The sequence below is a fragment of the Trachypithecus francoisi genome, unplaced genomic scaffold (genome assembly GCF_009764315.1).
Source record: "Trachypithecus francoisi isolate TF-2019V2 unplaced genomic scaffold, Tfra_2.0 Lachesis_group6, whole genome shotgun sequence".
Classification (NCBI taxonomy): domain Eukaryota; kingdom Metazoa; phylum Chordata; class Mammalia; order Primates; family Cercopithecidae; genus Trachypithecus; species Trachypithecus francoisi.
Window position 1 is genome coordinate 44,823,858 of NW_022681471.1, and position 72,089 is coordinate 44,895,946.

A 72,089-nucleotide genomic window follows, 5' to 3' on the forward strand; every position below is an offset into this window, starting at 1 on the left:
TGGAAGTTCATTCCTGATTTGGCTCTCTGCTTGTCTGTTACTGGTGTATAAGAATGCTTGTGATTTTTGCACATTAATTTGTATCCTGAGACTTTGCTGAAGTTGCTTATCAGCTTAAGGAGATTTTGGGCTGAGACGATGGGGTTTTCTAAATATACAATCATGTCATCTGCAAACAGGGACAATTTGACTTCTTCTTTTCCTAACTGGATACCCTTGATTTCTTTCTCTTGCCTGATTGCCCTAGCCAGAACTTCCAACACTATGTTGAATAGGAGTGGTGAGAGAGGGCATCCCGTCTTGTGCCAGTTTTCAAAGGGAATTTGTCCAGTTTTTGCCCATTCAGTATGATATTAGCTGTGGGTTTGTCATAAATAGCTCTTTTATTTTGAGGTACGTTCCATCAATACCGAATTTATTGAGCGTTTTTAGCATAAAGGGCTGTTGAATTTTGTCAAAAGCCTTTCTGCATCTATTGAGATAATCATGTGGTTCTTGTCTTTGGTTCTGTTTATATGCTGGATTACGTTTATTGATTTGCGAATGTTGAACCAGCCTTGCATCCCAGGGATGAAGCCCACTTGATCATGGTGGATAAGCTTTTTGATGTGCTGCTGAATCCGGTTTGCCAGTATTTTATTGAGAATTTTTGCATCGATGTTCATCAGGGATATTGGTCTAAAATTCTCTTTTTTTGTTGTGTCTCTGCCAGGCTTTGGTATCAGGATGATGTTGGCCTCATAAAATGAGTTAGGGAGGATTCCTCTTTTTCATTGATTGGAATAGTTTCAGAAGGAATGGTACCAGCTCCTCCTTGTACCTCTGGTAGAATTCAGCTGTGAATCCATCTGGTCCTGGACTTTTTTGGTGGGTAGGCTATTAATTGTTGCCTCAATTTCAGAGCCTGCTATTGGTCTATTCAGGGATTCAACTTCTTCCTGGTTTAGTCTTGGAGAGTGTAAGTGTCCAGGAAATTATCCATTTCTTCTAGATTTTCTAGTTGATTTGCGTAGAGGTTTATAGTATTCTCTGATGGTTGTTTGTATTTCTGTGGGGTCAGTGGTGATATCCCCTTTATCATTTTATTGCGTCTATTTGATTCCTCTCTCTTTTCTTCTTTATTAGTCTTGCTAGCGGTCTGTCAATTTTGTTGATCTTTTCAAAAAACAACTCCTGGATTCATTGATTTTTTGGAGGGTTTTTTGTGTCTCTATCTCCTTCAGTTCTGCTCTGATCTTAGTTATTTCTTGCCTTCTGCTAGCTTTTGAATGTGTTTGCTCTTGCCTCTCTAGTTCTTTTAATTGTGATGTTAGAGTGTCAATTTTAGATCTCTCCTGCTTTCTCTTGTGGGCATTTAGTGCTATAATTTCCCTCTACACACTGCTTTAAATGTGTCCCAGAGATTCTGGTATGTTGTATCTTTGTTCTCATTGGTTTCAAAGAACATCTTTATTTCTGCTTTCATTTCGTTATGTACCCAGTAGTCATTCAGGAGCAGGTTGTTCAGTTTCCATGTAGTTGAGCGGTTTTGATTGAGTTTCTTAGTCCTGAGTTCTAGTTTGATTGCACTGTGGTCTGAGAGACAGTTTGTTATAATTTCTGTTCTTGTACATTTGCTGAGGAGTGCTTTACTTCCAATTATGTGGTCAATTTTGGAATAAGTGCGATGTGGTGCTGAGAAGAATGTATATTCTGTTGATTTGGGGTGGAGAGTTCTATAGATGTCTATTAGGTCCACTTGGTGCAGAGATGATGAGTCAATTCCTGGATATCCTTGTTAACTTTCTGTCTCGTTGATCTGTCTAATGTTGACAGTGGAGTGTTGAAGTCTCCATTATTATTGTATGGGAGTCTAAGTCTCTTTGTAGGTCTCTAAGGACTTGCTTTATGAATCTGGGTGCTCCTGTATTGGTGCATATATTTAGGAGAGTTAGCTCTTCCTGTTGAATTGATCCCTTTACCATTATGTAATGGCCTTCTTTGTCTCTTTTGATCTTTGATGGTTTAAAGTCTGTTTTATCAGAGACTAGGATTGCAACCCCTGCTTTTTTTTGTTCTCCATTTGCTTGGTAGATCTTCCTCCATCCCTTTATTTTGAGCCTATGTATGTCTCTGCATGTGAGATGGGTCTCCTGAATACAGCAGACTGATGGGTCTTGACTCTTTATCCAGTTTGCCAGTCTGTGTCTTTTAATTGGAGCATTTAGTCCATTGACATTTAAGGTTAATATTGTTATGTGTGAACTTGATCCTGTCATTATGATATTAACTGGTTATTTTGCTCGTTAGTTGATGCAGTTTCTTCCTAGCCTGATGGATGGTCTTTACATTTTGGCATGTTTTTGCAATGGCTGGTACGGTTGTTCCTTTCCATGTTTAGGGCTTCCTTCAGGGTCTCTTGTAAGGCAGGCCTGGTGGTGACAAAATCTCTAAGCATTTGCTTATCTGTAAAGGATTTTATTTCTCCTTCACTGATGAAGCTTAGTTTGGCTGGATATGAAATTCTGGGTTGAAAATTCTTTTCTTTAAGAACGTTGAATATTGGCCCCACTCTCTTCTGGCTTGTAGAGTTTCTGCCGAGAGGTCTGCTGTTATTCTGATGGGCTTCCCTTTGTGGGTAACCCGACCTTTCTCTCTGGCTGCCCTTAAGATTTTTTCCTTCATTTCAACTTTGGTGAATCTGGCAATTATGTGTCTTGGAGTTGCTCTTCTGGAGGAGTATCTTTGTGGCGTTCTCTGTATTTCCTGAATTTGAATGTTGGCCTGCCCTACTAGGTTGGGGAAGTTCTCCTGGATGATATCCTGAAGAGTGTTTTCCAACTTGGTTCCATTTTCCCCCTCACTTTCAGGCACCCCAATCAGACGTAGATTTGGTCTTTTTACATAATCCCATACTTCTTGCAGGCTTTGTTCATTTCTTTTCTTCTTTTTTCTTTTGGTTTTCTCTTCTCGCTTCATTTCATTCATTTGATCCTCAATCGCTGATACTCTTTCTTCCAGTTGATCGAGTCGGTTACTGAAGCTTGTGCATTTGTCACGTATTCTCGTGTCATGGTTTTCATCTCTGTCATTTCGTTTATGATCTTCTCTGCATTAATTAGTCTAGCTGTCAATTCTTCCACTTTTTTTTCAAGATTTTTAGTTTCTTTGCGCTGGGTACATAATTCCTCCTTTAGCTCTGAGAGGTTTGATGGACTGAAGCCTTCTTCTCTCATCTCGTCAAAGTCATTCTCTGACCAGCTTTGATCCGTTGCTGGCGATGGGCTGCGCTCCTTTGCAGGGGGAGATGCGTTCTATATTTTTGAATTTCCAGCTTTTCTGCCCTGCTTCTTCCCCATCTTTGTGGTTTTATCTGTCTCTGGACTTTGATGATGGTGACGTACTGATGGGGTTTTGGTATATGGGTGTCCTTCCTGTTTGATAGTTTTCCGTCTGACAGTCAGAAGGACTGTCTGTTGGTCTGTTGGAGATTGCTTGAGGTCCACTCCAGACCTGTTTGCCTGGGTATCAGCAGCAGAGGTTGCCGAAGATAGAATATTGCTGAACAGTGAGTGTACCTGTCTGATTCTTTCTTTGGAAGTTCCTCTCAGGGGTGACGCCACCTGTGAGGTGTGGGGTGTCAGACTGCCCCTAGTGGGGGATGTCTCCCAGCTAGGCTACTCAGGGGTCAGGGACCCACCTGAGCAGGCAGTCTGTCCGTTCTCAGATCTCAACCTCCGCGTTAGGAGATCCACGGCTTCCCCAAAGCTGTCAGACAGAGTCGTTCGCATCTGCACCGGCCCCCGCTCTTTCCTAAGGGACTGCAGCTGTGCGCTGTCCGCAGAGGTAGAGTCTACAGAGACAGGCAGGCTTCTTGAGCTGCTGTGAGCTCCACCCAGTTCGAGCTTCCCAGCGGCTTTGTTTACCTACTTAAGCCTCAGCAATGGCGGGCGCCCCTCCCCCAGCCTCGCTGCTGCCTTGCGGATAGATGCCGCAGGATGCTGTGTTAGCAGTGAGGGAGGCTCCGTGGGGTGGGACCCTCCGGCCAGGTGTGGATATATTCTCCTGGGTGCCTGTTTTTCTTAAAGCGCAGTATTGGGGTGGGAGTTACCCGATTTTCCAGGTGTTATGTGTCTCAGTTCCCTGGCTAGGAAAAGGGATTCCCTCCCTCCCCCTTGCGCTCCAGGTGAGGCGATGCCTCGCCCTGCTTCAGCTCACGCTGGTCAGGCTGCAGCAGCTGACCAGCACGATTGTCCGGCCTCCTAGAGAGATGACCCCAGTACCTCAGTTGAAAACGCAGAAATCACCGGTCTTCTGTGTCGCTCGCGCTGGGAGTTGGAGACTGGAGCTGTTCCTATTCGGCCATCTTGCTCCGCCCTCCATAAAGTGTATTTTTAAAAAATAGAGGCCAGGCGCAGTGGCTCATGCCTGTAATCCCAGCACTTTGGGAGGCCGAGGCTGGTGGATCACGAGGTCAGGAGATCGAGACCATCCTGGCTGACACGGTGAAACCCCATCTCTACTAAAAATACAAAAAAACAATTAGGCGGGCATGGTGGTGGGGTGCCTGTAGTCCCAGATACTTGGGAGGCTGAGGCAGGAGAATGGCATGAACCTGGGAGGCGGAGCTTGCAGTGAGCAGAGATCCCGCCACTGCACTCCAGCCTGGGTGACAGAGAGAGATTCTGTCTCAAAAAAAAAAAAAAGAAAGAAAGAAAAAGAAGAGAAAAAAGAAAGTTGGGGTCTCAGGTCCCAAGGGATCAATCTGTCCACTCCATTTACTTGGTTGATGGAGCAGCTAAGGCCCAGCAAGTGGAAGGTACCTACGCAAAGTCACACAGCAGGCTTGTAGCACAGCCTGGGTCAAAACCAGATGTCTTGCTTCTCTGTCCAATATATGTCACCCTGCCGTGTAGCAAGAGTCAGACCATTGTTTTTCAGTTAGACAATGACTAGCGTGAGCTCTTCTGAAGTAGCTTATAGGTTCTATTGTCTGCAAAGGGACAGAACATCTTAGCCCTAAGCCGTTCTCCCTAGAAGGCAACACTATGATTGGTGGGCTTTGCTTCATAAGAGATCAATGCTGTTGCCAAGCCTAGGCCTCACTTCTGCCATGAGTTCTGCTGAATCTTCAGGGCTGGGGGAGGCCTCAGAGGGGAGAAACTTGAAAGGATCCCAAGGCCTTTCTCCCTGTTCTGTTTTTAGTGCTCCTGCTCCTGGCCCAAGTCCAGAGCAGGATAGAACCATTAGCACACCTATTCATTAGGTCCTATTTATTCACTCTAAAGGCTCATAATTTGTTTTAAGGGAGACTTTTAAACCTTGATTAGTACCGTAGGCTCCCATGCATACATTAAAATGTGTTTGAATCTGTATAAGCACATTTGAAGCAGCATTGTTTGCACGTTCCAGCAGGGAACCAGTGTCTCTGTCAGCAGTGTCCTCTCCAGATGCCTATGACCAAGGCTCAGGGTTCTATCTGAATCCACACATGATTAGGCCACACTATCCAAGTTTGCAAAAAAAAAGAAAAGAAAAGCCCCAATTCATGCATTGATAATTTAATCTTTGCTTCTTCCTTCAGATTGAAAATGATTTCATGAGAAATAACCCTTCAAAGAGAGGTATCCCTTCTCCTACTCAACTCTAACCCCTCTCTTGGCTCTAAGCCCCCACCTTCCACTCCTACATGGCTCCACTAGTTAATTCCTTTGTCTTCTAGGTTTTCAGCCTAGCCTGTCTACTGACTCTTTCTCTGTGGCTAAAACAGGATTACTTGTCTCTTACCCTTATAATAAGGACTCTCCTCCAACCTGTCACCCTCCACTCCTCCCCTGGCTATCATCCCACCTCACTCCTTCCTTCATTCCTCAGTCTTGTAGTTTGGCTTCTGCCCGTGACACTCCCCTAGACCTGCTCAAAGATCCAATGTAAACACCAGACCCAATGGACGTTTTTCCACTCCTATATTAGAGGGCTTCTCAGCCCTGGGCCCTGAGCATACTGAACATGCTTCCCTGGAAACTCTCTTCTCCTCAGCTTTCTCCGACTCTCTTCTCTCCTAGACTTCCTACTGTGCTATTACCACTCTTTTGTAGCCACCTTTACTAAGTCATCATCCTCTGCTCCTTTTACATTTCAGTGGTCCCAGGACTCTGTCCTCAGACCTCTTTCCACTCCAGTACATACAATCTCCCATTCTGGCCCCATCCAATCTCATCTTTCCCCCCTCCATCTATATGCTACCACATCCGTGGCCTGAGCCAGGCCTTCTCCCCTGAGCCCCAGATCCATATGTCCAACTGCTAGGTATCCCACTGACATCTCACACGTAACAGATCCAAGACTGAACTCATACCTTATGCCACGAATTTTGCTCCTGTTCCCTGTTACCCGTCTTGCCAAATGGCTCCATCAGACACCCATCACTTAATCCAGAAATCTGGGAATTATCCAAGACTTCTTTTCTCCTTTACCCTCCCCTATATCCAGGCCATCAATTTGTCCTGCTGACTCTACCTTCAAAATATACCCAGGACATGGCCACCTCTTTCCACTTCTACTACAGGTTGAGTATCCTTATCTGAAATGCTTGGGACCAGAAATGTTTCAGACTTTGAATTTAGGAATATTTGCATTATACTTTCCGGTTGAGCATCCCAAATCCAAAAATCTTAAATCCGAAATGCTCCAATGAGAACTTCCTTTGAGCGCCATGTCAACAAGTTTTAGATTTGGAAGCATTTCAGATTTCAGATTTCAGATTTTTGGATTTAGGATGCTCAACCTGTACTACCTTCCTGGTCAAGCCACAATCTTCTCTACCTGGATGGCTACAATAGCTTCCAACTGGCCTCCCTGCTTCCACTCTCATCCCCTTCAGTCCCACACTACTCTACAGCAGAGGGATTGATGGAGCATAACTGGCCCATATCACTCTCCTGCTGAAAATATCCCAATGGGTTCTCATCTTACTGAGATGAAAATGCAAACTCTTTACCATTGCATAGAAGGAAGTCCACCTTCTGGTTCTGCCTGCTCTGTCCAGCCTTCTCTCACAATAGTCCCCATCCCACCCAATGCTCCAGCCACTTTATATACCAGGCTACTTCCCCTGTGTGGATCTTGCTCATAACTGTTCCCTCTGCCTGAAACAATCTCCCCATTATGGTCAGCAAACCTGATGACACACACTCATCTTTCAAGACAGCAATAGAAACCTTTTCTGATACTCTCAGGCTGAGTCAATCATTCCCTTTGTTGTGTCCTGTAATTCACTATCAGGAAATGCATATTAAGCACCTATTATGAGCTGTTCCTACCCACTCCTGTAGGTAACCAATTCCATCAGTTTCTGGTTATTCTTCTTGTGTCTCTTTTTGTACAAATGAGCAGATGCTGCTCTAAATTTTTTTTACTTCCCCTTCCTTCTTACACAAAAGGAAGCATACTACAGACATACTTGTTTTGCTGTTGTTTGTTTGTTTGTTTTTGCACGTGACTTTTTTACTTAACAATATACCCTGGAAATCACTCCATATCAGTGCATAGACAGCATCTGCATTATTTTTCACAGCTGCATAATACTTCACTCTGTGGCTATGCCATAATCTATTCAACCACTTTTCTATGTATGGACATTTGGGTAGTTTCTAATATTTTGTAATCTTAAATGACACTGCAATGAAAATTCTGGCACATATGCATTTCCATATTGTTGGAGGTGTATCTTCACGGTAAATTCCTAAAAAATGGGATTGGTAAGTCAAAAGATAAATGCATGTATAATTTTGTGAGATACTGTACAAATTTTATTCCCTCCAGCCACATATGAGAGCCCTTCAGGAGTTTCTGAAAGAGGGTGTTTTCAGAACATTAACTAGCTCGTTTTCCTAGCTGGCCTGTCTTTGTGACTGATTCATCCCAGTGCACACGAAGCCCCTCAGGCACTCAGAACTCAACTCTGCCCTTAAGCACTCACATCCCAGGGTGGGGTACGGGGAGCAATGGACAAAACCAAGCCTTATGTTGCTGGAAATACCTGCATCGTCTGCCTTTCACATTCTTTGTGAGGAGAAACAACAAATTACTCTTAATCCAAGTACACAAGGCTACAGGCCATCAGAAGCTACTTAAACAGGTGTCAAGTAGCTTGAAGAACACAGGAGGCAAGTACAAGGAAAATTTAGTACTTCCAGGCTCAACAAGTACGAATTTGATTTGTTTGAAGGTCTCCAATGAGAACAGGTATCTATCCTGTAGATAAGCAAGCCATCCTATTGAGAAAAATAATCATAAAAGTAATTTACTGTGCTTCAACGATCACACAGTGCTTTTACACTCATACATTATCTCATTTCACACTCATACATTATCTCATTTTACACTCATACATTATCTCATTTTACACTCATACATTATCTCATTTGATCCTTACGATAGGAGCTTCCATGCTGGAACAATTGCTTCACTGGTCAATCTTTGATGTACATTAAGTGGTTTGTGGACTTGAGCTGTGATTTATCCACCCAGACTTCAAAGGGTTAACTAGAGCTGAACTCTAAACAACCTGAACTTATTAAAGACATAGGGTTGGAGGAAGCCGGGAGCAGGAAGTGGTCAGGAAGCTGAGTGGGCCCCAGGCTCAAATTTCCCTGACCGAAAGCCTCAGATGAATTATGGTGGAAAACCCCCAACTGCACTGTGTCCTCTCCCTTTAATTTAGGCATTTAATAAACAGATTGCATCGTCCTCCAGAAATGAGGAAGGTTAATAATTTGCTTGGATGGAGAGTTCCAAGCAGCTCTGTGGCTTTGTGTGGACCTTCAAAAGAACTGCAGACAGTGTCTGTGCAACTTTTTATCCTGGTCTATTAAATTTCACTAGGCTCCCCTGACCTCATTAATATCATAAGTAGTAGCACTGAGAACCTGTATAGGATTTGTCAGACATTTCAGAACATAAGTTAGGGGATTGTGAGGCATTCTTCCTGCCAATGTTCCCAGCTGGCAGTGCCCTCCTGCTTCTCCCCGGATGCCCAGGGCACCCCAGCATGGCAGTAGATTATTGCCAGGCGATCGCTCTTGGCAATTCAGCTCACAGGATCCAAGTGCCCACCTGCTTCAACCAACATGTCAGTCCCACCTTCAAAGTGCGAAACAGGGAGGAAGGGTCATTTTCGTTCCTCGGCCGTCCCAGCTTATCAGGGCTTTAAGGGCAATTTGGATGGCGTAGAACCTGTAAAGTCGCGCTTAGGGAAGCAGTTATGAGTGTGGAGTGTGGAATCCGGATTAGACAGACCTGAATCCACATCCTGGCTGTGCCCTTGCTAGCTGTGTGTTTTGGGGTAAGCCACTTAACCTCTCTGAGCCGTGATTTCCTCATCTGCAACATCTATGTGTGAGGTGAGGGGCATAATAGTATCTGCCTCACAGGAGCTGTTGTGGGAATGAAATTAAATAAGAAATGTAAAATGCTTAGCCTGGTATCTAATGCATAGCAGCTATTTGACCCTTAGCATGTCACAACTGGAAGTGACCTTGGAGAGCATTTACTCCAACTCCCTCAGTTTCTAGATGGAGAAATGGGTCTAGAGGGGAGGTTATCCAACTCACCAACAGAAGAACAAGGATTAGAAACGGTTTCCTGACCCTTTTCACTCCACTATGGTATTTCTCTTGTCCAAAGCAGATGGGTAGGTAGGAACTAAGGCCCAAACTGCTAGAGGTCAGGTTGGGAAGATGGCAAATGCACCTTTGGCTGGTGCAGTGTAACAGGGCACCAGTGCCGCCTACAAGGTAAGGCCTTGGCCGGGCACGGTGGCTCATGCCTGTAATCCCAGCACTTTGGGAGGCTGGCAGGTGGATCACCTGAGGTCAGGAGTTCGAGACCAGCCTAGACAACATAGTGAAACCCCGTCTCTACTAAAAATACAAAAATTATCCAGGCATGGTGGTGTATGCCTATAATCCCATCTACCTGGAGGTTGAGGCAGAAGAATCACTTGAAACCAGGAGAAGGAGGTTGCAGTGAACTGAGATCGCACCACTGCACTCCAGCCTGGGCAACAGAGAAAAAAAAAGAAGAAGAAGAAGGAGAAGGAGAAGGAGAAGGAGAAGGAGAAGGAGAAGGAGAAGGAGAAGATAAGGCCTTGTGAGAAGAGGGATTTTCCTGTCTAGGATATTTTCACGATTATCTACAGTCTAGACTATTTCGGCAAAGCCTTGGTTGAAAATCCATTTGGTGTCATTTCTCCCTAACTGGTGCTCAACCTGGTCTGCCACAAAGAGCAAATACTTCTCTCCAAGCTTTGGGAAGCAGGGCATTCGTCCTTTGGCTATAAGCAAGGCGCCTCTCCCCAAGGCCTTTTGGACTGGTTATGGAGTGGAGGAGGGAAGGAACTTCTCTCGCCTGCTCACTTTGTGGCGGGAAGTTCTGTGGCTTTTGCAAGGACAAGTGAAGCGGGGGAAGAAGTGAGCAAGGATACTATGGCTCTTGTGATTGGCCATCCACAGAAGTGGTGTGTCAAAGAGCAGCCAATCTCAACCAAGCTCAGGTTTCGGACTCCTCCCTCCTGACCTCACATGGCTCTGCATGAGGTTTCTGCTTGCTTGCTCTAAGACCAAGAGAGCACTGGGAGTCCTGCCCAGCTCACACTTCCTTATACTATGGAGGCAGGAAGGAAATGGCCTGCAAGCACTTAGCTCCTGTCTGAGCAATGGCCAGACTAAACAGGGTAGGGATATGTAACTGGGGGCTGATGCCAGCCTCACTGCAGCCCCAGGAACTGGAACAACAGAGAACCCCAAATACCAGAATTCTTCATTTCCTTCCCACTCTGAGCATCTGCATCAGCTTCCAGAACCCCAAATTTGCCACAGTGCACCAACAAATTCATCCTACCGAATTCACTTAGAATTATCTGCTTGATTCTCTGTTAAATTCCCTCTTATGGGAGAATAGGACCAGGAAGCAGGGTGACCTTGGGAAAGTCATTCCCCTTCTCTGGGCCTCAGTTTCCTCATTTGTAAAATGTGTGGGCTCAACTTTCACAGGAGGCCTCCACAGCCACCACCCACTGCCAGGTCACCATCACAACCTCCAAACTTGTCTCTCTGCTTCCACTCTTGTCCCCACCTCAATCCATGACCAACAACACAGCAGCCAAGGGACTCTCTTTAAAACACAAATGAGGTCGGGTGTGGTGGGTCACGCTGCCTGTAATTCCAACACTTTGGGAGGCTGAGGTGGGAGGATCGGTTGAGCCCGGGGATTCAAGACCAACCTGGGCAAGATGGTGAGACTCCCCTCTCTATTCACACACACACACACACATACACACACAACACACACACAATTAAATTGTACCACTCCCCAGCTTAAAACCTTCCCATTCCACTTTAGTAAAATGCAAGCACCTTACCATGGCCCACAAAAGTCCTAGTGACCTGGCCCCCAGCTAACTGTGTAGTCTCAACTCCTGCTCTCACCCCTTCTGTTCTAGCACATCAGCCTCTTTCATGTTCCTCACACATGCCAAACTTGCAACTGACTGGGGTCTCACATAGCTGCACTCTCTGCCTGGATGCTCTCCTCCAAGGTTTTGTGGTTTAACTCCTGAGCATGCTTATGATCTCAGTTTATGGCCACTTCCTTGAGTAAACCCTCCTTGAACAGCTCCACTGCCCTCGTGTCAGGCTAAATCGAGTCCTCCTATTATATGCACATTCAGTTCACATTGTTCTTTTCCTTATAGCATTATCATAACTATATCTTTATGAAATAATTAACATCCATCTCCCCTACTAAACTGTAAACACTGTAAGGGCAGGAACCTTGTCTGTTTTATTCACGGCTTTATCTTTGGTACTTTGTGCAGTGCCTAGCACATAGGAGGAACTCACTAAAAATTGGTTGAAAGAATGAATGCAAGAAGCTCCCTGCCAGCTTGGCCTGTCCACAGTGCCAGCCCCACAGCTCCTGACCCTGCTATGGCCTTGGCAGGTCACTCTGTTCCCACCTCTCTGGGGCTTATAAAGCAGTGGTGATGACCTATTAACCTCACTGTCAGGCAAATCTGTTCTTGGAAAAGACCTGGAATGCAGTCACTCCTAAAGCCAAATGCACAAGACTTTGATTTATGTTATTCAGGCCTCTTACTCCTCTCATGAGGGATTCAATTCCCTAAGTATCTATCAGGCACCTACTGCATGCCCGGCCCTGTCCTAGATGCTGCTAGTCTAAAAGCATTAGTCTTCCCAGACTTGGACCAGGCTCTTCATGAGCTCACATGTAAACAACCAATTCTCACACAAGTCAGACTGTGATAAGTGCCTGGGAGGACAGAGGAAAAAGCAATTGAGTACTGATTGTCCTGTGGAAATTTAGTGGGGGAAGGAGGAGGGGCAGAAGACTGCAAGATCTGATTAGTGGCAGAGCAGGAGTTGTGTTTCCTGGTGGAAAGATGAGCACTGAGGGAGCATGCCCATGTTGGGAGACCATTCTAAGAAGGATCCATTGAGTGGCCCCCAGGGGCTGTGTGCAGGGTGGCAGGAGCACATGCACCCTTAATCCACACTCACACTCTCCACCACAGCAGCTCCACATTACTGGGTATCAGGACCACCCAGGGAACCTCTGAAACATGCAGGACTGATGCATTCCTTCTACCCAGCCCCGTAGAATCTGATTTAGTGGAGCAGACATGGAGTGTGGCCATCTGGGTTTAATAAATCTCCCTATCCACGTGATTCTGAGGCAGGTGGTCCAAAGAGAATGCTGAGAGGCCCACCGCCGGCCTGGCAGATTGGCAAGGGCTTGTCCAGTGGGAACTTCAAAGGAAACGTAGGCCCCCAGTGGGAAACCTAGGAATGAGGACTCCAGTCGCATCACTAATTGATGGGAGGCATAGCTGGGTAGGAGGAGGTGGGTTTGTGGATGAGTGGCAGAGCCTGGGTGAGGATGCAGGTTAATGATATGATAGGGTCCTGAGCTCATGACAAGGGTCCTCAGAACCTTGGTGGCTATCCAATCCCAAGTTCCCCCCTCATCCCTCCACCCCGCCCAAGAATCTCTTGGGTGACCAGGCGGTTTCTGGACCAGAAGGAAAGAAATAAGATAATGGTATCCTGGAGCTGAACCCAGGAACGGATCTCCAGGCTGCTCCATGCCTCTAAATGGGCAGTATGCTGAGGTTCAAAGGTCTACCCTGTGGGTGATAAGGAGCCACAGAGAGGGAGGGGAGGACATGAATACACTTCATTCAATCATTCAATCATGTGTTATTCCACAGACTTGTGCTGAGGGCTAGACACTGTACTGAGCCCTGTGGGCTTTGGTAGTACACATCTGCCCATCTGTCAAAGCCAGAAAACCAGATTGGCATCCTAGACTCTCCATCTGTCTAACTTATCCTCCCTCAATCCTTTTATCTCCTCTCATTGATTCAACCTCCTAAATGTCCTCTGACTCTCAACCCTCCTCTTCAGCCCCTCTGCCACTACCTTAGCACCAGAGCTCACTAACTCTTGCCTGGGCCATTGCAGAAGTTCTTTCACTGCTCTCCCCACACTGAGGTTAGCTTCACTCCAATCCATTCCCCATACTGCAGCCAGACTGATTGGATGGTCTCTATTTTTATTTTATTTTTTTAAGATGGGGTCTTGCTATGTTGTTCAGGCTGGTCTCCAACTCATGGCCTCAAGCAATCCTCCCACCTTGGCCTCCCAAAGTGCTAGGATTACAGGTGTGAGCCACAATGCCTGACAGACTCTTAATTTTAAATAGATTTACTGAGGTATAGTTTACATATCATCCAATTCAAATTCATACCTCTTGGCCAGGCATGGTGTAGGGAGTGTAATCTCTACACTTTGGGAGGCTGAGGCAGGTGGATCACCTGAGGTCAGGAGCGCCGAGACCAGCCTGGCCACATGGTGAAACCCCATCTCTACTAAAATAAAAAATTAGCTGGGTGTGGTGGTGCATGCCTGTAGTCCCAGCTACTTGGAGGCTGAGGCAAGAGAATAGCTTGAACCCAGAAGGCAGAGGTTGCAGTTAGCTGAGATTGCTCCACTGAACTCCAGCCTGAGTGGCAGAGTGAGACTCTGTCTCAAAACAAAACAAAACAAAATTCATACCTCTTAAGTGTACAACTCAATTACTTTCAGTGTATTCACCAGAGCTGTGTAACCATCACCAACTCCACGCTAAAAACATTTCCATCACCCCAGAAAGGTCCCTCGTGCCCATTAGAAGTCACTCCCTTGTCCCAACCCTAGCCTCAGACAACTACTAATTTACTTTATGTATCCATGGAGTTACATGTTCTGGGTATTCATATAAATGGAATCATATGATATGGGGTCTTTTGTGTTTGTCTTTGAGTGCCTCTCAGTACAGAAGTCTGCTCAGTTACCTTGAACAGTTTCCCATCATTCTCCATCTGAACACTTCCCGCTACTGTTCAAGGTCCTTCATACCTGACCCTGCTCTTGAACTTCCATTGTTCCCTAACACACACCATGTACTCTTTCCTGCCTGCAAGCATTTATGCCTATGGCTCCCCTGACTAGAATGTCCTTACCTTCCCCCTAAGCAGGCACTGCCTCTACTATGTCTTCAACATCCCATTCCCCAAATTTTGCTTACCACTTCACCTCTTTAGGCATTTTTCACCTTGTATATGCTTTATTCATTGTACATCTCATGCTGCATTGTAAATATTCACACACATTGGTTTCCCAGCTACATGGTAAGTTCCTTGTGGGGTGGGGGGGGGGGGGGGGGACTATGCTTTTCATCTCTGTAACCCCACACCTGGAACAGATCCTGGTCAAAAATGTTGTATACACACACACACACCCACATATATACACACACACACATATATATACACACACCCACATATATATACACAAACACATATATATACACACACACATATATACACACACACATATATACACACACACCCACAATATATCATGTGTTTGTATTTTTTGTTAACAAACAGAACAGCATAAGACTCTGTCCAGAAACTGCCCTTGAGGAGTTCACAGTCTTGTGAGGGAGAAAATAGCCCATTCATCAGCCAATCTACATTTATTGAGGTCCCACTGTGGGACGGTGGGAGGAGAGAGAGAGTAAAAAGGATGAGCGAGGCATGGTGCCTTTCCTCTTGGAGCTTACAACTGAGTCAAGAAGATACACTCCATAGATCGACGGATTGCAGTGTAAAACATTACGCAGTCAAATGCTAGGTGCAACAGTGGGGTGTGTCAAGAGTACAGGGAAAAGAGGGTAGTGACTATTGTCGGGATACTTTGAGAAAGCCTCATGGAGGAGGAACCTGAGGGTGGAGAAGGACAGGAGGATTTGGGCAGGAGTGGGCAATGTACAGAGCATCCTTGGATGGCAGTGAGAGAGTGACTTGAGCTACATCTTGGGGCACAGGGCAGGGTGGTTTGGAAGACAGAGAGCCAGGAAATCAGCTTGGAAGTGAGTGACTTCATCAAAAAGAGCCACGATAAGACCTGAATTAAAGCTCTACCAGTGGAAATGGATATGTAGCTAGAGTAGGGTTTCCAGATGTAATGAATAAAATACAGACAAATGTAAGGGACACATTTGAACTAAAACATTGTTGTGTTTCTAAAATGCAAATTTACGTGGGCATCCCTGCGTTTTCTGGCATCTATCTTGCGTTTTCTGACAGCAAGTTTGGGCCAAACTGTGAAAATCTTGAATGCCATGCTACAGTGTTTGCTTTGTGCCCTGGGGGAAAGGAAGGCCCTGAAGGGTTTTAACTTGAGGACTGACCAGATCAGGTATGCCTTTTAGAAAGATGGCTTGGATAAGCAAGGAGAATGGGTTGCTGGGTGAGCAAGTTCGGAGGCTGTCACAGCAATTCAAGGGACAGAGGATTAAGGCCTGAGCCATGGCAGAGGAGCGGGCATAAAGAGGATGGTGGGGCCGGGCGTGGTGGCTCAAACCTGTAATCCCAGCACTTTGGGAGGCCGAGGCGGCGATCACAAGGTCAGGAGATCGAGACCCTCCTGGCTAACACGGTGAAACCCCGTCTCTACTAAAAAATACAAAAAACTAGCCGGGCGAGGTGGCGGGCGCCTGTAGTCCCAGCTACTCGGGAGGCTGAGGCAGGAGAATGGCGTGAACCCGGGAGGCGGAGCTTGCAGTGAGCTGAGATCTGGCCAGTGCACTCCAGCTTGGGTGACAGAGCGAGACTCCGTCTCAAAAAAAAAAAAAAAAAAAAAAGAGGATGGTGGGATACAGGAGCAACTCAGCCCAAATCAGAGGGTGCTACCTTAATGACAATGCTCATTGGGGGAGTGAGCATAGGATGTTGCTTGCAGAAGGAGCAGCCTCCAAGTAGGGAATAGGCGAGCATCGAGCATCCTGTGATTTTCCTCGCTACCTCCTGCTGCCCAAGGGAAGGAGGTGAGACTTAGGTAGAAGAGCCTGAGCACTGCCATAGCTGAACCTCTCCAAGGCTTTCCCCCAGTCAGTCCTGCACACTTCCCTTTCCCTCTTGGGCCCGGCACCCGTCCAGAGCAAACAGAGCTGTCCCATGCAGATGTGAGCATTCTGGGCTGGGTGAATCACTGTCCCTGGACAGAAGGTCTTGCCTGCCGGGGGAGGGGCCAGGCAACCCCAAAGAACACTCCAAACAGCCTCCTGTGCAGACTCTTTCAGAAAGCTTCACACAGGGGGACACAACAGGTGCCAAAACAATGCTGGCCTTTTTTGGGGGTGACTTTCGGCACAACTGATGAAAAAGATGCCCCACCTCAGCCCTGCTGCTGGCCAGGAGTATCTAGAACACTCTCCTAAGCTCAAGCCTGGTACTCCTTGGGGATGCAAGAGTCAGGAAGACAGAGCCTGCTTCCATGTGTTGATTTGCTCCACCCTGGCCCAGATGCTTGAGCTAACCTCAAGCCCCGCCCCCATCCTGTGACCTCATGGCTGCACATGGATCTGCACATGGCTTCATCAGGGACAGGAGGAGGCTGATAGCAGGGAAGGGCTCTTCCCTGGGATGCAAAGGTAGGGTGAGAATTTGCCCAAGATCCTTGCTGTCTTTCTCTAGGATCTGGGAAGCAGTGATCCCTCGAGGCTTGGGATGAAGTTGCCAGCACCTTACTTGGTAACCTCTGAGGCCATTATGTAGTTAATGTGGAGGCTGCCTAGTATAGTGGTTAAGGGGAGTGACTCTAAACTCTAGATGCATCTGAGTTCTAGGCTTCACTCTTTCCTCACTAGCTATAGACCTTGGACAAATTACTCAACCTCTCTGAGCCAGAATATCCGCTACCAAAGTGCAAAATGGTGATAATAAGGGTACATGCTAGGATTAAATGAGATTATTCAGGTAAGCATTTAGCCTTGCATCTGGCACATAGTAAGCATTTAATAAGTGTTAGTTATTATAATTATCCCCGTTTGATTTTATGCCCATCATCCCCTCTTGGTTCCCTCATCCCACATCAGACTTTTTTCCCCAAGGCCACAGCTCAGGACCATCCCCTTCGGGCCACCATTGGCTGGCCACAGAGCTTCCTCATGGATCCTTCTCAGACAATCTCAGTCCTTGCTCCACAGATGGCAGTTCTCCCTGGGACTTTCACCCTAATTCGGAGCCACTTGCCCTCTATACCTCAGCACTTTGCTTTTTCTGTCTTGTGCCATTGTAGGAGAAGGAGCCAGAGACAGGGAACAAAGGACAGGGACAGAGAGCAGCTGGCTAGACCAGGCTGGGCAGAAGAGATGCTGAGAGTCTGTCCCGTCAATGCTTTTCCCATGTGGGGAAGCAGCCACTGATGGACTGAGCTTTCTGAGAATGTCCAGCTGCCATCCTGTCCAAAGCTGGGCTTCCCCGGGGCCACAGCCTCCACCCAGCTGAGTTTCTGGTCTCTTGCGCAGAAGGAAGCAAAAAGAAGCTTAAAAAGCTCAAAAGATCACCTCCTACATAGCCCTCCTGGCAGTCCCCTCAGTCCAGCCCAGCGCTACCACCTTCTATTGCTCTCTTGAAGGCACCCATGTGCCCCAATTCACACCACACACTGAAAACACAAAGGGGGGAGCTAATCTTTTCTTTTCTTTTTTTTTTTTTGAGACGGAGTCTGGCTCTGTTGCTCAGGCTGGAGTATAGTGGCAGGTCACTGCAACCTCTGCCTCCTGGGCTCAAGCGATTCTCCTGCCTCAGCCTTCTGAGTAGCTGGAATTACAGGCATGCACCGCTACACCCCACTAATTTTTTGCATTTTTAGTAGAGACGGAGTTTCAAGCATGTTGGCCAGGCTGGTTTCGAACTCCTGACCTCAAGTGATCCACCACCTCGGCCTCCCAAAGTGTAGGGATTACAGGCGTGAGCCAGCATGCCCAGCTGGGAAAGCTATTCTTGAAAAGAGAGGGGGTTCCTGAGGTTTACCCACCACTGGAGGCAGCGTTTTTTGCTCTCCAAAGTGCCCACCCGGTCTCTCCAAAGGCACTTACTTCCCCCCACCTCAGATGAGTTATGGAGAGCAAGTGTGAAAATGCCTCTGGTGCTAAATCAATTAGGATCGCCTTGGCATCAAGCAAGCCCTTGATTTGTCAGCTTTATTTCCCAGCTGCTTCTGTACCTTCTAGGTAGAATCTCATTAACTCCTTTCCAATCTCTGGGAAGAAAGCAAGCACCTGAGAAAAAGAGGACACACACAGCTGCATTCAAGCCGCCTTCACAGAGAAAACAGGTAGTCAGTGGGGGAAAAAAATTAGCAATGTTATGCTTAAAACATCTGGGAAATGGTAGCAGTCCTTTAAAAGCACCTGGCTGGGGGGTCTTTCCATTGGCCTTGCCCAGCTGTCTCCCTCCCACTCAGAACGAAATGTTCTGTCTTTTGTGGTTATAACCTTTTTTCACTTGGAATGACTTGCTATGTCTGGACGTTGATCAGGCTGCTGCTCTAAGACGCTCTCACGCAATAATAAATTACCCAGTAAGCCTTGTGTAAGATCTCCTCCCCCGCCCCCCCCACTTTTTTCCCCTCCCCGTTCTCCTCATCCCACTGGAAAGTCGCTGTGGTTGGTTCTTAGGCGGCTTCCAAGCCCATGCTGATCAGCATTACTTGCCTCTGGCCACCCTCCCCTGTGACTGGCAGCACATGTTTCCCCACGCGGCCCCGGCTTGGGGAGCATAAGGCATGTGGGCCTCCATGCGGCCGCCAGAGGAGGGCGGGACCGGGACGCTTCGCCCTGCCTGGGGCTCCTGGTGAGTTCCGGGTGACTGGAGTGGGGACAAGAGGCACCAGGGAAGGACGTGAGTTCTTTAGATTTTCCAAACGCCTCTGACACATGTCCTCACTCAGTGCTGCCCAAGAAAACAAAACAAGCTCCACTAACTAGGGAGGCGGGAAAAAGTGGGGGAGGCAGTGATGGCCTCAGAATCCCAGAACTACAGTGGGATGAGGGGTAGTCAGGGAGAGGTGCAGAGGCAGGCAGGGGTGGCTGCCTTGGCACAGCCTTGGAAGCCAAGCTTTGGGTTTTGGAGGAGAGCAGGGGTCAAATGCCTGAGAGCCTGCCTAAGCAGGTAAAGGGAAAGGGGAAAGTGGCCAGGGTGCAAGAGGGTGGTTCTCAAAATTGGCTGCAAATTATAATCACCTGGGGAGCTTTTACAACTCCGGACACCCCAGTCTCACACCAATGTTATCAGAATCCCAGGGGGTGAGACCTAGGCAGGAGTGTTTTTCTGAACTCCCCAGGTGGTTCCAATGTGCAGCTGACTCTGAAAACCAGCAGTGCAAGAGCTCGCTGCTCAGAGCTGGTCCCAAGCCCAGTAGCATGGACCACAAACTGGGAGCTTGTCAGAAATGCAGAATCTTGAGCCCCAGCTGGGATCTACTGAATCAGCATTTGCATTTAAAAACTAACAGCCCTATTAAAGTATCATTCACATGCCATAAAATTCACCTTTTTAATGTGTACAGTCAGCAGTTGTTAGTATATTCAGAATGACGTGCAACCACCACCTCTATCTGGTTCCATTTTCATCACCCCAAAAAGAAACCCCGGAACCTTTAGCAGTCAGTCCCTATTTCCCTCCCCACAGCCATGGGCAACCACTGCTGTACTTTCTGTCTCTAAGGATTTGCTCCGTCTGGATGTTGCAATTACACACATTACAGTTTGCAAAGCATTGGCATGAAAGACCCTCTAAAACAAACGGCCCTTACTCCCTTCCCACAATCATTGCCATGCAGCCATGAGGGTCCAGAGTTGCTAGATTCTCTGCTTTTTTGCAAAAGAAGCCAATATGTGGATTTTTATGGGAAATCTTCACTTTTTAAAAGGTTGGCAACTAATTCAAATTGATGGAAAACACTGTTCAGGCCAAACAAAACCTGCCCGAGGGCTGGATTCAGTCTGTTAGCGACCAGTTTGCAACTTCTGACAGTCACAGTTCTTACCCACACCCACCCAAATCCTTTCTACTCCAGCCATAGTCTGTTCTTTTTGTTCCAATTTCCATGAGTGTGGGAAAATTACTGCTTAGTAGCCTCCTTATAAAATATTCTCATCTTATTTTCCCTTCTCCAAATGGACAGCCAAGCATTTCTTGAGGACCCACTATGTGCTTAGTGCTTTCTATATTTTTGAATCACTTAAATCTTCACAACAACCTTTATGGCAGAGATTATTATCCAAGTTTTAAAGACGCAGAAACTGGAGCTCAGAGAGGTTAAGTAACTTTCCTGATGTTGCACAGCCACTAAGTGACAAAGCCTGAACTCTTTCCACCTCACTACACTGCCTCTACTTCACCAGTCTGCCCTGAGGCCATCTTTCATCTCTTTCTTCCTATTCTGCACCTTTTCCCTTTTCCCCAGATGATGGACATGGCTGTCTGATGAAGACTCTAGACTGTCACAGAGCATGGTCTCAACAAGCTTAGGACCCATGTTTGCTGGGGAGAGTCTCAGCTTCAAACACTCGGGCTTGTTTCCCCGTAAGTACATTCATCCTTGTCAAATATGTGTCCTGATATTTGGTTTGGAAAATGTGGTCCACAGAAGTGAGCTGTGCTCTATTTTGAGGCTGAATCATACTCAGCTTGTGGACAACTCCCTCCTTCACTTGGTGTTTTCCTTGTTTATTTGTGTCGAGCCAAATTATGTTGTTAGGTTTTGTCACTAACGAACCCCTTGCACACATCCCCGCTGAATTTCACCCGGTTTCACAGGACCTTCTTCTCTAACCCGTCCAACTGAAAGTCCTCCCCTCTCTGCTGTGGGTTTGGCCCCCCTCCCAACCTTCTGTCATTTTCAAGTCACTTCAGGCTTCGGAAAATTTTCTCCACCCTCCCAAAAGGTCCCATCTGGCTTCCTCCCTTCACTGCTCTGGAAACCCTGCATAGGCCTCCCTGAGTGGGGGAGGGAAGGCAACCTCCCTGGGGGGTTGGGGTGCCTCCCTGGGAGGGAGTGGGGTGGGGAGGACAGGTAAAGAGAAGCAGAATCTGCCCCCCTAAATTGATTGGGGGTGGAGGAGGATCTGGATGTGACTGGGAGTGTCCCCAGCTGGTAGCCTTTGGCTGGAACCTCTCTAGGCCAGCTCCAGACTTAATCTGGTCCCAGGAGAGTGTTAGGGGTCCATGGACCTCTTTTTCCGATCAGAGGGATCCTTAGTCCTGGGGGACCATTTGGCAGGAGGTCCTTTAACTCAGTCCTGGCCCCTGAGTACACCTCGTTGTCTGAGCGCTGCAGGCTCCCAGGCTGGTTGCTAGGTGCAGGGCTCAAACAATGTAGTGTGACAGTTCCGCAGCCCACCTCAGGGGCCTCCCCAAGCCACAAGGGTGTGGTTTGCAGTCTGGGTACATTCTGTACCCTCATTCTGGGGGCGGGCTTGTGGTTCCAAATGCTGTGCAGCCGAGCCCCGCCCATGCCTTTCCTCTCCAGCCACAAAAACAAGCTTGACACCAACCAAGAGGGGGGAATCGAAAAAAAAAAAAAAAAAAAAAAAAAGGCTGTTACTGTACAGCTGGTCCCTGGAGACTCTAAGGTGGCCCCGCCCCTTCCCCTTCCCCTGAAGGTTTCCCATGGGTGGAAGGCAACAGTGTCACTGGATGTCTACTACTGGTTCTTTCCTTCCTTCCCATGCCTTCCTGAATGGCTGCCTCAGCCACAAGCAACAACCTAGAGGAGATGCCAAGCAGTGCTCTCTAGGGACGAGCTGCCACTGTCTTCCCTAGAGCCCCTGAAACAGGGCTTTCCTTTCTCTGCCAGCACTAGGTATCTCCACATTCCTCTGGCCATTACTCTGACTGCTAGGTGCTCGGGCCTCTGCACCTCGATCATTATTATTAGCATCATTATATCAGCTACCACCGATTGAGGGCCTGTACGGTACTAGGTGCTTCTACCCTTTCACCATTTAATAATCACTATGAGGTAATCCTAGCTGATGCTTATCTCACACTCGTTGTAAGTGCTTTGCACATCTCATTTAATCCTCAACAATTTTGAGATGGGTCCCTGTACTATTTTACAGTCAAGGAAACTGAGGCACGGAGAGGTTAAACACTATGCCCAAGGTCATACTCTACTAAGTGGAGAATCAGGATTTGAACCCAAGTCCGCTACACTTGAATCGATGATCTTTCTGCTGGACTGGACTGCCTCCATTTCCCCCAGGACAATCCTGAAAACTGGACACCTCCTATCAGTCTTTTCACTGGAGAATAGGCTAGCTAACTTGGACCTCAGAGGAGAGGACAGCTCCCTGGAGAATCGGGGAGAGGCAGGAGCGACCTTTGCTCAGTTGCAGGATTCCCCAGGACCTAGGGAGTCAGGCCACACCCAGTTGCTTCTGCTGGGTGGCGATCTGTCTGCTCTGGAGTGGGGTGGGGTGGTGTGGTGCACACCACACGCGCACACACACACACACACACGCACACACGGAGTGGGGGGAAGGGAGATGGGGGGGTGAGGAAACTCACCGTCCCAGAGCTCTCTTGCACCCTCTTCAGGCAATAAGCTCTCACTGCTGTTCCTGTCCAGGTGACCAATTTTTGCCATAGGAGGCCCTATTTTTAGACCTCAAAACCTACCACCAATCTCTGGGCTGCAAGCTCAGTGGACTAGGCTGCTGCACGGGCTGTTTTGTTTTTTGTTTTCGTGGTGTTTTAAAAACTGTTACCATTTGAATCTTTTTTTTTTTTTTGAGAGGGAGTCTCTGTTGCCAGGCTGGAGTGCAACCTCCACCTCCCAGGTTGAAGTGATTCTCCTACCTCAGTCTCCCAAGCAGCTGGGACTACAGGCCCGTGCCACCATGCCTAGCTAATTTTTTTTTTTTTTTTTTGAGACAGAGTCTCGTTCTGTCGCCCGGGCTGGAGTGCAGTGGCACGATTTTGGCTCACTGCAAGCTCCCCCTCCCAGGTTCATGCCATTCTCCTGCCTCAGCCTCCCAGCTAGCGGGACTACAGGTGCCCGCCACCATGCCCGGCTAATTTATTTATTTATTTATCTATTTTTAGTAGAGACAGGGTTTCACGGTGTTAGCAAGGATGGTCTCGATCTCGACCTCATGATCCGCCCCCCTCAGTCTCCCCAAGTGCTGGGATTAACAGGTGTGAGCCACCACGCCCGGCCTAAAAATTGTTGCCATTTGAATCATTTTTAAGTGCATGATTCAGTGGCAATAAGTACATTTACATTATTCTGCAACAATTACCACTCTCCACCTCCAGAACTCTTTTCATGTTGCAAAACTCCGTACTCATTAAACAACAATCCCCCCCCACAAACCTGCCCCCAGAGTGAGGATAGAGAATATACCCATTCCCCTCCCCTAGCCTCTAGTATCATCATTCTATGTTCTGTCTCTTATGAATTTGACTATTTTAGGTCCCTAATATAAGTGGAATCATACAATATTTGTCCTTTTGTGTCTGGCTTATTCAGTTAACATAATCTTCATGTTGTAGCATGTGCCAGAGTTTCATTCCTATTAAGGCTGAGTAATTTTCTACTGTATGGATACACCACATTTTGTTTATCCATTCATCCATTGATAGACACTTGGGTTGTTTCCACCTTTGGACTATTGTGAAGAATGCTGCTGTAAACACTGGTGTACAAGTATCTGTCTGAGGCTCTGCTTTCAATTCTTTGGGGTATGCACCTAGGAGTGGATGTTGGGGCCATTTGCCCATTCCCTGAGGCAGCCTAGTGGTCTGGCCCCCCCTCAGAAGAAAGTTGCCTTCCCAGCTTTCTGCCCCAGCTCTGCTTTGTCTCTGTGCACACAACAGCACCTCTAGGAAAAGCACCTTCTTTCACCCCACCCTACCCTCCACCCCCGTCACCAATGAGTCCCAGCATCAACTGACTGGTGACTGGTGAGCCTATCTGGGCTTCCTTTTCTATTTTTCTACCCAGTGTACTTACGGTCACATTCTCTCCCCTTGAAGACCGTGTCAGTCTCTGGTTGCCCTCTTGTCAGCTCCCCAAGAGCAATGGACTTTTAAACGTGGGAGACAGGGCCGGGTGCTGTGGCTCACACCTGTAATCTTAGCACTTTGGGAGGCCGAGGCGAGCTGATCACCTGAAGTCAGGAGTTTGAGACCAGCCTGGCCAACATGGTGAAACTCCGTCTCTACTAAATATACAAAAGTTAGCTGGGCGTGGTAGTGTGTGCCTGTAATCCCAGCTACCTGGGAGGCTGAGGCAGGAGAATCACTGGAAACTGGGAGGCAGAGGCTGCAGTGAGCCAAGATCGTGCCACTGCACTCCAGCCTGAGTGACAGAGCAAGACTCCATCTCAAAAAAGAAAAAAAACTGGGAGACAGTGTGGTACAGCAGTTAAGGGCATGGGTTCTGGAGTCAGACAGCAAGGGTTTGAATACTGCCTTGTTTAACACCAGGCAAGCTACTTGACTTTGCCATGCCTGTGTCTCCATCTGTAAAATGGGAATAATAATTTATCTCAAGTGGTTATTAGGAATTAACTGATATACACAAAGCCATCAGTGCAGTACCTGGTACACAGTAACGGCTAAATAGCCAGGTACAGGCACAGTGGCTCATGCCTGTAATCCCAGCACTTTGGGAGGCCGAGGCAGGTGGATCACTTGAGGTCAGGAGTTCGAGACCAACCTGGCCAACATGGTGAAACCCCGTCTCTACTAAAAATACAAAAATTAGCCGGGCATGGTGCTGCACGCCTGTAATCCCAGCTACTTGGGTGGCCGAGGCAGGAGAATCACTTGAACCCGGGAGGTGGAGGCTGCAGTGAGCCCAGATTGCACCACTCCACTCCAGCCTGGGTGATAGAGTGAGAACCTTGTCTCAAAAATTAAAAAATAAATAGCCTAAATAAGTGGCAGCTGTTATTTGTTAAGTCCTCTTTCCCTTGCTGCCTCTTGGACAAAAAAAATGAGGTAGATAGTGGGAGCCACCTCAGCATGTTTTTCAGGGAGGATTGCTGATGAATTTGCAGACTTCCCTCCCCACTACCCCCCTTCTCCCTGTTGATAGTCTTCTCGGGTCATTGCCCCTCCACCTGTGTGAAATGCTTTTATGAAGTTAGTGTAACGAATATAAAGAATATAATGTTTGTTTTCTTCACTCTGCCGCTCCACACATTGTAGCCATTGTGTGCTCATTACCTGGAGGTTCTGTTGTGCTCCCACTCAGGCCAAATATGGTTCAAGAAGGCTGCCAAACCAGCTGGCTTTGAGAAGCCTGTCTTCCCCTTCAGGAACTTGCTAAGTTCAGAAGGTACATTGTTTATATCTTTCAGGGTGGGAAAGAAGCAGCCGGGCTCAGTGTATTTCATTCTTATCAGTAAAGATAGCCATATCTAGTTTGTCCTGTTGGTTAAAGTACCATATTAATAGGGTCTATTAATAGGGTCAAGTCCATCACTTCAGTCTACTGGGCCATTCTCCAAACGTTGATTGGGCACCTGTTACAAACCAAGCACTGTGGCATACAGAGAGAAGCAAAATAAGATAGCTGTCCTCGAGGCACCCAGGCCAAAATAATGCAATGCTCTGAGCACTCTGAGTTTGAAAAAACCTCCCACTGGCCAGACACAGTGGCTCACGCCTGTAATCCTAGCACTTTGGGAGGCCAAGGTGGGTGGATTGCCTGAGGTCAGGAGTTCATGACCAGCCTGGGCAACGTGGTGAAATCCCATCTCTACTAAAATACAAAAATTAGCTGGGTGTGCTGGCGGATACCTGTAATCCCAGCTACTCAGGAGGCTGAGGCAGGAGAATTGCTTGAACCCAGGAGGCGGAGGTTGCGGTGAGCAGAGATCGCGCCATTGCACTCCAGCCTGGGTGATGAGTGAAACTCCATCTCAAAAATAAAAAAAAAAATAAAAAAAGAGGAGGAGGAGGAGGAAGGAGGAGGAGAAGAAGGAGGAGGAGCAGCAGCCACCTCCCACAATGCCACCATTCTTCCAAGAGGAGTCAGGAATACTACTTCCCAGAGACAGTGCTGAGCTGACTTTTGTCTTGATTCTTGAAAGAGTAGTTTGTCAGACCAACACCTGGCAGAGAGGATAGGGCACGCCCCCAGGGAACAGGAAGCTTGTGTGCAGAGGGTCAAAACTTCTAGGGTGCTGAGGGAGATGCCAAGGATTGGCTGTAGCTAAAGCATAAGGAGCAAGGCAGGGGTAGCATGATGCAAGGCCAGGAAGGCAGGACCCAGAGCATGGTGAAGTCTTCTTCTTTTCTTTTCTTTTCTTTTCTTTTCTTTCTTTCTTTTTTTTTTTTTTGAGACAGAGTCTCTGTAGCCCAGGCTGGAGTGCAGTGGCACAACCTCAGCTCACTGCAACCTCCACCTCCCAGGTTCAAGCAATTCTCCTGCCTCAGCCTCCCGAGTAGCTGGGATTACAGGCATGTGCCACCACGCCCGTCTAATTTCTGTATTTTTAGTAGAGACGGGGTTTCGCCGTGTTGGCCAGGCTTGTCTCGAACTCCTGACCTGAAGTGATTCACCTGCCTCGGCCTCCCTAAGTGCTGGGGTTACAGCATGAGCCACCATGCCTGGCTCGGGAAGTCTTTTTCTATTGTCTTATTGTTTTCTTTCTTTTGTGAGAGTTTGGACTTTATCCTGCAGATTTTCCAGCTGAGCTTCCCAGAACACTAAAGTTCCACAGAGCTGCCTCTGTGGAACTACCCCAGTAGCTGCTGGTGGCGAGAGTGGAGGCAGGAGCGAGGAGGACAGTGGGCAGATGGGGCTATAGGATCAATACTCCACTCCAAAACACCCGCAATTACTTTTGCACCAGCCTAACAGAATAACTCCACTTTTACCTGTGTCAAAAGGTTTTGATTTGTTTTGTTTTGTTTTTTTAAACTTTTTCTGAGACAAGATCTCGCTCTGTCCAAAGCTGGAGTGCAGTGGCACCATCACGGCTCACTGCAGCCTTGACCTCCCGAACCCAAGCAATCCTCCCATCTCAGCCTCATGAGTAGCCGGGACTACAGGCATGTACCACCATGCCCGGCTAATTTTTTTTTAGTTTTTTTTACAGGCAGAGTCTCCCTGTTTCCCAGGCTGGTCTCAGCGACCCTCCTGCCTCAGCCTCCCAAAGTGCTGGGATTACAGGCATGAGCCACTGAACCCAGCCTTTTTAACTTTTTAAAAAGTCCCACTGTTTCAAAAAATCACCACCCACACACATTTTTAAAATTTCTATTGTGGACAATGGGCATATGTAAAGAATTTGGAGTAGGGGAGTTGATATATTTTACTTAAATATATATCTGACTGTTATATGGAGAATGAATTATAAGAGGGCATGATTGAAGGCAGAGAAACCAATGAGAAGTCCAGGAAAGAAAATGAGGTGGCTTGGACTGGGGCAAAAGCTATGGAAGTGGTGAGAAGTGATGGGAATAGGCCTATGTTGAAGTAGAATTGGCAGGATGCAATGATGGATTGGGGTGCAGGAGGTAATGGAGAAGATGTCAAGGATAACTTCTAGGTTTACTGCTTAAGGCTGCTTGTTGAGTGTCATTTCCTAAGGTGGGGAAGTCTGATTTGGGCAAAACTTGAGTTCAGTTTTGGCTAGATTCGTTTGGGATATCAGTGAGACATCCAAGTGGAAGTGTCATGTAAGTGGTTGGCTGTATGAGTCTGGAGTTGAGAGATGAGTTGTGAGTGGTGCTGGGAATCAGGATTCATCAGCAATGAAACTGAATGAGATTGTCTGAGAACTGAGTGCAGGTAGAGAAGAGGAGGGAATCTGAGGACTAAGTCCTGGACATTGCAACGTTTAGAGAGCCGAATGATTAGAAGGGCTTGGCAAAGGAGAGTGAGGAACAGCAGCCAGTGAGGTAGGAAATCCAGGAAAGTGTGAAGGAGTCCCAAAAGCCCAGTAAGAAAAGAGTTTCAAGAAGGACTGAATGATCAATGGAACAAATGGTGCTAAGAAGCACAGTAAGTTAAGGACAGACAATGACTGCTGGGATTGGTAAACTGGAGGAAACCAGGGACCTTGGCAAGAACAGCTTTTGTGAAGTGATGGGGATGGAAGCTAGATTGGAATGGGTTGAAAATGAACAGATTAAAAAGAGGAGTGGCCAGATGTGGTGGCTCATGTCTATAATCCCAGTGCTTTGGGAGGCCAAGGTGAGAGGATCACTTGAGGCCAGGAATTCAAAACCAACCTGGGCAATATAGCGAGACCCCCAGTCTCTACAAAACATAAAATAAAATAACAATTAGCCAGGTGCAGTGGCTCATGCCTGGGTCCAGCTACACAAGAGGCTGAGGCAAAAAAAAAAAAAAAAAAAAGTATATGGAAGTGAAACATTGAAGCCATGTGTGTAGACAATTATTTTAAGAGTTGTGTCTTGTTTTAGGAGGGTGGAATAATTCAGCTTGAGGCAAGTTGAATCTGAGATACCTATAAGACTTCCAGACAGAGTGTCCAGTTAGGCAGAGAGATACAGCCCTGAAGCACAGGAGAAATAAGGGCTTTGTAGATACAGATTGGCAAGTCAGTCATTCATAGGTAATCACTGAAGCTCTGGGATCTGATGAGTTGGAAGGAAGACAGTTATGGTGGTGAATAAAGATACACAGCCAAGTGCAGTGGCTCATTCCTGTAATCCCAGCACTTTTGAGGCCAAGGTTGGAGGACCGCTTAAGGCAAAGAGTTCCAGATCAGCCTGGGAAACACAGGGAAACTCTGCCTCTATAAAAAATAAAAAATCTAGCCCGGTGTGGTGGTGCATGCCTGTAGTCCCAGCTACTTGGGAGGCTGAGGTGAGAGAATTGCTTGGGCCTGGGAGGTCAATGTTACAGTGAGCCGTGATCATACTACTGCACCTCAGCATGAGTGACAGAGTGAGACTTGTCTCAAAAAAAAAAAAAAAAAAAGAAAAGAAAAAAGAAAAATACAGAGAATTGGGTGGAGCAGGTTAAAAGTTGAGGAAATTCCTGGCTGATGACCTGATAGAGCTAGTTAGCTTTGTCTCCTCCTAAAGACATAAGCTGGTCCATGAAGGCATGTGGGAAGACTTTTTGAGACCCAAGGCTGTGAGGGAATTGAGAGCTTTATGGTGAAGATGAGTCTGAATGGGGCCTAATTATTGATACTTTATGATCTGGAATCCAATTGTGTGAATGAGGTCATCACTGTATCAAGATACAAAACTAATCACTCAAGTTTTAAAAGAAAATGTAGGGCTGGGTATAGTGGTACACACCTGTAATTCCAGCACTTTGGGAGGTCAAGGTGGGAAGATTGCTTGAGCTCAGGAGCTCGACACCAGCTTAGGCAACATGGTGAAACCCCATCTCTACAAAAAATACAAAAATTAGCTGGGCATGGTGGCATGCGCCTGTAGTCTCAGCTACTTGGGAGGCTGAGGTGAGCGGATCACTTGAGCCAGGGAAGTCAAAGCTGCGAATATCACCATTGCACTCCAGCTTGGGTGACAGACCCTGTATTTTAAAAAAAATGTACATTGGCTGGGCGCCGTGGCTCAAGCCTGTAATCCCAGCGCTTTGGGAGGCCGAGACGGGCAGATCACAAGGTCAAGAGATCGAGAGCATCCTGGCTAACACGGTGAAACCCCGTCTCTACTAAAAAAATACAAAAAAAAAACTAGCCGGGCAAGGTGGCAGGTGCCTGTAGTCCCAGCTACTCCGGAGGCTGAGGCAGGAGAATGGCGTAAACCTGGGAGGCGGAGCTTGTAGTGAGCTGAGATCTGGCCACTGCACTTCAGCCTGGGCGACAGAGCGAGACTGTCTCACAAAAAAAAAAAAAAAAATGTACATTATAACACCATTTGTATAAAAATTTTAAAACCTCAGAAATTGGGCTAGGAGTGGTGGCTCACGCCTGTAATCCCAGCACTTTGGGAGGCCAAAGCAGGTGGATCATTTGATGCCAGGGGTTTGAGACTAGCCTGGTCAACATACCCAAACTATCTTTAGTAAAAATACAACAATTAGCTGGGCGTGGTGGTACACTCCTGTAGTCCCAGCTACCCTGGAGGCTGAGGCACAAGAATTGCTTGAATCCAGAGGTGGAGGTTGCAGTGAGCTGAGATCGCATCACTGCATTCCAGCCTGAGTGACAGAGTGAGACCTTGTCTCCAAAAAAAAAAAAAAATCAGAAATAATGGATGCCAGAAAAACCTCAGAAATCAGTATTATATTTATGGATATACACTATGTAGTAAACATAAGAAAACATACCACAGGAAGGACCCTCACCAACTACCAACTTGAGGATAATGGGAGGGTAGAAGGGGAATGGATGGGGAGAATGCTAATCGTATGTGTAATGTTTTCTTTCTTCTTTTTTTAAAAAAGGATCTAGGTCAAGACTAGCCTGGCCAAGATGATGAAACCTCGTCTCTACTAAAAATACTAAAAAACAAAAAAACAACTAGCCGCGCGTGGTGGCGGGCACCTGTAATCCCAGCTACCCGGGAGGCTGAGGCAGAGAATTGCTCGAACCTGGGAGGCGGAGGTTGCAGTGAGCTGAGATCGCGCCACTGCACTCCAGCCTTGGTGACAGAGCGAGACTCCGTCTCAAAAAAAAAAAAAAAGGATCTAGGGTAAATATGACAAAAAGTGAACATCTTGAATCTGGGTTGTGACTTCATGAAGTGCATATTATGATGGTGCCAACCTCACTGGGATGTCGTGAAGAATGAGATAATCCATCTAAAGTGCTTTGAACAGGCTGGGCATGGTGGCTCACGCCTGTAATCCCAGCACTGTAATGGTCTCAAAATAAATAAGTGCTTTGAACAGGACTGGTACATATAGACCCAGTAAGTATGAATCATTAGAATCAGCTGTTATTGTTTCTATACTTTGTTTCAAGGGTTTCTGAATCAAACATATTTATATTTAAAACCAAAAATAGCAACTCCATGTAGAAAGGCTACTATTAACTGCTGAGCACGTTCAGCTCAGATAGGACTATCAGGAAAACAGTAAAATGACATTTATTATGAGTCACTTCATCTAACTGCAGTGAGAAATGGACAATGCTGCAGAGGCATCAAAAGGAAATGCAGGCTGGGCACCATGGCTCACACCTGTAGTCCCAGCTACTCTGGAGGCTGAGGTGGGAGAATTGCTAGACCCCAGGAGGTTAAGGCTATAGTGTGCTAAGACCACAACTGCGAACAGCCACCGCACTGCAGCTTGAACAACATAGAGACAACCCTCTTAGGTTTTTTTTTGTTGTTTTTTTGTTTTGTTTTGTTTTAAAAAAAGGCAAGGCATGATGGCTCACGCCTGTAATTTCAGCATTTTGGGAGGCCGGGGCTGGTGGATCACTTGAGGCCAGGAGTACGGGACCAGCCTAGGCAACATGGTGAAACCTGGTCTCTACTAAAAATACAAAAATTAGCCCGGCGTGGTGGCGCATGCCTATAATCCCAGCTACTCGGGAGACTGAGGGAGGAGAACTGGTTGAATCTGGGAGGTGGAGGTTGCAGTGAGCCGAAATTGTGCCATCGCACTCCAGCCTGGGTGACAGAGCTATACTCCGTCTCAAAAAAGAAAAACATGGTCCAGAGAACAGACAGGACTTATGTGATGTTGCCTAGCCACTCAGTGGCAGGTGGGGCAACAGACAGAACTTGCATGACCTAATTTTTCTGTAGGGCCTTCATGCTTTTTTCGAGACCACTCTGCCTTCCTGGCCCTTCAGACTCTAAGCTCTTCACCTTGTCCTGGGATGCAGCTCCCTTCAAAAAATTCATCTCGTCTATGCAATACATCGTCATCTCATCAGCCTCACGGGAGCTTTTTCTTTTTTCTTTTTTCTTTTTTCTTTTTTTTTTTTTGAGACGGAATCTCACTCTGTCACCCAGGCTGGAGTGCAGTGGCACTCAGCTCACTGCAACCTCTGCCTCCCAGGTTCAAGTAATTCTGCCTCAACCTCCTGAGTAGTTGGGATTACAGGTATGCACCACCATGCCCAGGTAATTTTTGTATTTTCAGTAGAGATGGGGTTTCACCGTGTTGGCCAGGCTGGTCTCCAACTCTTGGCCTCAAGTTGATCCACCCGCCTTGGCCTCCCAAACTGTAGGGATTATAGACGTGAGCCACCACACCCAGCCCCTAGAGTTTTGCCCAGGTTGGTCCAGAGAGGTAGCCTTCCTTTATGATGGCTCTGCTCTAGCAGCATGCATTACTGAACCTTGGAAGGACAGACAACAGTCCTAATGTGTAGCCAAGCACCTGAGTTTTCAGTCCTAGAATGATCAAAGCAAGCATCTGAGGCTACACATGATGCATATGGAGGTGAGGATGCGGGCCGGGGGGTGAGGGGGCAGTGAAAAGCAGTAGAGGCCCTGCAAGTCCCAAGAGCAATGAGGGGCCAGATAGGACAAAAGGTTGAAGGGGAGAGTAATTGCCAGACAGGCCAGCGGGGAGCTCCAGGAAGCTGCTGAGAGGATATGATGGGGTTAAGAGAGGGTGGGTGGAGACCGAAGGTAGTGAGCCGCTGAGCCAGGCAGTTATTTAATTACTCCAACTTTGCCTTTTTTCAGAAGTGATTTCAGGTGGCTTGCAAGGGCACACAAAGTATATCAAGGCAGCATAAGTTAAAGACAGAAAAGCAGGGGAGGGTGGACACAAAATACAGCCAAGCATCAGGCTACAGATACATACCACAAAGACCTCTGCTCCCACGAAGGATGGGCCAAAAAGTTGGCTCTAACTAAAGCTTTCTAGCAGCCAACAGGGAAGGGGAAACCTTGTTGTTACACAATTCACAATGTCCAGGAGATAAAAACAAATGAATCGCTCAGAAGGGCAAGTGTTTTCAGTACTAAGATCAGACAGGAATTCCTCCCAGGGGTCCTCAGAGAGGATGCTGTGGGATACAATGAACAACATCCTTGACAACATCCTTTCAATAGCAGTAGCAACAAGTTTCAAAGGGCTGCTTTTCATAAGGACCCTCAGGATCAACTGCCTGTATCCCACCACAGCCAGGCAATTAGGAGCTAAAAGTAGCATGTGAAGATGCAGAACAGTGTGTCTAGTATGTTCACATTGGTGGGAAATGAGAAGGTTATATATAGGTATGCATATGAATGGAACTCCTCTGGAAGAATATATTGGTAACTGGTTGTCTCTAGGGAGAGGAAGTGGAGGACTGTGCCCTGGGGTAAGAGAGACTTCCTTTTCATCGTATACTATTTTGTACTGCATAGATTTTTGTTAACCATGGCTTATTTTTTCAATAAAAGCATTGGTTACTAAGATAATAATGGCATTCAGGGATCCGAAGGTCAGCTGGATATTCTCTCTGAGCCACAGCCAGGCTGAGGATGTCTGAAAGTTATCCTTGATGTTTCAGGAAAGAAGGAAAGGAACATTTATTGAGCAACTCCTGGATGCTAAGGGGCTTTCATTGACATGATCTTATTTAATCCACACAATAAGGTGTCTCATAGACAATTAGCTCAGTTTCCCTGGAGCACACACATGACTTACACTGCTTAGTTTTCTTCCTGTGATTGGCATTTAAAAGAAATGAGCAATTAGGAAGAAACAAGCAGCTATGGGGAATTTAAGAAAGCAGTTGTCAATGAGAAGGACTACTCATGAACTACCCACTCAGCTCAGCCTCTTCAACTTACTTTCCCCCATCTCCTTGTCTGGGATACTGGTGTTCAGACTGACAAATCTTATGGTGGCCAGACCTCAGTCATAAAATCAAGATTCACTCACAATTAGGGCAGCCAGATCAAAACCAGGATGCACAGGTGAATTTGAATCTCAGAAAAACAAAGATTGTTTTGGTATATGTCCCCAGTATTGCATAGCTTTGTTCACATCTGGTGGCAGTGAAAATCCCAGCTCTGTAGTGGGCCTTTTCTGAAACCTGGTGGGGGATTGGAAATACCTTCTTGCAACCTGGCTTTCCACTTGGCCCTTGCTGACGTGGGTGGGGTGGGGCCAGTTGACTTTGTGGTGTTTGGTTATTGTCTAAAAGTTTTATGTCTTGATCGGCTGCCTCTTGCCTGGTCCTTTCCCTAGAGAGGCAGATTTTGTTAGGGCTTTTTTTGTCTGTACCCACTGGAGTTTCTGGGTAGCCAGTCTCTCTAGCACCCAGTCTGGGATATGTGAGGCAAAAAGAAAACCCAGGGAACTCACTCCCTGAGGTCCTGAGGTCCTCTACTGGAAATGCCTTCTCTCCATCTTTCAGAATCTTATGGTTTTTCAATATATAATGTCCAGACCTGTTATCTGACATGCTGTATTTTTATTTTTTTAATTTTTTTTTTTTTTTTTTTAAGACTGAATCTCACTCTGTCACCCGGGCTGGTGTGCAGTGGTATGATCCGAGCTCACTGAAACCTCTGCCTCCCAGGTTCAAGTGATTCTCCTGCCTTATCCTCCTGAGTAGCTGGGACTATAGACATCTGCCACTATGCCCAGCTAATTTTTTTTTTTTTTTTGAGACTGAATTTTGCTCTTGTTGCCCAGGCTGGAGTGCAATGGCGCGATCTCGGCTCACTGCAACCTCTGTCTCCCGGGTTCAAGCGATTCTCCTGCCTCAGCCTCTCAAGTAACTGGGATTACAAGGATGCACCACCATGCCCGGCTAATTTTTTTTTGTTGTTGTTGTATTTTTAGTAGAGACGGGGTTTCTCCATGTTGGTCAGGCTGGTCTCGAACTCCCGACCTTAGGTGATCTGCCTGCCTTAGCCTCCCAAAGTGCTGGGATTACAAGCGTCATCCACTGCACCTGGCCTTTTTTTTTTTTTTTTTTGAGATGGATTTTATTTTTGAGACTGCAACCAGGCTGGAGTGCAGTCGTGTGATCTTGGCTCACTGCAACTTCTGCTCCACAAGTTCAAGTGATTCTCCCACCTCAGCCTCCTGAGTTACTGGGATTACAGGCGTGTGCCACCATGCCTGGCTAATTTTTGTATTTTTAATATAGACGGGGTTTCATCATGTTGGCCAGGCTGGTCTCGAACTCCTGACCTCAATTGATCCGCCCACCTCAGCCTCCCAAAGCGTTGGGATTACAGGTGTGAGCCACTGCACCTGCCTGTATTTTTATTTTCTAAATCTGGCAACTCTACCCAGGATCCCTATTACCAGCTGAGGGAGCAAAGAGGATTTGGGAATTTTGGATGAATTTTCAACCACAAAGCGTGGAACAATAAGAAGCTTCTGCTCAACCCTGTTAACTCAGGAAATCCAGGGGTTTTTTTTTAGGGAATTAAGCTGACTGGCCAATTTTCTTGCCCATTTCTGTTAATCAAAGTTTTGCTGTGCTTCTAGAACCTTGGCAAACTTTCCTTCCCGTGTATTTGCCAGTGACATTGAGTTTGTGCTAATGAGGCCCTCTGCTGTCTGCAGAGAGAAGGACAATTCCATAAATCTACAGGCTGTAGCAAATTTCTCTGCAGAGGAACAAGGTGGATCAGGAGTTCATAAATTACATTCAATTATGAGAGTACTGATCCCAAAACTTTGGGGAACTGTAATGCCCTAGATCTGTTTAATTTCAAGATACTGTATCCTCACAGAAATGTGACATAGTTTGAAAATGAAGGTTATCTCAAACTGTATTTTGGCATTTGGTGACAAGCTCTCCCAGCAACCCTCAAATTGGGGTACTGGGAGCCATCTGGGGACTTCACTGGGGCAGGCCTGGGCACAGCAGCCAGTGGCATTTGCCAAAGAGAAGAAAGCCTCACAGAGGCCAAGCTAGGATGTGCACCGGTGCTAGCCCAGAACCTTCCAGGGCCCTTACTCCACCACACTGAGAGGGAAGTAGAATAGTGTTCACGCTGTGGGGCCAAGTGAACCTCAATCCGTAGAGAGGGGCTGGCTTTACCATCAGCATTGCTTTCTGCTCCATCCAGGCCTTTGCTGATGGAGTCCTGAGTAGGGGCACAAAGGGAGGCAGAGAGAGGCGGTGGGAGCTATCATGCCGCATACTCCCAGGAAGTACTGAGAAGGACACCACCCACAGTACAGCCACTCTCTTCCCTGGAGCTTTTCCTTCCCTCCCTTAAACCCAGGAGAACAAACTTATAAAAAGTACTTACTCCCTAGTCCTCCCCTGAAGGGAGGAAGGAAGGGAACTAACAGTGCCAGGAACCTTATCAGGTAATTTACATAATTTATATCATTTAGTGTTTACAGTAGCCTTAATAATAAGGATAGTAACACCCTTGATTGAGGGCTGGCTTATATGCCAAGCACCGCTGTTCACTTCATTCTTCACCACATGAGTAATTCCTCCCTCCCTTCATCTCTCTCTCCTCTCTCTCTGCTTTACTTTGTTCCTACTTCCTTCCTTCTTCCTTTCTTTCTCCTTCCTTCCTCTCCCTTCCTTCCTTCTCCTTTTTTTCTTCTCTCCTTCTTCCTTCCTTCCTTCCTTCCTTCCTTCCTCCTTCCTTCCTTCCTTCCTTCCTTCCTCCCTCCCCCCTCCTCCCTCCCTCCCTCCCTCCCTCCCTCCCTCCTCCCTCCTTCCTTCCTTCCTCCCTTTCCTTCCTTCCTTTTTCTTTCTTTCTCAGGGCTCACTCTGTTGCCCAGGCTGAAGTGCAGTGGCACGATCATGGCTCACTGCAGCCTTGAGCTCGTAGGGTCAAGCGATCCTCCCACCTTAGCCTCCTGAGTGGCTGGGTAAGGTGTGTACCACCTTGCCTGGATAATTAAATATATATATTTTGTAGAGACAGGCTCTTACTATGTTGCCCAAGCTGGTCTCAAACTCCTGGCCTCAAGCAATTCTCCTGCCTCGGCCTCCCAAAGAGCTAGGATTACAAGCCTGAGCCACCATACCCAGCCTGAGTTGCTTCTAAACCTCACAATATCACGCTGAGGTCAGTGTTGTTATTACCTTGCTATAGATCATACAGCCAAGAAGTTATAGAGCTGGGATTTGAAATCAGGTTCAACTCCAAATCCCATACTCTTAACCACTACATTGCACTTCTGGGAATTAATGTAATTCAAATTTGAATCAAGGTCTGTGAAGAACTTTCCAACCTAAGGTGCCTAGGTGAGGAAGTCAGACTGTCAGATGTGCAAGAACCCATATGCACACACACAGTCTGGAAAGAACTTTGAGCCAGAGTAGGTCTCAAGCTGTCAGTGCTCTCTGCTAAGCCAGCCAGTAAACGCTATAGAAGCAATGATTACTCTTGGTGTGTAGTAAAGTAGTGGCTGAAAGGGGACAAGAGGGGACTTCTGGTTTTTTATCTGGATGACAGGTATATTCAGTGTCTGAAAATTCATTGAGTTATAATTTTTTTTTTTTTTTTTTTTTTGAGATAGGGTCTTGCTCTGTCACCAAGGCTGTAGCGCAGTATCATGATCTCAGCTCACTGCAGCCTCAACCTCCCGGGCTCAAGCAATCCTCCCAGCTCAGCTTTCTAAGTAGCTGGGACCATAGGCACATGTCACCACACCTGGCTAATTTTAAAAAATTTTTTGTAGAGATGGGGTCTCACTATGTTGTCCAAGCTGGTCTTGAACTCCCGGGCTCAAGTGATCCTCCTGCCTCAGCTCCCAAAATGCTGGGATTATAGGCATGAGCCACCGCACCCAGCTTAACTATAAATGTATGAATTGTGCACTGTCTGCTTTTTTAAAGGTATATAGCGTTCTAGGAAGATAGAGTAGTTCCTTGTGGTGAGTTCCTTGGGTTTTCACTTTTTTTCTTTTTTGGGTGTGCTTTTTGCCTCCTATATCCCTAACTTGGAGCTGAAGAAGCTGACAACATGGAAATGCCAGTGGGTGTAGACCAAAACAAAGTCTTCTGTCTCTCGGCGAAGGACCAGAAAAAGGGCAGCCTAGAAAGACAGAACGTTTTAAATGCTGATCACTCCGTTGTAGCTACACGCCACAAGGAAAACTGTGGCTCCCCCCCACCCCACCAGCAAAGCCTGAGTGGAGAGCAGGGACTTCAACCTTTGCCAGGTTGTAATGAGGCACCCACCTGTAGCCCCTGCTAGAGTGGGTGTCAGAGAAGTCCAAGTAGGGAGCTGGGACTTTCATCCCCGCTGAGTGGTAAAAATATCCTGCCTCCAGTGGTGTCAATGGAGACCACGTGGAGAGGCTGGACTTCCACCCCTCCTAGGCCATAATAAGGCGAGCCTCCCCTTCCTTACTGGGGTGGTATCAGAAGATCTACAGGAATGTTGATTTGACCACCCTACCAGTAAGAAGGTCACCAGGTTATGGGTGAGCTTCTTACACACATCTCCCAATTTTTCTGTGATGCTGTAGTAAAATATCTATAATTGTTAAAAGACTCATTTTTTTTTTTTTTTCCTTTAGACTCTAAAGTTTAAAGTCTTTTTAAGAAGGAGACAGGTCTCATTGTGTTGCCCAGGCTGGATTTGAACTTCTGGGTTCAAGCATTCCTTCCAGCTCAGCCTCCTGAGTAGCTGGGATTACAGGCACTAGAGCCTTCTTTGTTGGCTTCTATTTATCTTTCTCCTTTATATATCCCAGAACCCAAATTTATATCTTCTGCATTTAATACACTTAATTTCTTCATTGTTCCGTAGCTTTCCTTCTATTCCATAACCTCTCCTACTGTGTCCTTGTACTCTCAAGACAAACACCAGGATATTTAAGGTTGGCCTAGTTTATAGCCCCATTGCTTCAGCTTCTTGACTATCTGAAGATAGCATTTGGGCAAAAATGCATTGATGATCAAAACCTCTGCTACCTTCAGTGGCTACCTGTTCAGTCCTCCTGGTGAGGTCCCTCAGGCACCTTAAACTTAGCAGTTCCTGAACTTCAGCCTCATCTCCTGTGCTGCTCAGTACCAGCATCCACCAGTCACTCAGGCCAGAAAAATGGAAGTTGACCTTGACTCCTCCCCCTCCCTCAATCCCTACATTGAAACATCACCAACTTCTCTTGAATTTTCCTCCAAAATATATTGTAAATTGTTCTTCTGGGCCGGGCGCGGTGGCTCAAGCCTGTAATCCCAGCACTTTGGGAGGCCGAGACGGGCGGATCACGAGGTCAGGAGATCGAGACCATCCTGGCTAACACGGTGAAACCCCGTCTCTACTAAAAATACAAAAAAAACTAGCCGGGCGAGGTGGCGGGCGCCTGTAGTCCCAGCTGCTCAGGAGGCTGAGGCAGGAGAATGGCGTGAACCCGGGAGGCGGAGCTTGCAGTGAGCTGAGATCCGGCCTCTGCACTCCAGTCCGGCGACAGAGCGAGACACCGCCTCAAAAAAAAAAAAAAAAAAAAAAATTGTTCTTCTGTCCCACCAGCACTTTTCTCACCTCAGCCACCTTCCTCTCCCACTTGGCAATGCACAGCTTCCTAACCAAACTCCTTCCTCTACACTTGCCCCTTCCTAACCCATTCTTCACATTACTGCCAGTCTATTTTAAAATCGAAATCTCATCCTGTGATGCCCTGTTTAAAATGCTTAATGGCTCCTCTTCGCTCCTAGGATAAAATTCAAACTCCCTAGTGTGTCTTACAAGTAGGGTTCCTGTATAATTTACCACCAAAATCAGGACCCTTTTGAGACTGAAGGGGGGTGCTGGTAATAAGTATGCAGGGACAACAGACATGTGTACACTCTCCTTATACAGTCCCTGGCTTAGGTGTCCCCCGGCCAACCCCCATGCTCCCATAGCATTTTGTTCTTCCCTTATCATAGTACTTAGCATACCACATTGTAATTACCCATTTCCCTATCTGTTTCTTCCTCTAGATCAAGTGCATCTCTGGGTCAAGGACCTTGTCAGGCCGCTTCTGCATTCCTAGCGTCTAGCACAGTTGCTTGGTGTATGAAAATGACTGAGCTATGCCCTTAGGGCATGCACACATTCCTGTCTGCTGAATGACTGTGGACTAGGCACCGTGTTGTCCCCTGGTTGCAGCGGCCATACAGGGGAAGAGGGGCCAGGAGGACCGACAGGTGCTTCGGCTGCCGCTCCTCCTACTGCTGGAGCCCCCAGTCCTGTTGCCCTGGGTGCCCCTTCCCTCCATCCTCTCTGCTAGGCGCCCCCTAGTGGCAGATAGGCAGCAGCGACAGGCTCTGTGAGCCAGGTGGCTGCGGCAGGAAATGCGCGTGGAGGGGGTGTCCTCAGCCAGGAGGCAGCTCTGCAGCCAGTCCTAGGGAAGGCTGGGATTTAGCTGGGGAGCCCTCCCGTCACCGTGCTCCTTCTCTGCCTCACTGCAGCCCCCCCACACCACAAAGTCCCCGCCCATTGTTATCATTAGAGGCTCTACCCCAAGAATTTTGAGGGCAATGACTAAAATTGGACTGTGTGGTTCCGGGCTGGTTACAAGCGGGAAAATCTCTGCTCAGCGTATTGCCCAGGAGGAATGGATTGGTCAGACCTGGCTGGCCTGTTTTGTTTTATATTCAAACCCCTGAATCAGAGCCACACCATACGAGTGAGCTCACGGCAACTCTATGGGTGAAGCAACAAGAACCCAGCCACAGCAGTTAGTGGACACGCCAAACGCGGGAGGGGTGAGGACTTGGCTAAGAAGATAAAATCTTGAGCCAGTCAGAAAACTACAACAAAAAAAAACACAGTGGGGCTGAGGAATAGGGCCTATTGTCCCCCTGTACAGTTTCAGCTATTTTAGCTTCAAAATAACCTTCCCCTTATTTTTTATAGCTGGCAGCTGAGCTATTGGAGGAATGATATATTGGGGAAGAAAAGCTCAGGAAAGGGAAGGATGGGAGAGAAGTATGACTGTCAGTGGAGAGTCTCTGGTTTTCCTTAGGGCACGGGGTCGGGGGACAGTAACCAGGAGTGGGCATACAGTAGCCCATTAGCAGTGAGGACTAGGGAAGGAGGAGCCACATCCACATGGGCAGGTTTTTAAGTCTCAGGCTCATTCCTGCCTCAGCCTCCCAAAGTGCTGGGATTACAGGTGTGAGCCACCGCACCCACGCACTATTTTTTTATTTATTTATTTCCTGGCTCCTAGAACTGAACATTTATTTTAAAAAATAACTTTATGGCCGGGCGCGTGGCTCAAGCCTGTAATCCCAGCACTTTGGGAGGCCGAGACGGGCGGATCACGAGGTCAGGAGATCGAGACCATCCTGGCTAACACGGTGAAACCCCGTCTCTACTAAAAATACAAAAACTAGCCGGGTGAGGTGGCGGGCGCCTGTAGTCCCAGCTACTTGGGAGCTGAGGAGAGAATGGCGTGAACCCGGGAGGCGGAGCTTGCAGTGAGCTGAGATCCGGCCACTGTACTCCAGCCTGGGCGACAGAGCGAGACTCCGTCTCAAAAAAAAAAAAAAAAAATAACTTTATATGCCGGGCATGGTGGCTCACGCCTGTAATCCCAGCACTTTGGGAGGCCGAGGCGGGCGGATCACAAGGTCAGGAGATCGAGACCACGGTGAAACCCCGTCTCTACTAAAAATACAAAAAATTAGCCGGGCGCGCTGGCGGGCGCCTGTAGTCCCAGCTACTCGGGAGGCTGAGGCAGGAGAATGGCGGGAACCCGGGAGGCGGAGCTTGCAGTGAGCCAAGATGGCGCCACTGCACTCCAGCCTGGGCGACAGAGCGCGACTCCGTCTCAAAAAACAAACAAAAAGATCTGCAAGAGAAAAACAAGCCTCCAAACACAGTGGAGGCAAAGCAGAGGGGTAATCTCTGGCTGTAGCACCCTTGCTTTTAAACCACCATTGCCAAGACAGAAGCCACTTGTTTCAAATAGCAGCATCCATTCTATGTCATACCCCCTCACCTCCTGCATCCTCAGGACCAGAGAAAAAGCTCAGCAGCTCCCTAAGTTGGTGCCTCTATAAAAGACTTTGTTCATCTAAGTTGGGGCTGCTAGTCCTGGTCTTCTTTCCAGATTTGGATACCAAGTGTTTTCTGCTGTAAGTGTTAACTTGTATATTAATCACACGTTGCCCTTAACAACCTGAAGGCATTAAAATCATAAAAAGCCTGAAATCCCAGAAAAGCATCATTTTCCTATTGCCATACCCTCCTGCCATCTCATCCTTACTAGTTCTCAGTTGTGGGGGAGGACGAAGAGGCCTCTAGAAGGGAATCTGGTTATTAGAGGTACAAAATCTGGTTATTAGAGGTACAAAACCTCCCTTACAAAAACTTGAAGTGAGGCTGAGGGGAGGAAGCTTTGCATTACTGCCCTAGGGACCACCATTCACAGAGATGTTGAGTAAACACATTCTATGTGTGAAAAGCAGCCATTACATTAGGTCAGGAAATAGAGGCAGCCTCCTACCCTTGCGTTAGTCTGTACTCCCAGTCTCAGACAGGTGTTCAAGGGCAATCATGTAGCTATCACAACTAAGAGTTTCTTGTCAACTGTGCTCGCTGCAACTCCACTTAGCTTTGGTGCTGCCTCCTCCTCATGCCCTGGCAGGTCTGCTTCTGCTACTATCCCCACAGTCAAGAACTGCTTTGAGGCGAGGCACCGTGGCTCACACCTGAAATCCCAGCGCTTTGGGAGGCCGAGGCAGGTGGATCACCTGAGGTCAAGAGTTCGAGACCAGCCTGGACAACATGGTGAAACCCCATCTCTACTAAAAATATAAAAATTCACCAGCTACTTGGGAGGCTGAGGCAGGAGAATTGCATGAACCCGGGAGGCGGAGGTTGCAGTGAGCCGAGATCGCACCACTGCACTCCAGCCTGGGCAACAGAGCGATATTCAGTCTCAAAAACCAAAAACAAAAAATGGAACTGCTTTGAAAGGGATCAAAGTTGGGGACTGGGCCTTTTTTTGAATAATCTCAAAAGCTCATCCTAAGAAATGAATTACCCAAAAGGGCCCACAAGAGAGATCTTAATGTCAGAATATTTTGTAACAATGAGACCTGACCCACTGATTCAATACTTTAGGAAATAGCATGATGAGCAAGTGAAGGCATTGGTGCTTCACATCAGCTTCTCCCAGAGCAAAGATCTGAGATTAAAGAGGTCTAGAGGGTTAGAGGCGCACATTTCATAGTATACTTTAGTCCCTCCTGAATCACTTTTGTCAAAGAGCTAGTTGTAAAGTAGAAATCCCGATATCCACCAAAGCAAAAACAAAATAAACAAAAGTAGACTTGGGCTTCACAAATAAGGAAGCACTCTTCATGAAGCTCTGGAGCCATGTAGCTTCCCAAAGTAAAAGAGCACACTTATTTGATGATGGGCCAAGAAACCCACTTAAGGCCACCGTGGTGGCTCACGCCTGTAATCCGAGCACTTTGTGAGGCTGAGGTGGGTGGATCACTTGAGGCCAGGAGTTTGAGACCAGCCTGAGCAACATGGCAAAACCCTGTCTCTACTAAAAATACAAAAATTAGCCAGGCGTGATGGTGCACACGTGTAATCCCAGATAACCTGTAATCCCTCTCAAGGTTGAGGCAGGAGAATCACTTGAACCCAGGAGGTGGAGGTTGCAGTGAGCCAAGATCGAGCCACTGCACTCCAGCCTGGGTGACAGAGCAACAGAAAGATGAAAGACAGACAGAGAAGAAAGGAAAGAAAGAGAAAAAAAGAAAAAGAAAAAGAAAAAAGAAAGAAAAGAAGAAAGAAAGGAAGGAAGGAAGGAGGGAGGGAGGGAGGGTAGGGAAGGAAGGAAAAGAAAAGAAAGGAAAGAAAGGAAAGAAAAAGAGAAAGAAAGAAAGAAAAAAAAAGAAAGGAAAGAACTCAAAATTTTGGAATGCATAATATTCATCCTTAAATTTTGTACATTTACCTTCTCAAAATAGTTCTTATTTAGAAGGATGAGGCGGGCGCGGTGGCTCAAGCTGTATCCCAGCACTTTGGGAGGCCGAGACGGGCGGATCACGAGGTCATGAGATTCGAGACCATCCTGGCTAACAGGTGAAACCCCGTCTCTACTAAACATACAAAAAAAAACTAGCGGGCGAGGTGGCGGGCGCCTGTAGTCCCAGCTACTCCGGAGGCTGAGGCAGAGAATGGCGTAAAACCCGGGAGGCGGAGCTTGCAGTGAGCTGAGATCCGGCCACTGCACTCCAGCCCGGACGAAAGAGCAAGACTCCGTCTCAAAAAAAAAAAAAAAAAGAAGGGATGAAAGTAAATGCCCAGCCGGGCACGGTGGCTCATGCCTGTAATCCCAGCACTTTGGGAGGCTAAGGCTGGCAGATCACCTGAAGTCAGGAGTTCAAAACCAGCCTGAACAATTGGAGAAGCCCCATCTCTACTAAAAATATAAATTAGGTGGGCGTGGTGGCACATGCCTGTAAATTCCAGCTACTCAGGAGGCTGAGGCAGGAGAATTGCTTGAACCCGGGAGGCGGAGGTTGCAGTGAGCCAAGATTGTGCCATTGCACTCCAGCCTGGGCAACAGGAGCGAAACTCCATCTCAAAAAAAAAAAAAAGAAAAAGAAAAAAGAAAGAAAGAAAGTAATGCCAAACATATGTCAATTACTGATGAATGGAGGGAAATGATCACATTTGCAAAATCAGTTCAAATGAATAAATCACAGAAACTCTCCTCCCATAAGAAAATACCTAATTTGGATCTTCAGGAATAAGACTAGAAATCCAGCAGACATTATACATGCTATATAATTTAGGTATACTGCACAGAATTACACTCTATCACATTCTCAGTAAACTCCAGACATCTTAGTCTTACAGTTGAATAAATCTGCTGCCAATGTCTTCTCTTGGCTTAACAATGAAGCTAACGTAGTTTGGAAACAAATAAGAGCTATCATTGGACAGTGAGACATCTATCTAAACCAAACTTTCAGCAGAGAGATCAGTATAGATTATTATACAGACCCCAAATCACACAGGTACACACACTTTATTAGTTTCCTCTACAAGAGACAATAACATCATCTTTACAGAATCTCAGCTCATTTGAGAGGCCAAATAGATCCAAATGAAGATGAAACTTAAATACTTAATTAATCAAAAGGCCTACAATACCACCTAAAACCTACTGACTCAGCGGCATAGGCTAAGGAAGATCAAACTACAGCACATCATCTAATGTAAATGTTAGCAATTACATAGCAGGAAGCATGTTTGCTTTCCAGAAGACTATGGTACAATGTTCATTTGGCCCAAGAGGATATTTGGCCAGGAAAGGATCAAGATAGATGAAGGTAAAGCCAAATCGAAAGGGATAGGTACAAAGGAGAATCCAAGCTACACAGTCAAGCAGATGGTGATGGATCAGGCTTCTTCCTCCCAAGAAACATTTGCTGCACTGTGCTGCCTCCCCCCTCAACCATCCCCCACCCCCCACCCAATGCTGCTCAAGCCGAGCTGTCTGCTCCTGTCTTACAGGGTGCTCAGCTACCAGAACTAGGTTTGGGGTTGCCCAGGGCTCTTGCTATAATTTAGCATAGACCTTGGGGAGAACTGGTCACACATGGGCTGCTTTTGTTGCTAGTTGTTCTCAACAAAGAAAACCCTGAAGCATTTACATGCAAAGTAGTCTGAGCTTCCCCAATCACAGTCAAACACCCTCACACAACATCCTCAAAAGTCTGAAATCTTGCAGCAGCTGAGCTATAGTTAAAGCTGCAAGGCTCACAGAATTATCAGGGAAGCCAGAATGGATAATGCAGGTAGGAAGTCCCGCAGTTAATCTCAATCCGTCTTTCCCCAATTCGGATAAGCTCTAATATACCTGATGTGGGATGTAGAAAGCTACACTGGAGCAAGCCGGGTCTTCTGCTGAATTTGTCATCAAATACCAAGGGGAAACAAGGGGTGGGGTGGATTTTATTCTCAAAAAGCCTCAGAAGTTACTCTATTATAAAGGGACATGGCTGAATAGGTAAGAAACAGATTCTCCATTGTGAGTTCTCCTGATGGCTTCTGCAAGGATCATAGAGATGTCAATCACCTAGAAGGCAAGAAAGGAAATCAGGTTAATATCATATGGTCAGAAATGACTGGCCAATTTGTAGACACTGATGAGCAGCCAAGCAAGTGCGCTTCCTCTTAAAACTACAACACTGTGCTGTTTCCCTGTCATGAAGCTGCACTCAGCTATTCTTCATAACATTTTTAAGATAGCCACTTAGGGCTGGGCACAGTTGCTCACACCTGTTAATCCTGGCACTTTGGGAGGCCAAGGTGGGCAGATCACTTGAGGCCAGGAGTTGGAGACCAGCCTGGCCAACATGATGAAACCCCATCTCTACTAAAAATACAAAAATTAACCAAGCATGGTGGTACACGCCTATAATCCCAGCTACTCGGGAGGCTGAGGCATGAGAATTGCTTGAACCCAGGAGGTGGAGGTTGCGGTGAGCCAAGATCGTGCCACCGCACTCCAGCCTGAGTGACAGAGCGAGACTCTGTCTCAAAACAACAAAACAAAACAGCCACTTAGGAAAGAGTCAAAATGCTAATGGAGAAAAAATGCTGACTCTGGTTTATCAAAACGGCTGGGCATTGTGGCTCACACCTGTAATCACAGCACTTTGGGAGGCCAAGGTGGGAGGATCACTTGAACCCAGGAGTTTGAGACCAGCATGGGCAACATGGTGAAACTCTGTCTCTACAATAAAACAAAAATTAGCCAGGTGTGGTGGTGGTGTATGCCTGTAGTCCCAGCTACTTGGGAGGCTAAGGTAGGAGGATCGCTTGAGCCTGGGAGTTTGAGGCTGCAGTGAGTCAAGATCAGGCCACTGCACTCCAGCTTAGGCAACAGAGTGAGACCCTGTCCTAAAAAAAAAAATGGTGGTGGGTTCGCATTTTAAAATCCTTATGAATAGGCTGGGCACGGTGGCTCATGCCTGTAATCCCAGCACTTTGGGAGGCCGAGGTGGACGGATCACCTGAGGTCAGGAGTTTGAGACCAGCCTGAGCAACATGGAGAAACCCCATCTCTACTAAAAATACAAAATTAGTCGGGCATGGTGGCGCATGCCTGTAATCCCAGCTACTCGGAGGCTGACGCAAGAGACTCGCTTGAACCCAGGAGGCAGAGGTTGTGGTGAGCCAGATCGCACCATTGCACTCCAGCCTGGGGAACGAGAGCTCATCACAAAAACTCCGTCTCCAAAAAAAAAAAAAAAAAAAAAAATCACCTGTAATCTCAGCACTTGGGAGGCTGACACAGGAGGACAGCTTGAGGCTAGGAGTTTGAGACCAGCCTGGGCAACATAGGGAGACCCCGTCTCTACAAATAATATCAAAAAAATTAGCTGGGCATGGTGGTACATGCCTGTGATCCCAGCTACTTGGGAGGCTGAGACGGGATGACTGCCTGAGCCTGTGAAGTTGCGGCTACAATGAGCTTTGATTGCGCCACTGCACTCCAGCCTGGGCAACAGAGCAAGATCCCTTCTCAAAAAGAAAAAAAAAAAAGAATGATGATAATCCTCCAATTACACATATTAATTTCGAAAAGCTCACAGATTAATGTAAACATTTTTAATTGGGCAAGGCCTTGTTCTTTTAGTGCAAGAGTACTCAAACTTTAGTGTCTAACAATTACTTGGGGAATTACTTTAAAATACTGGTTCCAGGACCTCTGGTTTTATAGGTCTTAGATGGAGCAAAGGAATCTACATCATTTTAATAAGAACCTTAGGTCCAGAGCACGCTGAGAAACACTAAAGTTGGCAGAAGCGTATAATTAGTTTAAAGGTTTCACGTTATATCTACAGGGGCCGATAGTTAAGAGTTGGACAAACACATACTGTAAAGTATGAACTTGAAAACTTTAATTTGCATCAGAATCACTGGGAGAGCCTGTTAAAATGTAGAATCTTAGGCTCCACCTTCCAAAGATTCTGAGGTCTAGCAATTTAAACTTTTAAACAGGTGATTTTCCCAAGGCTTGGCAGTTTGAAAAGAAAAAAAAAGGGGGGGAAGAAACAGATGATTTTTAACTTTTAGATCACAAATTCTGATGACAAGACTAAATCCTTCAGATCAAAGAAAGATATCTTCAGAATCCCGAGACCTAATTCAACGTAAGTAACCACCTCCTAAACACTTAGAAAAGTCTTGTTTTGCACAAATCTCATCCTCACCTGTATTTTGGAGCAATGTTTCATCTTGTCCTCCTGAGGTATGGTATTGGTGACTACTACTGCCTCAAAGCATGCATTGTTGATGCGAGAAATAGCCGGACCGGAGAAGATTCCATGAGTCAAGATGGCATAAACTCTGGTGGCTCCAGCTGAGAGAAGTCTAGAGGGAAAAAAAAGTTGGATTCATCTTACTTGTCATTGCAGAATTTTAGTCAGAGAGGAGTATATTAGCCTGCTTAGGCTTCCATAACAAAATACCATATGAAAAAATAAAAAATTAAAAAAATATTATAAGGCACAGTGGGTTAGGGGGAAAAAATTTTAAGGAAAAGAAAATACCATAGAATGGGTGGCTTAAATAACAGAAACAAATTTTTCATAGTTCTGGAGGCTTAAAGTCCAAGATCAAGGTGCAGACAAAGTAGGTTTCATGCTGAGGCCTTTTCTCTTGGCTTGTAGGTGGCCACCACCTTGCTGTGTGCTCAGATGACCTCTTTGTGAGTGTGAGTGTGTGTGTGTGCACGAGCATGTGTGCGCACGGGGAAATGCTGGCCAGTTCTCCAGCATTCTCTTCTTGTAAGGGCATTCATCCCATTGTAAGGGCTCTGCCCTAGTGACCTCATCTAATCCTAAATATGTGCCCCTCAGGTAACTCCAAATACCATCACATTGGGGTTAGGCCTCAACATACATGAATTTGGGGAGGACACAATTCAGTCCATATCAAGAAAGAACTGCACTAAGAACTTATCTGAATGGGTCTGAATTAGTGTAGAAGGACTCTGGCACAGACTGCTGCACTCAACAAAATCCACTTCCTCTTCTTTCTGGGCACAAAGCTGAACTACATTTCCCAGCCTCCCTCACATAGTTCAGTGTGGCCATGTGGCTTAATTCTGGCTATTAAAATGTGGGCAGACATAGTGTACACCAGTTTTTGGTTGGACTTACAAAAATCTTCCAGGGGTAATCCTCTGTGTCCTTTTCCTTTTCTGGCTGGCCAAAATTGAAATATCTTCCAAGGTAATCTTGGAAGCCCCATGTTAAAGATACAGCACTAAAGATTGAAAGAATCTGAGCTCCTAACTATTGCTTAGAAAAAATGAGTCCAACAAGAACACTTGCATTGGAGTGTGCCATGGACAAAAAGGAAACTATCATGTTAGGGAGTTGATCTGTTATAGCGACTAGTATTCCCTTACTTGTACAAGGATGAAATGGGTTTTATGAATGTTTACTCCAGGATCCCAAACCAAGAATCATTCAGCACCCCAATTTTGTTTTTAGCACCTTATCATGTGCCAGGCACTGTGCAAGGCGCAGACACAAGAAAGTTTTAAAAAACCCTTCTCAGGGCTGGTGCTGTGGCTCACAGCTGAAATCCCAGCACTTTGGGAGGCTGAGGTGGGAGAATTGCTTGAGCCCAGGAGTTCAAGGACAGCCTGGGCAACATAGTGGGACTCCGTCTCTACAAAAAATAATAATAATAAATAATTACCCAGTGTGGTGGCACATGCCTGTAGTCCCAACTACTCAGGAATCTGAGACAGGAAGATTTCTTGAGCCTAAGATTTCAAGACTGCAGCGAACCATAATTGTACTACTACACTCCAGCCTGGGTAACAGAGTGAGACCATGTCTCAAAATAAAAATAAAAGTAAAAATACCATTCTAAGAAACAATGCTACTCATAGTGGCTTGGATTGTAAGTAATGAGGGGCCACTTAAAATCTTAAAGAGTGATGGGATCGAACCTCAGTTGCAGGAAGATTAGCAAGCGTGGAGAGATGGAGTGGGGAGGTGAGAGAATGGTGTCTGGCAATGGAGGACAGAGTGGGGAGGCAGTTTAGAACAGTGCAGGCAAGAGATGACAAGTAACATAAACATTAACCTGTCACAGGATTAGAGTGAAAAAAAGAAGTAATATGAACAAAAGTAGCAGCCGGTAAAACAGTCGAGAAGTACGACCAAGGGTTCCGGCTTAGGTAAAATATAAATAAGAGCATACATGCCTGTCTGCTCAGGATTTTTACTTTAATTCATTAAAACAAAAAACAATCGCATGTAGAATACTCAGGGTGATCAAAAAACTTTGGTAATCAGGCGATGGTTGTCTAACATTGTAAATATAGTTAATGTCATTGAACTGTACACTTAAAAGAGTTAAAATGGCAAATTTTGTTATATATAGCTTAGTACAACATAAATTGAAAAAAAAAACTAAGAAAATCTGAAAAAAAATAAGAGTACTCAACAATTTCTATGTATTATAATCTAAGCCTTGGGTGATAAAAATCTCCCAAAGTTACTTATCCCCTCATTTGGTTCCAAAAGGAATCAGCAGGCTGAAGACATTCAGACAGCAATTGCTAGCTTTTTCCTTCTAACTACCAGCCCCATCAATCCACACTTACTTGTCAGCTGCATGGCAGATTGTGCCACAAGTGTCAGCCATGTCATCCACAAGGATGGCCACCCGATCCTTCACATCTCCCACAAGCACCATGCGGTCCACTTCATTGGCCTTCTTCCGCTCTTTGTGAATCAAGGCAAAGTCCACATTCAGCCTGTCTGCAATGGAGGTCACTCTGGAAAACAGAGGGTGTTCATATGTATGTGTGGCTTCTAAGACAAAAGAAATGGACTAAAGAGGATGGGCGCGGTGGCTCACGCCTGTAATCCCAGCACTTTGGGAGGCCGAGGTGGGTGGATCACAAAGTCAGGAGATCGAGACCATCCTGGCTAACACAGTGACACCCCATCTCTACTAAAAATACAAAAAATTAGCTGGGCGGTGGCGGGCACCTGTAGTCCCAGCTACTGGGGAGGCTGAGGCAGGAGAATGGCATGAACCCGGGAGGTGGAGCTTGCAGTGAGCTGAGATCGCACCACTGTACTCTAGCCTACGCAACAGAGTGAGACTCCATTTCAAAAAAAAAAAAAAAAAAAAGAAAAAAAGAAATGGACTAAAGAATGAGCTTGTTTTAGGGAGGAGAATACTCCTTGAAACCAATAGTTCCCAGGGCTGGAAGAAAGCAAGCAACTATCATTGACTTCTCATAGGCAAATACCACAAACTGGGTTTTATAAACCAATGCCTCCATATCTCAACAGAAGCTTATGAATGTACTGATCAAACTTAGATGAGTATTCATTCTGAGTAGAGGACAGACACCCTCACCAGTCCTGGGAAGCAGTATAACGCTAAGACACGCATGTTATTTAATGGATTGGCAGTAGAAGGAATGAGGAAAGAATTAACTAATGCCAGGAGTACACAGACTGTCCCAATTCCCATCACGGAACACCCGTGACTGGGGATGTGGTGAGAAGAGAACCTGACTGGCAGGAGAGGAGCAGCATCCAGCCTGTTCCAATGCCTGTGCCCTCATCACTTCCCTCAGTGCTGTTGGCAAAACACCCATCAACTGTCACCGTCAACTGTACCTGGACACCAAGCTTGGGAGTTTCTTTTACAATTGCTAGACAGAAAGTTATACCAATTACCTAGACAAGCTGGACATCTCACCATTCGGTCCAAAGTATCTTCTAATCAAAGAGAATTCTTATTTTTCTTATTACACGAGAAAATAACCAGACTAGAAGGTGGGATAGAAGAAAAATTTGTCTTTTGACAAAGTACCACATAATTCAAACAAAAATCTATTCAGTGTAAATGACAGTGAGCTGCCCTAGTGGCATGTCTGTCCATGCTCCACTGTGCCATCTGGGTCATGTGTGAAGCAGCCCATGCTTGGAGATTTGTCCTGTTTTTTAATGTAGAATGAACAAACTATAGCATTTTGTCCTGTTTCTCTTGTGACTATGGTCACATGAGTTTTTGCTGGATAAGTGAGAACCTGTGACCACATAATAAGGTTTGAACCACAATCTAGGTAACGTTTGTACCTTGATCTAAACCAACCATACCCTGTACTCTCCACTACTACTGCATAAGCACATAACATCAATGGTGACCAATTTGCTTGGAATGATTACTTACCCAAGGCAAATGCATGATCAATTAGTTCAAGTATCCTAAACCACCCATACTCAAAGGTCAACAAATTCAGTGACCAACAAAGCATCAAAAGGGCTAGAAAAAGTAACTCTCTACACCTTTTCAGGAGAGAACTACTGTACAAATGAAAATCACACAGGAATCTCTACCTACTCCCCAAACCCTGCCAAGACCGAAGTGATAGACACTCATTTGGAAAATACTCCGTCACTATAAGACAATGATAATGAAAAAAACAAATCAGGTAGCAATAAGTTGTCTACTAAAGGCAGTTTTCCTATACCCACCTTTGGAAAGAAAATCCTGCCTATTTCAAATGTGACTATTTTCTAAGTCCCATAGAAAGATATGAAAATATGACCAACAAATTAAATATGACAACTACTAGCTGTGGGGATGTTTCTTAGGCTGTCTCTAGCTTTACAGATAGTAACTAGCAATTACATGGGACTCACCAAGCCATATATCTGGCTGGATAACAGAACTCAAGTTCTCAGCTTATCGGTTCTGTTGAAGTTACTGAAATAAAAGAGGTTGTTGAGAAACAGTCATTGAAGATTTGAATGGCTTTCAGAAAGTTCTGAATTAGCTCTTCCTAATCATCTGTGTTTTGTAGCTTTTCACTCTATTTCCACAACAAGAAGAACATGTGTCACACTTTTGAATGCATTACTAACGAGTAATCCACTAAGGAAATCAAGAGCTCTTACTCTGCACCATGTGAGCTGCAAAGCACTGTAACTGGCAATCCCTGGCAATCAGTTTGTTTAAAATGTTAAGATCTTGGCTTTAAATAAAAATATCATGCTTTACTTTCCTTCCTGCTTAATATTTTAATCCCAAGGATCAAAATGATCTAACCAACAGCATTGTAAGCAGAGTGTAAAAGCGAATTTGTCCACCAATATGTGGTTCAATAGCAGCTGCTATTCATTAGAAAACCACATTTTCTACCCTTCCCAAAAGGTTTATAGCTGTATTGCTAGCTCTGTAGTGCCAAGTTACTCATAAGTTATAGTCAAGTCCATAATATGATGATTTAGGACCCCGTTTCTGTCTTGTCTTCCAAGTAGTAACTCAGGACAGTAAAAGAGGAGAGGGTAAAACTATATTCAACCCATGTGCTAGCTACTTATATCCATTCAAAAATACTTAAAAACTGCCACTTGGATAGAAAAACATCACTTTGTGACACAACCATCTGAAAGATTTTCCCAGTACATGGGAACAATACTAATTTCAACCATACCTCTTAGCTCCACCAGCATCAGGTGAGACAATAGTGCAGTTCCTCCACTCAGAGATATTCTCCCTTATCCACTTTAGGACAGCCGGCTCTGCATACAAATTGTCTACTGGGATATCAAAAAAGCCCTGTAGAAAGAAGCTGGATCAGTTTTGCTTCACTTTACTTCTCTTCCATTTATAAGTGGTAAACACAAAGTAGTAACTCACTCAGAGAATGTCTTACTGCAACATTCAAACGGATGGGAAGGCAGTCCCAGTGAGGTAGATTATAAAAGCCTCCCTGCATCTGGCTATGTGAGAGATCCCAGCCAGATCAACAAAGTCAGCCCTCAGTCAACCCACAACTGAACATAGGAACGTAAGTGAGCCTTTGTAAAGAATGGCTAAGTTCAGAAAAAACCATTAAGAACTGCCAAGTCAACATGCAGACTCAGTGAATTAGTAAATACTGCTTTATGCCACTAAATGTTGGACTGATTCGTTAAGGAGTAAAAGCTAATAGATAACCAGTTAGAGATGCTATGGTATATAAACTTAATGGAAGCTACTATAATAAATGGTCACAATGAATATTAGAAATCAGGAGATCTGTGTTCTAATTCTAGTTGATACAAATTAGTTGTATTTCTCAATTAAGTCATTCCTTTTCATAAAAGGAATACAGTCCCTGTCCAATGTACCTCATGAATTCCCACAGCTTGAAATGATGATTTGAAAAACATCTTTGAAAAAATATAAAATAAAGGTGGTATTCCACCCCCCTTACTTTGGGTTTATGCTGGAAAGTAGGCTCCAATATCTGTGGCTCTAAATTTAAGACCATGAGGCCAGGCACAGTGGCTCATGCCTGTAATCACAGCACTTTGGGAGGCTGTGGTGGGCAGATCACTTGACGTCAGGAGTTCGAGACCAGCCTGGCCAACATGGTGAAACCCATCTCTACTAAAAGTACAAAAAAGTTAGCTGGGCTGGTGTCGGGTGCCTGTAATCCCAGCTACCTGGGAGGCTGAGGCAGGAGAACCACTTGAACCGAGGAGGCAGAGGTTGCAGTGAACCAAGATGATGCCACTGCACTCCATGAATATTCAAGGGGAATAAGAATGATAATAATTAACAATAACAGCTCCTATCTATGAGTACCTGTCATGGGCCAGGCATTATAATATGAATTTAATGTTTTATACTCACAATAATGAAAAAGTATATGTTCAGAGAAATTAAGTAACCTTCCCAAGCTTACAAAGCTAGTAAATACCAGAGCCTTTATTCAAAGTAGTTCTGATCCCAAAGCCTATGCTCTTCCCATAAAACCAGACTGCCTCCCTATCTAACCACCTGAAATGACTAAGATCATGAAGTATGCTTAAGGTGAACACATTTAAAATGTTGTTAATTCTAGTTTATTTCAGATGTACTTGGGCATAATTTTTGGCTTCTCTGCGGTCTTCAGCATCATCAGTCTTTTCCTCCCACCTTTCAAACACCAATATTTAGCTTCCACCGATACCTGAATTTGAGAAGCATGTAGGTCCATGGTGATATATGATCTGCACCTGCTACAGATAGCATATTTGCAACAAGCTTGGCTGAGATTGGTGCCCGGCTCTAAATGGAGGGGAGGAAAGAAAAGAAAAACCAAAAAGCCAATTTGAAAAACAATTCATTTGCTCAAGAAAGTATTTATTGTGTATCTACTATGTTAAAGGCACTATGGTACCCAGAAATTCATAGGAGACATGGCCATTGACTTTAAGTGGATCATAATTCAGAACAAATATTAAGTGGAACATCACTTTTCCAAATCAGGATACACTTATCAATAAAGAAAATACCTTCCTAACTTTTATTTTCTTAACTTAATGTACACATTTTCATCCTATTCAAGTGTTTCCAATGCTCAATTATTCAAACTAGGCAGACTTTAAAAAAAATTTTATTAAAATCTCTTTCAACACATACTATGTAAACCTTAACACCTAACATGTCAGGGTTTGAAGATACATCACAGAATAGATATTATAGTTTCCTTTGTAAATTACATCACTCCTTACTCATCTGGAGGTCAACTTTCAACAACTATGAACTCCTCAAATAAAACATACTTGCCGCACTGTAAAATAGCAAAGTCCATGCCCTTTACTTTTTTTTTTTTTTTTTTTGTAGAGACAGAGTTGTGCTCTATCGCCCAGGCTGGAGTGCAGTGGCATCATCTCAGCTCACTGCAACCTCCGCCTCCCGGGTTCAAACAATTCTCCTGCCTCTGCCTCCCAAGTAGCTGGGACTACAGGCGCACAGCACCACGCCTGGCTAATTTCTTTTGTATTTTAGTAGAGATGGGATTTCACAGTGTTGCCCATGCTGGTCTTGAAACTCCTGAGCTCAGGCAATCCTCCTGCCTCGGCCTCCCAAAGTGCTAGGATTACAGGCATGAGCCACCGCGCCCGGCCCATGCCCTTTACTTTACTCTGTTGGAATAAAAATATCTGACCTTCTTCGAGGCATTGTGTGTAAAATTGGGCATTAATTACAATAGACTTGCAAAGTTTTATGTATATGCCTTATCCTCTAATATACCAGATAAAGTGAGATATATATAGTTTATCTATCTATCTATCAATCAGATCAAGTATTCATGTAACAGACTTCAAGTTTTATGAAGAGGTCACAACTAAGATCCCAATCTTACACTTTGAAAGGATCTACCATATTTTAAAATATACTCCAGTACTCCAGAGGAGTTGGTGCTTAGTCTTACTGATACAATTAAAAATACCAGTGAGCTAACTGAAAGTTATATATGTATCACTGTAATAAAACACAGACTACAAATGTGTTGCTTTATACAAACCAATTATATTTCTATTGCTTTGAAGATAGCGTAATACCTAAGAAAAGGTGATTTTTAAAATTCCCCCTAAATATATATTTGATAATTTTGGAATTTATTTGTGATCTGGGGCAAGTGCTCCTGCTTCCTTTGCTCAAAAAATAAGATTCTGCTCCTACCTTATCTTTCTTATCCTGCCGGGCATAAGGGAAGCATGGGATGACTGCAGTAACCGGCTGGCTGAAGCAATCTTGCAGGCATTAATCATGATCAAAAGCTCCATTAAATTGTCATTGATTTCGCCACAACCACTCTGAACGATGTAGACATCCTCTCCACGTACACTTTCACCAATTTCCACACTACAATGAGGAAAGAAGGACAACATGATATAGATTTTAAACCACTGTATTGTCAGCCCTCCATATCCATAGGGTCCACATCTATGGATTCAACCAAGCGTGGATTGAAAATATTTGGAAAAAAAATTGCACCTGTATTGAACATGTACAGATTTTTTGTCACTATTTTCTAAATACAGTATAACAACTATTTACATAGTATTTATATTGTATTAAGTATTATAAGTAATCTAGAGATGATTTAAAGTATATGGCGGGGCTGGGCGCAGTGGCTCACGCCTATAATCCCAGCACTTTGGGAGGCCAAGGTGGGTGGATCACTTGAAGTCAGGAGTTCGAGACCAGCCTGGCCAACATGGCAAAACCATGTATCTCTACTAAAAAAAACAAAAATTAGCCGGGCATGGTGGCAGGTGCCTGTAGTCCCAGCTACTCGGGAGGCTGAGTCATGAGAATCGCTGGAACTCAGGAGGCAGAGGTTGCAGTGAGCTGAGATCACACCACTGCACTCCAGCTTGGGTGACAGAGTGACACTCTATGTCTAAAATAAAATAAAATAAAATAAAATAAACAAAATAAAATAAAATATATGGGAGGGCCTGGCATGGTGGCTCAGCACTTTGGGGAGGGCGGGGCAGGGTAAAAGGAGGATCATTTGAGCCCAGGAGTTCGAAACCAGCCTGGGTAATACAGTGAGACCCCATCTCTACAAAAAATAAATAAACAAAAATAAAGTATAAGGGAGCATGTGCATAGATTATTTCATACGGCCAGGCGCGATGGCTCATGCCTATAATGCCAGCACTTTGGGAGGCTGAGGTGGGTGGATTACCCGAGGTGAGGAGTTCAAGATCAGCCTGGTCAACATGGTGAAACCCCGTTTCTACTAAAAATACAAAAATCAGTCCGGGTGTGGTGGGTCACACCTGTAATCCCAGCACTTTAGGAGGCCGAGATGGGTGGATCACCTGAGGTCAGGAGTTTAAGACCAGCCTGGCCAACATAGTGAAACCCCGTCTATACTAAAAGCATAAAAATTAGCTGTGCATGGTGGCACGCACCTACAGTCCCAGCTACCCGGGAGGCTGAGACAGGAGAATCACTTGACCTGGGAGGCAGAGGTTGTGGTGAGCCGAGATCACGCCACTGCATGCCAGCCTGGGCAATAGAGTGAGACTCCATCTCAAAAAAAAAAAAAAAAAAAAATTAGCTGGGCGTGGTGACGGGTGCCTGTAGTCCCAGCTACTCAGGAGGCTGAGGCAGGAAAACTGCTTGAACCCGGGAGGTGAAGGTATATATATTACACTATTTCATATCTGCAGATTTGGTCTTGGGATCAATCCCCTGTGGATACTGAGGGAAGACTTTACTATACTTCAATAGACAATAAGGTCTAAGAAGAACAGCTTCCCTACTAGTATGCTGTGAATAGTTACAGCTACATGTGGATATTAATCACCCAGGCTTCAGGAGATCCTCTGAAGGAGCCTCTATACCAGAAGCAGTTCACTGCCTTAGTTTACTCCAGTGTACTATACAAATGTTACCATTTTCTATGGTAATATTTTCTAATGTTACCCTGTGACATACATGAAAAAGATTCATGAAATGGTTGGCACGTGTTGGTCTAAAGTACTTACAAATAACTGGACCACAATTTTAGCGGTGGCCTGTATCTCATTTCATATAGGTACATGTGATGTACATAAAATTTGATGCATCACCGTTACTGTTACAGAGTCCATAAAATGCAAAAAAAAAAAAAAGTAGAAATATCATAAGGAGTGAATCACTATCGTTCTATAATAACACTTTAACAGAAGACAGTACCACCTCTACTGTATTGGCAATTTACCCAGTAAATACTAAATGTTCATATGCTCATCACTGTACTAGGTGCTAGGGAAACAATGATGAATAAAATGTGGTCCTTGCCTTCATTCTGTGTTAACTGTACTCTGGTTCAATTACTAAGTAACTCTATAGGGATTTACTCTAAGTATGAAGTAAGGCTATATTTTACCACAAAAGTTTCAATACCCATATTTGGGTCTCTACCAAGAAAAACCTATCATCTAGAAAAAAAAAATCACCTCTTCCTGTTCACCAGGTTTGAAAAAAAAGAAAATAATTTAAAAAATTTTAAAAATCACCTTAGTGATACCTTAAACAACACTATATTCCCAATTAATCCTCTAGGTGAGGTAGGGGAGTATGTGTGTATATAGACAAGTAGATCAGAATGGCTGATAATACCTATTGAACAAGAGAAAAACTTCAGTTCAAATCAAAAGGCAATAGAGTTATTAAATAAAAGATCCATACTTCTATCTCACTCTAAGCACTATCTTCTGTGTGGCTTCAGGAACCACCTACTGTCCTATTCTGTTATGATCACTTTTACCCACCCTTCTCTCCCCAAACAAAACGTCAAGGAAAACTCCAAAAGGGACTTATATGCAAACTGGCAGAGGCAATTCTATTGCCAGAAGAAGCTGACATAGGAGATAATTACTTATTTATTCCTTTCTAACCCAAGATGAAAGGGAGCTGGGAGTGGTGGCACACGCCTGTAATCCCAGCTGCTCAGGAGGCTGAAGCAGGAGGATTGCTTGAGCCCAGGAGTTCAAGTCTAGCCTGGACAACACAGGAAGACCCTCATCTCAAAAGCAAGAAAAGACAAATGGGGTTAGTTTATATTGTAAAGCAAGAAAAATAAAAGCAAGTGAAAAAAAAATCAAACTAGAAACCAATTAAAAACAGGGAAGCTGAGATTCCTGGCAGCCAGAACAAAAAAGAAAATGCACTAGTTCAGGATAAACCTTTTTTAAGACTGGATGCAGTAGCTCATGCCTGTAATCCCAGCACTTTGGGAAGCCAAGGCAGGCAGACTGCCTGAGCTCCCAATTTCAAGACCAACCTTGGCAACATGGCAAAACCCTGTCTCTACCAAAAAACACAAAAATTAGGCATGGGGATGTACATCTGTAGTCCCAGCTACTCGGGGGGCTGAGGCAGGAGAATCGCTTGAACCTGGGAGGTGGAGGTTGCAGTATGCGAAGATGAAGCCACTGCACTCCAGCCTGGGTGACAGAGCGGGACTCCGTCTCAAACAAAACAAAAAAAACAGGCAGTGGTCATTTCAAGGGACTTTTGGGACTTTTTCAGGTCTTTTTTTTTTTTTGAGACAGAGTCTCGCTCTGTCACCAGGTTGGAGTGCAGTGGCACGATCTTGGCTCACTGCAACCTCCACCTCCTGGGTTCAAGTGATTCTCCTGCCTCAGCCTCCTGAGTAGCTGGGACTACAGGCGCACGCCACCACACCCAGCTAATTTTTTGTATTTTCAGAAGAGACGGGGTTTTACCATGTCGGCCAGGATGGTCTCGATCTCTTGACCTCGTGATCTGCCTGCCTTGGCCTCCCAAAGTGCTGGGATTACAGGTGTAAACCACCGTGCCTGGCCCAGATCTTTCTTTACTACTAGCTCTGCCCTTTGAGAGATGTCAAGCTAAAAGAATCACTTTTATGTTTTATGTTGAACAACTCTGTGGTTGGGAGGCAGAGGCAGGAGGATCACTTGAGCCCAAGAGTTTGAGACCAGCCTGGGCAACATAAAGAGACCTCCTCGCTACAAAACAATTTAAAAATTAGTCAGGCATGGTGGCAAGTGCCTGTGATCGCAGCTACTGGGGAGACTGAGGTGAGAGGATTGCTTCAGCCCAGGAGTTAGGAGCCATGATAATGCCACTGTATTCCAGCCTGGGTGATAGAGTGAGACCCTGTCTCAAAAAAAAAAAAAAAAAAAAAACAAAACTCAGAAAATTTTAATCCTGCTCACATTCATTCTCCATATACCAGCTCCTTGACCAAAATATCCATTCCTGGAGAAGAATATAAAGCCAGGCAGGCATACTGATTTCCAAACATGTATCAGAAGCTTATGGCTCTTGTTTCAGTCAAGAACACAGAATACCATCTGTGCTTCAGATATTCACTTGCCAGAGTCAGGATGCTTGATTAAAAGTTGGAGAACAAATGAACAAACGTTTGACAATTGATATCAGACAGTATAAGGGACAAGCTATTCCGCTATGTTTTTAACCTTTATCATTATCAAGTAAGACCAGAAAACAACATTCTTAGACCACAGCGGCTTATCTCCCTTTACAAATGCCTCAACTATCAGTCAATATGAAAAATACCCACAAAATTGCTATATTGTGCATGATGTTACTCGATATCACTATTTAGAGGTCTCACCCATAAAATTCTTAGGATTTTGTGCCTGGAAATTTCTAAATAACTTTATGAAAATAAAAACCACATATCCATTACATATGCCTTTAACCCTCTGGCTGTCAGGAAGCCAAGGGATACAATTTAAAAAAAGTAACACTAGGAGGGGGAGGGTGGCTCATGCCTGTAATTCCAGCACTTTGGGAGGCAGAGGCGGGCAGATCACCTGAGGTCAGGAGATCGAGACCATCCTGGTTAACACGGTGAAAACCCCATCTCTACTTAAAAAAAAAAAAAAAAAATTAGCTGGGCGTGGTGGCAGGCACCTGTAGTCTCAGCTACTTGGGAGGCTGAGGCAGGAGAATGGCGTGAACCAAGAGGCAGGGCTTGCAGTGAGCCAAGATCGCGCCACTGCGCTCCAGCCTGGGAGACGCTCCAGACTCCGTCTCAAATAAATAAATAAATAAATAAATAAATAAATAAAAAGTAACACTAAACTTTAGTAGTTGTTTTATGCCAAATTGCTGCCACAATTACTGTAGTCTATGGTTCTGTAAGGCTTCTGATACCTACCTTAACAAACAGTTTGTACTTGTGACTATCAAACATACTTCAAATCCTTTCTTGAAAGCAGGTGAGATATTATTTAAAAATTAAATTATCACTGCTAATAAAACATCAAAGGGCATCTGATAAATATATAGCTTTAGTAGAGATGATTATTTTATTTATTGATTGATTTTTTTGGGATGGAATCTCACTCTGTCACCCAGGCTGGAGTGCAATGGTGTGATCTCTGCTCACTGCAACCTCTGCTTCCCGGGTTCAAGCGATTCTCCTGCCTCAGTCTCCCAAGTAGCTGGGACTACAGGTGTGTGCCACCACACCCGGCTAAGTTTTGTATTTTTAGTAGAGACGGGGTTTTGCCACATTGGCCAGGCTGGTCTCAAACTCCTGACCTCAGGTGATCCACCTGCCTCGGCCTCCCAAAGTGCTGGAATTGCAGGTGTGAGCCACCGCACCCAGACAAGGTGATTATTTTAAAAATATACATATTCTAACATCACATAAGGCTTGAATAATAACTTTTTATAAATCACTTATCAAACAAAAAATATAAAATAAAAATCACTTATCAGCTCACCACCCAACACAATCGCTAGTACCATTTTTGTGATTATATCACTTAATCATCAACCAATGGCTCAGCTATTTCTCAAAGCCAAACTTTTTAAAATTAAAAGCTACCTTCCGCATAGAAGCATGTTTGTTACAAGGTATGTATCTAATAACTTGAAAAGGTTTTAACTGTTTAAAAAATGTGGTGCTTTTGAAAAGATCTTACAAAAACAAAACAAAAATAGAGAAGCTTAGAAAGAAAATACATAAATAAAATAAGGTGGTGCAAGTAAACTAGGTGATACTGCCTTGTTTTACTGTGTATAATTCTAATTTCACTTATTAAGACCAATCTTTCCCTATAGTAGTACTATAACATACAGACTTTGTCTGACAAAGTCTTAAAAAGTCCATGAATTGCACTCCTATTATACAGCTGGGTTCAAGAAGTCCTCTAAAAATCTTAACCTTATTCTTATGGTTTCTTCTAAGTGATGGCAGTGATAGAGAAGAACACTTGTGCCTAAAACCTGTTTGCTCCTAACATAATCTATTAAGTGGAAAAACCTAGTTCAGCAATTTAGAGAGTAATACTCCTTGTTCTCTCCCTCTATAGGAGTGTTCTCCAAATGGCTTTGGGCCAATCATTCTCTCAGCTGTTTTGGTGAGGCCAGAAGACTGGCTGTGTCTATCCAATAAGTGAGAAAACTAGTTTCTCTTTTCCCTTTCCTTTAAGGTCAGGCATAAGTGTATCCAATTGACATGGAATGTCAAGAAACACCAACAGTGAATCTACAAGGTGGATAGTATTCTTAAGAAAATCTGAAGAATTTAGATTATGGAGATACCGACAAGTGCAAAATACACGGGATTAACTAACCACAACCAGAAGATACAGTTCTCGGGAAAACCCTAGGCAACCAAAGTTCAAGTCTTCCTCCTCTCAGCTAGTACAGAATAACCAAATAAACCAAAGTTATTTACAAATATTGAAGAAAATAAAGTCAAAATTTTAGAATATCTAAAAGTTCTTTTTAAAGCCAGGTGAGAGATCTTGTCAGCAAAAATTTAAAAGAACAATAATACCCAGAGCTGGGCAAGTTACTCTGCATCTTACTGTAGTTCCCTTCTCTGTAAAATAGGGATAGTAAGAGTTATTCCTCATAACAATTTTAAGGGGATTAAACACAATGTATACTAAATGCTTAGCAGGGAAACTAGCACGTTAGGCATCCACTATACATTAAATATTATGGCTGGGTGCGGTAGCTCATGCTTATAATCCCAGCACTTTGGGAGGCCAAGGTAGGGGAATCACCTGAGGTCAGGAGTTTGAAACCAGTCTGGCCAACATGGTGAAACCCCGTCTCTACTAAAAATACAAAATATTAGCCGGGTGTGGTGGCGCATGCCTGTAATTCCAGCTATTCGGGAGGCTGAGGCAGAAGACCTGCTTGAACTTGAGTGGCGGAGGTTACAGTGAGCTGAGATCGCACCACTGCACTCCTGGTCAACAAGAGTGAAACTCGTCTCAAAAAATAAATACATAAATATTATTAATATTGTATTATTGCTGACGAGACACATTGGTTCAACTTTTCTGGGGAGTAATCTGGCAATAGGCATCAAAAGCCTGAAAAATGGTATCTACCCTTTAACCTAAGAATTACCTTCCTAGGGATTTATTTTAAGGAAATAATCAGAAATGGTCAAAGATTTACGTTCATGGATTTTCATATAAAAGCATTAGTTCAAAAACTAGAAATGTCCAGTAAGAATTTGGTTATATATAAGCCGGGCGCGGTGGCTCACGCCTGTAATCCCAGCACTTTGGGAGGCCGAGGCGGGCGGATCACGAGGTCAGGAGTTCGAGACCAGCCTGGCCAATATAGTGAAACCCTATTTCTACTAAAAATACGAAAAATTAGACGGGCATGGTGGCGGGTGCCTGTAATCCCAGCTACTCGGTGGGGCTGAGGCAGAAGAACTGCTTGAACCTGGGAGGCAGAGGTTGCAGTGACCCCCGAGATCACGCCATTGCACTCCAGCCCAGGTGACAGTGCGAGACTCTGTCTCAAAAAAAAAAAGAATTTGGTTATATAAAACTATGGCATAATCAACTGGCCCACCTCAGTGGTACGTGCCTCTATTCTCAACTACTTGAGAGGCAGAGGCAGGCAGATCACTTGAGCCTGGGAGTTTGCGGATGCAGTGTGCTATGATTGTGCCTGTGAGTAGCTATTGGACTCCAGCCTGGGCAACATAGTGAGACCTCATCTCTAAAACATAAATTAAAATCTTTAATAAAAAAAAAAGAAAAGTATACTAAATATTCAAGGGAGAAACTGTTCAAAATATATTGCTAAGTGAAGAGAGCTATAAATGTATTAAACATTCTTGAAAAAGTGTATCTTACACAAATATCTGGGAGTCAGAAATGATAATGTGACATTTATGTCAGGTGGTGAAATTAAGAGGCATATCTTCTCCCTTCTGTGTTCTATATTTTCCACATTTTCTGCAATACCATCACCACCCCTTCTTGTCAATATTTATTGTTGTACTTATGTTTTGGACAAGATCCAAAGAACTTTACTCCTAGCTCATTCAATCCTCGTAACAACTGTATGGGTAGGTACTACTTTACAGATTAGATTACTGGGGCAAAGAAAGGTTAAGGATTCAGATCCAAGTTTTCTGATTTCAGCACTTTTAACACCCACCCCCTGTGTGTGTGTGTGTGTGTGTGTGTGTGTGTGTGTATTTCCTAAATAACTAGACAGCCAAGGATGATCCTTACGTTAGAAGAAAAGCTACTCTGCTCAAGAAAGCATCAACTAAGAGTCACCTGGGGAGCAGTTATAGGGAGCAGTTACCATTTCTTCAGTGTAGGAAAAACAAAGATGGGGGGAACTCCATACAAAAAAAATTGTGATTATGTTCAATGAAGATTTCAGAATATGAACCAAGAAGCTAATGATAAAGCCAAAAACAAGGAAATCTAACCAGTCAGTAATTATCCATGTTGGACTTAATAGAAATCAATCAGTAGAAAACTAAGTTGTCCTCCCCCTCTCCTCTCCCAATATATCTTCAGGTTCTGGGGTGCTGCATTATGCAGAGGGCAGAAGGATTAACACAAGGAGAAAATAAAGCTTTCATGCCTTCACATTTTTCCTAGACGCACAGGAAAAGGATTAAATATCCACAGGGGCCAAAGAAAACCTCTAAATGAAAAACATTATTGTCCCCTAACTATATTGCCAATCACAAAGTCTACTCCTGTTTTGTATTCTTTATTAAGGCCCATGAGCCATAATGGTTTGGAAAAATCTAAAGACAGCAGTTTGTAAGCCTCTGTTGACTAAGGTATTGCCTGGTACAGATGGCAATGTTTACACCATCATTTGCATCACAATCAGTAGCACAATAATTCGGGAAGAAGCTGTCCATTATCGATGGCATTACTTTATCAGCTGGGTCTAAAAGAGATAAGGGGAGTTACACTTGGAAATCAGTACAAAGAAAGCAAAAAAGTCAGCAAAAGCATTTAGGAAAAAAATATTTGAAATATTCTTATCTGATTATTAGGTGAAAACTTTCCCCTTAACATATCTGTAAGATTGTGGGCAGAGCCCTGATTTAATCGATAGGGTAACAACAAAATACAAATTACACCTATCAGAAACTAAAGATCCCACACTTAGGTGGAAGGGGCACTGAAAAATCAGGTAACCAAGTTATCTCTAAAACAGTCCCATGGTGCCGGTAGAGGGTGTAAGTCAGGGAAGGAAGCAAATTTTACTGGCAAGGCAATGGAAAAAATGCAAGTTGCAATGCACTGTCCAGTCCTGGTCTTCCACTACATTACCTGTCCTCAATTATCTTTAACATTCAGGTATAAAATTGTTTCCTAAATTCCCTACACAGAGCTTAAGAAGTAGCCAAGTTTAGGATGGACTCGGTTACTGAAAAATACGCTTTTGCATTATCTGTACCACTAGCTGCACTGGGGAAGGTCAAAGATTCCAGAATTGAGGTTTCCAAGATTTTCTGGATGGCTCAAGCTGAGATGCTGGCTATCAAGGATGCAGAGTCAACGCATCACTTTAACCAATCACGTAGATTTATGGCTTCGATTACTCAGGTGGATGATTCATAAGATGAGAAAAGCCAACGCTTGCAGATCTAAGGTAAGTCGTAATAATTTTGGCGCCTGCAGTACATAATGTCAGTTTCTCTCACACCAAGCCGAACGGACCAACATCATTTCGAATTAAAAAGCTGCTTCTTGGACTCTAGGAGAAGAAAGACCAGGAGAGCTCAGTACGCAGGTAGGCTCTCTAAATGCAAGCTAGTCCAAGAGCTGAAGCAACCCCATCCAGCCTGGGTGGCTCAACAGCAAAGCCAAGCCACGTGTCCCTACCGCCCTGGCTAAGCGTCGATCCCCTCTCGTCGCTCTATGCAGCCACTATCTATTGGGTCCCCCAGCCCTTGCCCTCAAACGCAGAAGCTTCGCCTCATGCTCCATCTTTTGACTCCACCCCATGGCACGGTAAGAATGAACGTGACCCTCCCGCGAGAGGTAAAATAACGGAAACAGCCCGTGGGTAGGCTAGTCACAGAGCGGCACCCCCTCCCTCCTCCCCCAGTCTGTTTGAGTTCAAGCGGCGACCCCATCCCTCCTGTCCTCTGCCGCCTGTGCAGGTGAGGTCTAGTCGGGGTCCCAACTTGGTCCTTACCAGGTCTCCTGGTTGCTGAATTTCTTAGTCACCACCTTGCCTAGCTCCAGGCCCAGGCGGTCAGCAATTTTCTGAGATAAGTCCTGGTGGGAGCTGCCGCTGAAGATTTTGATATTCGGCATCCTGGCCAACTACCCTAAGCACTCCGCTAAGCGATCACGGATGCTGCAGAGACGGGAACCGAAGTCGGCCAGAGACTCAATACTAAGCGCTTTGCGTTGCTACTCCGCCATCTTACATTCCCGCCCGGCGCGCGGCTCTAAATTACCCAGAGCGGCGGAGGTGGGGTCAGCAGCGAAGTCCACACCCAGCTGGCAACGATTAGCTAAGAGGGAGCGAAGGGCGGGGTTTGGTCCTCACGATAGCTCTGCCTCCTTCTGATTCTCTCAGGTATTGGCTGAAGAGAATGAACGGGGACGAGTCTAACCCATAGCCCGGCCCCCTGTAGCTAGGCGGTCGGGCACAGGAGACGTTGGACTAGGAGTGGAGGGATGCTCGTGACGTCTGGGGCCAGATCGTTCCCGCTAGCGGGAAATCAACCATGCCTGCTTTTTTATTTCCCCTCCCTCAGCGCAGGAAAGTAAGTCTGGCTCTGGTTAGAGTTTCCTTTAAGAAAATCTGTTTATCAGGATGACAGCCACGAGTTTGCATGTTTCTGAACACATTTTTTATCTCTTTATAAGGTTGGGGCTGAATTAAAACATTTTTACATCACAGACGTGCATGCAAAGAGTTTGCTTGCCCATTGTAATTGCAGTGTCGCCTTTGCCTGCAAGACAGTTTCCAGGGGGAAGTGACTGAAGGCATGCCACCTGAATCATTCAAGAGACACTGCAAGAGAAAGTTGTTTTGTTTCTAGTGCTGGAACCAAGTATGTTGAGACAAGTGAAGGAGGATGAATTTTCCAAACTATCTGGACAATAAAGATCTAACTTTTATAGCCCTTGGAAAGGAAAGAAAGTACAGTGTTCTATGGGACTTCAGATAAAGAGCCCTGAAGGGATTGAAAAAAACCTGGGTTTTAGTCCTGTCTGCCTCATGTAAGCCTCAATGTCATCATCTACATGTTGCTAATGTGGCCTTTTACACCATGTTTTATTATTTTTGTAGTGATATTTGTTAATTGGACCTAAGTGAGCCTTTATTCTTGCACCACGTTTCCATTAAGCATATTTCAAGCATGGGTTAGGAGAAGATAAAAATCATACAATTCTGGAATCAAAAGTGACCATTGTGCTCAAAACTACCAAATGTAAAAATAGAAGGGACCTCAGAGATCATATAGTCGTTTTACATATGATAAAACTGAGATGGAGGTGGGAGAGGGATTTATCTAAGTGGCAAAGGCAGAAAATACTCAAAGCAGCATCCTATCTTTGTCTTACCGCCATTTTCAGCAGTGTCCATGGAGGACTTCTTCTGACCTTTTGCTGCACGTTTACAAGCTCAGAAATTTAATGTAAGCCCATGTGTGTGGGAATACTCAGAGAATGAAGTAAACTGCAAGGTAGAATATTAGTAGTCTTCCATCATAGGCCATTCATCAAATATTTACTGAGTGTTCTATTGCATACAAGGCAGTGTGCTAGGCATTGAGGGGACTACAAAGTATTTGCCCCAAGGGATTCGTTCATTCAATAAACATTTAGTGAACATTCTTTATGTGCTAGGCCCTGTTTATTAGCACAAGAATACAGTAGTAAACAATTAAAAATACCCTGCTCTCATGGAGTTTACGTTCTTAAGCAATAAACATGTAAATAAGCAAAATACATAGTATGTCAAATGGCAATAAGTGCTGTGGAAAAAAAATCAGGCAAGGAAGGTGCGATAATGTGCCAGAGTGTAGAGGAGAGGAGTACAATTTTAAGTAGAGTGGTCAGAGAAGACCTGTCTGGGAAGGTAACATTTGGGCAAAGACCTGAAGGAAGAAAAAAAAAAACAAAAAATGAGCCATGCTGATGTCTCGATAAGCAAAGAGAACACCAAGGGCAAATACCCTAAGGCAGATGTATCTCGCTTGTTTGAGAAATACCAATGCGGGGCGAGTGTTGTGTGGTGGAAGGGAATGTATCTATAAAAGGAGGAAAGTGAGGTCAATGAGATAAGAGTGATTGGAGGCCGGCCGGGCAAGGTGGCTCACGCCTGTAATCCCAGCACCTGAGGGCGCCGAGGCGGGCGGATCACTTGAGCTCAGGAGTTCAAGACCGGCCTGGGCAATGTGGCGAAACCTCGTCTCTACAAAAAATACAAAAATTAGCCAGGCGTGGTCGTGGGCACCTGTAGTCCCACTGAGGCAAGAGAATCACTTGAACTTGGGAGGCGGAGGTTGCTGTAGTGAGTGGCGATCACACCACTGCACTCCAGCCTGGGAGACAGAGTGAGATTCTGTCTAAACAAAACAAAACAGTGACTGGGGGACTCAGGTGGGCGCGATGGCTCATGCCTGTAAACCCAGTACTTTGGGAGGCCGAGGCAGGCAGATCGCTTGAGCTAAGGATTTGCAGACCAGTCTGGGCAACATGGCAAAACCTTGTCTCTACAAAAAATACAAAAATTAGCTGGGCATGGTGGCAAGCACCTGTAGTCCCAGCTTCTGGGGAGGATGAGGTGAGAGGATCACTTGAGCCTGGGAGGCAGAGATTGCAGTAAGCCGAGATTGCGCCACTGCCTTCCAGCCTAGGCGACAGAGAGAGACCCTGTCTCTAAAAAAAAAAAAAGTGATTGTGGGGAGAGTGCTGATCATGCAGAACCTTATAGGTTATTTTAGGGGTTTTTGCTTTTACTGAATAAGAATTTTTAGCAAAGAGTGACATGATCTAACTTCCCTTTTAAAAAGATCACCCCAGCTACTGAGAACAGAGTGTAGGAGGCAAGATAGGAAGCAGGAAGACCGATTAGGAGTTAACTTCCAAAGAAAGTTGATAAGACATTTATACAAACAATTACAAAGCACAGACAGTGTAATATACTACCATAGAGAAGCCTGTGCTTGGATAACGTGGAGGCTGCTGTAACAAGGAGACTCTAAAATGTAGCGGCTTTAGTAAGACAAATTATTCCTCTCTTGCATAACAGGTGGCTGGTCTAAGCCAGTGGGATGATTCTGCTCCATGCTAGGTCATGGACACATCCACATTCTAGCTCAGAGAAGAGGTCTAGGCAAGGGATTTCCTTTTAAGTAAGTGAGATGAAATTTGTCCATCCCACTTTCTGTCACATCCCTTTGGCAAGAGCTCAGTCACAATTTGCACCTAACTGCAAGAAAGACTAGGAAATGTTTTGTTAGGTGGCCCCGTTCCCAGAAAGAAGAGAAAGTGAATTTTGGCTATGCAACTAGAAGTCTCCCATAAGTCCCAAACAAAATGCTGTGCAGGTCCAGAGGTAGAAGATATCACCTCTGCGTGGAGTATCCTGGGAAATATTTTTGGAGGTAGAGCACATGAATTAGGCTTTGATTGATGAGTAGGGTTTTGACAGGCAATGATTGGGAGAAGGTGGATCTTCCAGGCAGGAAGAAAAGATGACGAAGCAGAGAGAGATTTTGAAGAACAGAAAATAGGTTAGTTTTTCTGGAATATCAAGTACCATATTGGGACTTCATTCAGCAGGCAATAGGAAGCCATTGACTGTTCTGCAGTAAGAGCATGACACGATCATAACTGTGCTTTAGGTAAACTTTTCTGTGTAGGGTGAAGAATAGGGAAGGGATTAGAGGCAGGCAAACCAGATTGGGAGAGCAAGTTAGTAATGTCATTAACTATGCCAGTAGCTGTAGGGTTTAAGAAGAGGAATGGTAAAGACATTGTGAATCTCAACCTTTTAGAGATTATGGACCCCTTTGAGAATTTTATGACCACTATAGATCCTCTCTCCAGACACAAGTATTCCTCACTTATTGCACTTTACTTTATTGTGCTTTGCAGATACTGCATTTTTTACAACTTGAAGGTTTATGGCAACCCTCTATTGAGCAAGTCTATTGATGCCATTTTTCCAAGAGCATGTGCTCATTTTGTGATTCTTTGTCACATTTTGGTAATTTTTGCAATATTTCAAGCTTTATTATTATTATTATTTTATATCTGTTATGGTGATCTATGATCAGTGGTCTTTGATGCTACTATTGTGATCGTTTTGGGATGCCATGAACCATGCCTATGTAAGACAGGAAACTTAATTGATAAATGTTGTGTGTGTTCTATGTTCTGACTGTTCCACTGACCAGCCATTCCTCCATTTCCCTTTCTCTCCTCATACCTCCTTATTCTCCGAGGGACAACACTATTGAAAGTAGGCTAATTAATAACCCTGCTGTGCCCTCTAAGTGTTCAAGTAAAAGGAAGTGTTGCACGTCTCTCACTTTAAATCAAAAGCTAAAAATGATTAAACTGAGTGAGGAAGACATGTCAAAAGCTGAGACAGGCTGACAGCTAGGTCTCTTGTGCTAGTTAACCAAGTTGTGAATGCAAAGGAAAAGTTCTTGAAGGAAATGAATAGTGCTACTCCAGTGAACACATGAATGATAAGAAAGCAAAACAGCTCTACTGACAATGTGGAGAAAGTTTGAGTGGTCTGAATAGATCAACCCAGCCACAAAATTCTCTTACGGCAAAGCCTAACCCAGAGCAAGGCCCTAACTCCCTTCATTTCTGTGAAGGCTGGGAGACATGAAGAAGCTGCAGAAGAAAAGTATGAAGTTAGCAGAGGTTGGTTTATGAGGTTTAAGGAAAGAAGCCATCTCCATAACATAAACGTGCAAGGTGAAGCAGCAAGTGCTGATGTAGGAGCTGCAGCAAGTTACCCAGAACATCTAGCTAAGATTATTGATAAAGATGACTATACTAAACAACAGATTTTCAGTGTAGATGGTAAAAGCCTTCTATTCAAAGAAAATGCCATCTAAGACTTTCACAACTAGAGAGGTCAATACCTGGCTTCAAAGCTCCGAAGGACAAATTGACTCTCTTGTTAGAAGCTAATGCAGCCATTGACTGCATCAGTCAATGCTCATGTATCATTCTGAAAATTCTAAGGCCCTAAATAATTAGGCTACATTCTACTCTGCCTGTGCTCTATAAATGGAACA

The 72,089-nt window shown here is 45.2% G+C and overlaps 1 protein-coding gene and 1 long non-coding RNA gene across 2 annotated transcripts; one reads left to right on the forward strand and one right to left on the reverse strand.

Annotated features, from left to right (window-relative positions):
* Window positions 1–19,011: 19,011 nt before the first annotated feature.
* On the forward strand, window positions 19,012–30,867 carry LOC117077326. The gene is made up of 3 exons (XR_004434733.1): window positions 19,012–19,246; window positions 20,862–20,980; window positions 30,810–30,867. It is a non-coding gene; the product is annotated as an uncharacterized LOC117077326 (long non-coding RNA).
* Window positions 30,868–45,229: 14,362 nt separating this feature from the next.
* PRPS1 (phosphoribosyl pyrophosphate synthetase 1) lies at window positions 45,230–67,277 on the reverse strand. The gene is given in 9 exon segments (XM_033200989.1): window positions 45,230–46,301; window positions 48,445–48,604; window positions 50,859–51,032; window positions 53,715–53,839; window positions 55,221–55,255; window positions 55,258–55,318; window positions 56,720–56,772; window positions 56,775–56,902; window positions 67,001–67,277. Coding segments are annotated over 9 exon segments (951 nt in total). The 5' UTR covers window positions 67,123–67,277; the 3' UTR covers window positions 45,230–46,208.
* Between the last annotated feature and the right edge of the window lie 4,812 nt (window positions 67,278–72,089).